Below are 72,089 nucleotides of genomic sequence, written 5' to 3' on the forward strand. Positions count from 1 at the left end.
TTCTGCCTCAGAATGTTTGTATATGCTAGTTCCTCTGCTTGGAATGCTCTCCCCCAAAGCTTGATGCAGTTGGCTCCTTCTTATCCTCTGTACTCTCCTTAAATTTGACATGAGATAAACATTGCCTGGCCACCCCATCTAAATTAACTTCCTTGCCAACACCATCATTCCCATCTAGTTAGGCTTCATTTCAATATTTGATCGTTCTTCTATCTAATCATTTGTATATTATGTTTTTCATGTCTGTCTCTCAGAACCTCTGTGCCTGCCCCATAGTAAGTACTCAATACGTATTTGATGAATAAATGAACAAATGTTTTGGAATTCTCACCCTTTGGTTAGTCAATGGGTGAGTATTCAATGATTGTGGTTTTTATAAATGAATGGCTAAGGAGGGTTTGAAATGTATTCACGAATTCTTTGATATTTCTCCAAAGAAAAGATAAGATTAATGTTTTCTCCATAATCTCAAAGGACTTGTGACAACTTGGACCAATAGAGCATGACAAGGGCACCTGGGCACAATAGTAGCACCAGAATGTATGCAGCGACTTCCGAGGCTGGGTCATAAAAAGTGATACAGCCTTTGCCATCTTTGCTGTAGACTTGGTTTTGGAGCACTTAGCTAACATGTGAGAAGTCTGACTATCCTGAGGCCACCATGCTATGAAGAAGACCAGGTCACATGGAGAGGCCATGTAGAGGTGTTCTGGCAGACAATTTGTAGGGAGACAGAAATGATGTCTATACAAGGTCTATAGGGTCTATTTCATATATCCAAACTCTTCAGTGTTCCTCCTATTGAGATATGCTATCTATATCTCCTCCCTTTGAATATGGAAGAGCCATGACAGCTTTGACTAATAGAGCATGACCAGAGTACTAACAGACGGTGACAGGGACAACCAGCATCAATCACCAGATTTGTGAGTGAAGATGCCTCTAGATGATCCCACTTCCTAGCTATCTGGTCCCCTCCAGTCATAAAGTTTTCCAAGCTGAGGACTCAGACATTGTAAGGCAGAGACAAGCCATCCCTGCTGTGACCTGTCCAAATTCATAAGCATAGTACAATTGTTTTATTCCACTAATTCTTGGAGTGATTTGGTAGGCAGGAAAGGTAACTAAGGATAGTGGTCATGAAATCCATGTCATTTTAGGAGGCAAAGGTCAGTTCAGAAAATTCAGCTGTATGGGAAAATGCCTCTTGACTGACACTGGATTTTTTTTTAAAAACTATCATACCATTTAATACATTCCTACACTCACTTGAAGACCTGTTTCTCTGAAGAGAAGCTTCCTTGAGCCTCCCAAGCAGAGAGGAATACTTCATCCATCCTGGGAGCTACCATTGTGTTGAGGATATCCTTCTATTAGTGCCCTTGCCATACTTGTTACACGTGTTCTTTCTCCCTTCCTAAAATATCTTGTCTATATCACTTCTGTCTCGCCAGTGCCTTGCACTGAGGGTTCAGTTAATACATTTTTGGTGATTAAACACATGTTTCTAATGATCACTTTAATTTGGTCTGGCTTTGGTCTTCTCTAAATGCCAGCTTTCAATGTGTACCAGGTCGGCACCAACCTCCCTCTAACAAATTTGGAATATAGATGAGGGTCTGAGCCACCTGTGCTGTTCTGTTTTATTTGAGGTCATCTGTGGCTTCAACATCCAGATTTCACCACTAACATTTCATACATTCATTTCCTACAGTTCTGCTTCCTACAGAAGTAAACAAATGGAGGGATGGTCACAGCAATGAAGAAGCCAAGGCTACAGCTAAAAGCAACGATAACCATGATAATAATAAATGTGACTAATAGCTAATGAAATTTTACTATGCTCTAGTCAGCATACTAATGTTTTACATACATGATACCATGAAATCTTCTTAACAGCCATATGAGATAGACACTATTATTATCACCAATTTATTGAAGAGGAAATTGAGGTTTAGAGAGGGTAAATACCAAAATTGCAGCATCCAGGTCTATCTGACTCTAAAGCTTATTCTACTGCAAATATTCCCATCAATATTCTGGCTTCCTTGGGATTTTTTAAGCCATTTATTTTTAATGGCAAAAGAAAAGCAACGTGTGTCTGGAATTTAAAGGCATTTCAGACAATAGCTTCATTGAATGGAGGGAGGGATGTTTCAAGTGTTAGGCTGGAGCAAGGTTTTCTTTTTAGTATGAATCTATCCCCTTAAGGACAGCTGTAAAGTCGATCATATTAGTCATTTCACAGAATCAGGGGCAGCGAGGAGGGTTATGTGTGTATGTACTGAATTCAGCCATTTTCCCTTACCCTGTGATCCGCTTGCCGCTGGAGTTCCAGATAATGAGATTCGGAACCCATTTCTTTCCCTATGTTGCCACCACTAGCCAGGGATTTCTCCTCTGTTCCCACTTGAAATCCCTTGGGAGCGGGCAAGGAACGTCCTCTGAGGTTGACAGAGGATGGCATGAAAGAGGGCTGGCTCTCGATGGGCACTTCAGAGATGAAAGGGCCCTACGAGTGGCAGCCAGGGATAGCTGTTGGACCAGAAGACCCCAGATTTTATCCTCTAGTGATAACAAGTGCTTGGTGAAGGTGATGATTAACGCCAAATCAGTATCTGCACTGCTGACGTGGATGCAGGTGAGGGATATACAAGAGCTGACAAACTCAGGAAAGGAACCAAGAATTTGGTTTAACTGTGTGGAAATAATTTTAATTACAGGCATTTATGTGAACTGTTTACAATTTATGCCTAATTGCCACCCAGCACAATAACAATTATGCATATCATTAAATATGTGTCAGATTAATTTTGTTGTAAATTTTGATTATAACAGAAAGCCCTATATGTGTATGCTCTGTCTTCATAATTTGTTGCTCAGATTGCTCACAATTTAGGAAAAAATGAGACAGAACATTTGCTGGGGGACCAAGAGTGGGGGCGCTACAGAGGCGGCTGCCTGGGGTTGAATATTTACTATGGGCAGCGCACAAAGTGGATAATCAACAAATGCATAAATCCCTGCAGCTTAACTTCACCAGAGCCCTGCAGGCAGCTCCACGATCTTTTATTCATTTATTGTTGATTCTTTGGCCTTATTCATGCCCACAACATGTTCCAAACCTTTTTTGCTCTTCTTGGCCTCTCAACTTATCCCTTCCTCTCTCAACTCTTGCTCAATGGGTAAGGATGACCTCATTCTGGCCTTTTCACAGCAGGGCTGGCTGATGGCCCCCTACTCTGCCTCCCAAATTTATTTCATATTGCAATTCCTTTCTCCCAGGGGCCTCTGGCCTCTGACAAATAGGTGTGCCCTTTCCCCTGTGTTAGGCCCCTTCCCTTCCCACCTCCTTAAAGATTGGTTCCCTGCCCCAGCATTTCACTATGTCTTCAATCTCTTTTCCTGCTTTTTGCCATGCAGATAGTAGGCATTCAGTAAATCTTTGTTGAAATTTCCTTAAGATGCACATGGGACACACACACACAGCTGTCCTTGCTATTCCTCCAGCTACCACCATTTTCTTCTCTTCCTCTAATTTAACATCATACTTATTGTACATCTTATGTATCTAATTAGGTTAGAAATTCATTGAGAGAAAGGGGTTTCCATGTTATTTTTTTCTGTCTTTGGTATCAGACAGACTTGAGTTCTACCCTAGGCTCTGCCACTCAGTGACAAAGAGAACTTGGGCAACTGACATCATCTTTCTGATGTCCAATTACCTCACCCAAAAAAATGGGGATAATAATAGTACCTATCTTACACAGTTGTTGTGAGGATAAAATGACAAGTTGATGAAAAGGGCCTGACACACACTAGTAAGGATTCTTCTCAGGCAGAAACTTTCTGCTCCAATGGCTCACTCACACTGGTGATTTGTTCCCCCTACTTTGGTAATAATGAGCCAGGATTTCAACAACCTCAAGCCTTACTTATTATTCATATTCATCTTTCATTCTTAGCTCTAGATCAGTAGTTCTGATTCCTATGAGACCTAATACTCCCTCTTCATAACAAATAATTTGCGACTTCCCCTTCACTATTCTGATATTCATAGATATAGTCACAGATAATATAACCTACCTACATACATAATTTAAAAAAATCAATATAGTGACCTAACCGAAATATAAATGAGAAATGAAAGGAAAGTAATTTACAATAAAATTATATTTATTTCAATATATAAATGCAAGAGCATGGCTACATTAGGCAACATAATGAAATGCATGATTGCACCAACTTAAAATGAATAAGTTTATATTTGTGAAAAGTAAGAGGATTGGGAGCCATTACATATAAGAAAGGAAAACATAAAAAACAGATATATGGGAAAACAATAGGATAAAAGCTACTGTTGAGATAAGACAGGAGTTGGAGAATTATACACAATTTTTCTCACCTATATTATTAAAGCTCACTGGAACATTTGAAAACTGTGTGAGATACAGGATAACTCTTCATTATACAGGATTATCCCAGGCATTTAAGAAAAACTAGCATCACCGGCCTCCATCCACTAAAAGTCAGTAGCACCTCCCAAATATTGTGACAACCAAAATGTCCCCACAATTTCCTGAACATATCCTAAAGGATGGAACTCCCTTAGTTAAGAACCAGTACTCTAGAGCATGCCCAGTAAGGAAAAGGCAAATCTGGCAAAGATCATGGAAATTGCTTTCCTAGGATATGGGAATCTCCATGAGTTGGAATTCCCTGTGTTTGTAATGTTTTTGGTGACCTTCTTGGGACTCTGAGACACAATGTTGAAATCCTGATGGTGATATCAACCAACTCTAGGCTTTGCTTCCTTGTATGCTACTCTAGTCCTACTTCATCCTCTTGAATACATGTTACCAATTCATCACTGTCTCACTGATCCTGCCCATTTTCTGTCCCATAACAATTTCTTTCTCAAGGTAGGCCAACTAGCCTACACATAGCAATAGCTTTGTAACAATTGAATGTTGTCCAATGGCCATCAGGTCTTTGACTACCATGTAAGTTTCTGCCACCTTCAAACCCTCTCACTACCAGTCACTCTGACACCAAGCCTTTGACATGCAGCTAGTAAACATTTCATGGCCTATTTGTTTTCTTGATTTCATCTTGACCATTTCTTAGGTGCCAAATTTGTATTTTAATCTGTTTTAATAGTAATATGTCCAAAATGTACTCTGTTTTATTAAAGTGATGATACTGAACATTATTATTTCTTTGATGTTCCATGGATACTGTTCAATTGAAATTGTTAATTAAATACCTATTTTTTTCCAAAATTTTATCATAAAAATGATCATAATTTTCAGAACAAAGTTGAAAATATTTTTAAACGAACATCTAAAATTCCACAACCTAAATTCTACCATTAACATTTTACTGTACCTGCTTTATCAGATATACATCTGTCTCTTTCTCCATCCATCGATCCATTTTATTTTTTGATGCATTTCAAAGTAAATTGCAAACATCAATACACTTGCCCCTAAATCCTTCAGAATATATACCATTAACTAGAGTTAAATATTTGCTTATAGATTTTCTTTCGATGTAAATTTTACATATCATGAAATGCAGAAGACTTAATTCCACATTTGAAGAGTTTTGACAAATGCATACACGTGTGTGACCTAAACACCTTTCAAAATATAGAACATTATCATCATCCCAGAGTTCTCTCACTCCCCAACCCAGTGAATCCTTGCTCCATTCTCCTGGAGGCAAACACTGTTCTGATTTTTTTCCTACAATAGATTGATCTTGTCTGCTCTAGAACTTCATATGCATGTAATAAGACAGTAAGTACTTTTATATGGGAAATATTTTCACACAAAATAGTGTTGTTCCTTGTAGTATTGTTAGTAATATTCAATTTTATGAGTATATCAATGTTTGTTTATCCATTCTTATATTGATAGACCCCTGGGCTGCTTCCCGTTTGGGGCTATTATGGTTAAATCTTCTATGAATGTTCATGTACAAGTTTTTATATGGACATGTATTTTTTATTTATATTGAGTATGTAGGAGTGCAATTGCTTAGTCATAGGATAATTTAGTTTTATAAGAAGTTGCAGGACCATTTTCCAAAATTGTATCATTTTATATTCCCTTCCAAATGTAGGAAAGTTTTGATTGCTCCACATCCTTGCCCACATTTGGTGTTAACAGTTTTCTTAATTTTAACTGTTCTAGTGGGTGTTAATATCTCACTATAGTTTTAATTTGCTTTTCTCAGATGATGAATGATATTGAATACTTTTTAATGTGTGTTGGCCATTCGTATATTTGCCTTTGTGAAATGTCTGTTCAAGGCTTTTGCCCCCTTAAAAGTATTTTAAGATAAGTTTAGACTTTAGAAGACTTGCAAGAATACTATGGAGAGTTTCTGCATAATCTTCATCTGGCTTCCTCTAATGTTAGCACATCACATAGCAATTACATAACAAAATTAACACTGGCACATTACTATTAACTAAACTACAGACTTTACTAGGATTCCACCAGTTTTTCCATTGATGTCCTTTTTCTGTCCTAGGATCAAATGCAGGATGTCACATTGCAGTTACTTGTTATAGCTCTTTAGTCTCCTCCAATCTATGACAGTTTCTCAGTCTTTTGTTGTTTTTCACAACCCTGGCACTTTTGAAGAGTATTAGTTATTGCATACAGTGTCCCTCAATTTGGCTTTGCCTGATGTATTTTCAAGATTAGACTGGGGTTTTATGTTAAGGAGAAAAATGACACAGAGACAAAGTGCCCTTCTCAGCACATCATATCAGGGGGTACATGATATAGCCACGAGATTTATCACTGGGGATGTTAACCTTGACCACTCAGTCATGGTGGTATCTTCTAGATTTCTTACTGTTCAGTGGCTCTTCATAGTAACATACAGACTCAATACATACATACATACTCAGTTACAGTTCATAGTCTTTCTTATACAACCAAGTCTTTAAGTCTAGCCCATATTTAAGTAGAGGAGAATTAAACTCTACCTCCTAGAGGAAGGAGTATCAAAGAATTTGTAAATGTATCCTAACCACAGAAATTTATATTATTTGAGGGAGATGCAAATATCCCATTCTCCTTAAAGTTTCATTCATTAAATTTGGCATTCATCAGTGCATCTTGCCTACAGAAACTATTGTGCCAGTCTAAGGGTGATTTTCTATTTCCTTCATTTCTTCTGTTTTATTAGTTAGAATTATTCTATAAGAAAGAGATTCCTTTTCTTCCCCAGTACTCAATTAGTTATTTATATCAGTATGGACTCACTTATTCTTTGAGTTAAAATACAATAATATTATTATTTAGTTTATTGCTCCAATTTGTCCAGCTTCAGCCATTGGGAACTCTCCCAGGTTGGGTCTTATTTCCTTTCAACATGACCCTATCCTTTTGGTGTTCTTTAAAGCACTTTCTGCCACTACAAGATATTCTAGGTTCATCTTTTATATTCCCTGCCCCAGCCCTAGAATCATCCATTTCTCCAAGGAGCCCTGGTTGCTTTTATTGGAGAATCATGTTATAGAAAACAAGATCCATGCCTAGGTATGTTATTGCTTCTAGGCCCTCTTGGTGGACAGAGCTAGGAAATCTATGCATATACACACATATCTATAATCTATATCTGTGCATAAAAATAAATGTGAATTTACACTGATCTCTCTGATTCTAATCCAGCACAACAGGGTTTATTTTATTATTCCTCCTATGGTACGCAAAATAATGGCTCCCCCAAAGATGTCCACATTCTAATTCCTGAAACCTGTCAATATGTTACCTTACATGGTACAAGAGAATTAAGGTTGCAGATGGAATTAAAGTTTCTAATCAGCTGACCTTAAAATATGGATACTGGGGCCGGCCCGGTGGTGTAGTGGTTAGGTTCACACACTCTGCTTCGGTGGCCCAGGGTTCGTGGGTTCGGATCCCAGGCGCCATCCTACACACCACACATCAAGCCATGCTGTGGTGGCATCCCACATACAAAAGAGAGGAAGATTGGCACAGATGTTAGCTCAGGGCGAATCTTCTCACCAAATACAAAACAGAAAAAAAAGGATATTATTTTGGATTATCTGGGTGGGTCCAATATAATCAACAAGGCCCTTAAAGGTAAAAGGCAGAGGCTAAAAGGGGAGTCAAAGGGAGATGTGACTATGCAAGAAAGACACAGGGAGATGAAACACTGCTGGTTTTGAAGGTTGAGGAAAGGCACCATGAGCCAAGGTATATGAGTGGCCTCTAGAAGTGGGAAAACACAAGGAAAAAGACTGTGCCTTATAGCCACCAGAAAGGAATACCTTCATTTTAGCTCATTGAGACCCATGTTGGAATTCTAGCTCATCGATCTGTAACATGATAAATTTGCATAATTTTAAGCCACTAAGTTTGTGGTAATTTGTTGTGGCAGTGATAGAAAACTAATACACCCTCAGTGCTTATTTGTAACTTCTTTCTCTGGTAGAGGAATCTGGCTCTCACTATCTATAATACACTTGCTTATTTTTTTCTACCCTGATATAGTCATAATGTAGTTTCAGAATTGCTGAACCATACCTGTGTAAGAAATATATTTACCAACTAGAGTACAGCGGTTGTATACAGGTCTTGTTTTCTTTATCTTTAAAATACTGTCTAGACAAACAAGTTTTCCAAAATTATTGTCAGCTCCTTTCCTCTCCACTTCCTTCAATGAAGTTATTTCATATTTGTAACAGAGTTAGATTTATTTGCCATAGTCTTCACTCTATCCAGGGTTCCCCAGACATCCTGGTTAATTTTTTCTAAATCTGCATACAATAAGTCACTCTCCATGGGGTACAGATATATGGGTTTTGACAAATGCGTAGTCATGCATCCATAACTACGGTACCATACAGAATATTTTCACTACCTTGAAAATTCCCTTGTGTGGCCTCTCGGTAGTCAACTTCTTTTTTTTTTTTTTTTTTTTCTTTTAATTTTTGTTTATTGCAGTAACATTGGTTTATAACATTGTAAAAATTTCAGGTGTACATCATTGTACTTCTATTTCTGCATGGACCACATCATGTTCACCACCAAAATACTAATTACAACCCATCACCACACACATGCACCGAATTATCCCTTTCATCCTCCTCCCTCCCCCCTCCCCTCTGGCAACCACCAATCCAATCTCTGTCCCTATGTATCCGTCCATTGTTGTCACTATCTACTACTTAATGAAGGAAATCATACGGTATTTGACCTTCTCCCTCTGACTTATTTCACTTTGCATTATACGCTCAATGTCCATCCATGTTGTCACAAATGGCTGGATTTCATCGTTTCTTATGGCTGAGTAGTATTCCATTGTGTATATATACCACAGCTTCTTTATCCATTCGTCCCTTGATGGGCACTTAGGTAGTCAACTTCTGACCCTCTCCTGACTCCTGGAAACCACAGATCTGCTCTCTATCCATATAGTTTTACCTTTTGCAGAATATTATATAAATGGATTATACACTATGTAGCCGTTGTAATCATGCTGTTTTCACTTAGCAAAATGCACTTAAGATTTATCTGTGTTGTTGCAGGAATCAATCCTCTGTTCTTTTTGATTGCTGAGTAATATCCCATGACACCCCAGTTTGTTTATCCATTCACCTTTTGAAAGACGTCTAGATTGTTTTCAATTTGGGGAAATAATGAATAACACACTTTAAGCCTTCATCTGCAGGTTGTTGTGTGAATATAAGTTTTCAATTTACTTGAGTAAATTTTGAGGCGTGGGATTGTTGAGTCGTATGGTAACTTTAGGTTTAACTTCATAAGAAATTGTGTAACTGTTTTCCAATTAGATGTACAACTTTTGTCCATTTTTAAATAGTTTTTTGTCCTCTCATTATTGAGTTGTAGTAGTGTTTTACATATCTTGGATAGTAGTATATATATAAATATATAAATAATATTTTCTCCCAATATGTGACTTTTCTATTCTTAATTATGTTCTGTGATGAGCAGTAGTTTTTAATTTTGATGGAATCTGTCTTATCAATTTTTTATTGTTATTGCTTTCTGTGACCTGTATAAGAAACTCTTGCCTACACACTTAGTAACAAAGATATTCTCTCATATTTTCTTCTAAAAGCTTTATGGTTTTCCCTTTACAATTAGGCCTATGATCCATCTAGAAATAATTTTTATGTATGCTATGACAAAAAGCTTGAGATTCACTGTTTTAACACATGGAATTTTTGTATATGCTCTCACAAAAAGTTTGAGATATATTTTTCATTTTTTCCCACACGGATATCTAGTTATTCTAGCACCATTTGTTAAAAAAGCAAATCAAAGCAAAGTAAAACAAAAATACTTGCTTTCCCCACTGGATTGCTTGGGTGCTTTTGTCAAAAATCACATGGCTATATAAGTTTGAGTCTGTTTCTGGATTCTTTGTTGTATTTGAATGATATGTCTGTCATTCCTAAGATGAGTATCACACTTTCTTGATTACTATTCCTTACTATTAAGTCCTTAAATCAAGTGATATACGTCCTTCAACTATGTTCCTCTTCAACATTGCTTTGATTTTTCTGTCTTTTGAATTTTCATATTAACTTTATAATCAATTTGTCAATTTCTATAAAGAAGTCTGCTGATATGGATTGTGGTTGTGTTGAAACTGTAGATCAATTTTGGGAGAAATTATTTCTTAATGGAGTCTCCTAAACCATGAACATGGTGTATTTACACCATTTATTGAATATTTCTTTGATTTTTTAAAAGAATTTTTGTACTTTTTAGTGTAGAGGTCTTGTACATTTTTGTTAAATTTATTGAGACTAATTGTAAGTGGAATTGCTTTTTAATTTCATTTTCCAAAGATTTTTGTGGTGCTATATAAAAATGCAGTCGATGCTTATATAATAATATTGTATCCTGTGACATTAATAAATTCCAGGAGGATAGGCACATAGGTCAACCAAACAAAATAGAGAACCCAGAAAAAGACCTATGCAAATATGCCAACTGATTTTGGACAAAGATACAAAGGTAATTCAGTAGAAGAAGGATAGCCTTTTTAAGAAGTCGTGTTGGAGCAATTGGACACCAATAGGTAAAAAAATGAATCTTGACCCAAACCTCACAACTTATACAACACTAAACTCAAAATGTATCATAGATATATGATATTTATATCATGGATATAAATATGAAAAGCTTTTAGGAAAAAATCATAGGAGGATATCTTCAGAATCTTCAGCATCTAGGGCTAGGCAAATCATTCTTAGATTTGACACCAAAAACATCATCCATAAAAGGAAAAACTGATTAATTGAACACTCTCAAAATTTTAAAATTTCTCTGCAGAAGTCACTGTTAAGGGGATGAAAAACAAGGTACACACTGAGAGTAACCATTTGCAAAGAACGTATCGAAGAACTGGTATCTGAAATTTTAAAAGAACATCCAAAACACAACAGTAAAAAAAATCAATCTAATTATTATAATAATTAGGCTGCATCTTCCTTTCCAATCTTTATGCCTTTTATTTTGATCTTGCCTTATTGCAATGGCTAGGACTTCCAAGACAGTGTTGAATAGTAGTTGTGAGAGCAGGCATCTTTGTCTTGTTTTCAATATTAATGGCAAAGAATTCAATATTTTAGCAATGAATAAAATGTTAGCTGTAAATTCTATATAAACACCCTTTATCAAATTGAAAGTTCCCTCTTATTCGTATTTATAATGAATTAGTGTTTAATTTTGTCAAATGTCTGCATCCATTAAAATTATCATTTCTTTTCTCCTTTGTTCTCTCAACGTACTGAATGAATGATTGATTTTTGAATGCTAAATGAACCTTGCATTCTTGGGACAAACTACACCTGTCATGATACATTAGCCTCTTTATATATTGCTGGATTTGACTGTCAACATTTTGTTAAGGAGTTTTGTATATATATTCACGGGGGGTAGTTATCTGTATTTCTCCTGTATATATAATGTCTTTGTGGGTTTTTGTTTTAGAGTTAAGTTGGCCTCATAAAATGAATTTGGATGTGTGCCTTCTTCCTTTATTACGTGAAAGTGTTTGTATAAACATCATTGTTAATGTTTTGATAGAATTCGCAATGAAACTATCTGGCCCTGGAGTTTCACTGTAGAAAGGTTTTTGATATTTCAATTTTTAAAATAGATTTAGGAATGTTCAAATTTTCTTCTATCAGTTTCAACTTTAGTCAGTTTTGGTAAGTTTTATTTTGAAAAAATCTGCCAAATTTATTGGCATAAAGTTATTCATAATAGCCTATTGTTATCTTCCTTTTCATAGTTTTATTGAGGCCTAAAGTACATACCATAAAATTCACCCCATGTATATGTAACAATTCAATTATTTCATTAGATTTATAGAGTGGTGCTGCCATCATGACAATTCAGTTTTAGAATGTTTTCATCCCCCTATAAAGTTCCCTTTTGTCCATTTATAGTTAATCTTAGCTCTCCTATATAATCCCAGGATTATAGTTAATCCTAATCTTAGACAATCACTAATGTACTTTCTGTTTCTAAAAATTTACCTTTCTACTAGTTATGTCCTATGAGTGGACTCATACAAATGTAGCTTTTGAATATTGCTTCTTTCTCTTAGAATAATGTTACTGAAGTTCATCCTTGTTATAGTACATATCAGTGGTTCATTGTTTAAATTGCCAAAAAGCATTCCACTGTATAGATAAACTACCTTATTTTTATCCATTTACCAGTTGACAGATACTTGTAATGTTGCCAGTTTGAGGCTATTATGAACAATGTTGCTATGAATATTGCTGTACATGTTTTTAAGCATATGTTTTCATTTCTCTTGGGTAGATCCCTTTGAGTGGAATTGTTCGGTCACACTATAAATCTAAGCTAAATATAAAAGAAACTGTCATACTATTTTCCAAAGTGAATGTACAATTTTGCATTCCCATCAGCAATGCATGAGGGTTCCAATTTCTCCACATCCATACCAATACTTAGTATAGCCTGTCTTTATCAAAGTACACATTCTAGAGTGTAGGTGTGTATTGGTGTTTTATCGTTTCATTTTGTATTTCCATGATGACTAATGATATTTAGCATCTTTTCATGTGCTTATTAGACATTTGTTTGTTTTCTTTAGGGAAATGTCTATTTAAATCATTATCCAAGTCTTTAATTGGATTATTTGTCTGCTTATTATTGAGTTATAATAGTTCTTCATATTTCTGGATAAAAATGCTTTAGCGGATATATGATTTGGAAATATTTTCCTCCTGTCCAGGCTTGTATTTTCATTTTCTTAATGTGTATTGAAGCTCAAATGTTAATTCTGATGAAATCCAATTTATAAATTGTTTTTCCAATTATGGATCATATCTTTGGTGGTGTATCTAAGAAACTTTGGCCTAACCCAAGACTGGGAAGATTTTTTCTTATATTTTTTCTAGAAATTTTGCAGTTTTAGATTTTACATTTAGGTCTGGGATGCACTCTGAGTTAATTTTTTGTGTATGATGTGAGGTAAGTGCCTAACTTTTCTATTTCTAGGCTATTGAGTGTTTTTATCATGAAAATGTGATTGATTTTGTCAAAAGCTTTTGCTGTGTCTATTGAAATGGTCATGTAGCTTTTGTCTTTTAATCTATGGTTTATTACATTGATTTTCAGATGTTAAACCGACCATTTATCTCTGGGATAAATTCTCTTTAGTGGTGATATATAATCCTTTTTATGTGCTACTAGATTTGGTTTGTTACTATTTTGTTGTGAATTTTTTGCATCTCGATTTATTAGGGATATTTGTCTGTAGTTTTATTTATGATGTCTTTGCTTGATTTTGAGATCAGGTTAATATTGGCCTCACAGAATGAGTGGTAAAGTGTTCCCTTGTCTTCTATTTTTTGGAACAGTTGTGGAGAATTGGTGTTAATTTTTAACAAATATTTGGTAGAATTCACCAGTAAAGCCATCTTTTTCTGAGCTTTTCGTTCTTTGGGGAGTTTCATTACTAACTCAATCTCTTTACTTGTTATATGTCTGTTCAGATTTTCTATTTCTTCTTAAGTCAGTTTTGGTAGTATGTTTCTAGGAATTTGTCCATTAGTCAGGTTCTCTAATTTGTTTGTGTACATGTTTCATAATATTCACTTAAAATCCTTTCTATTCTGTAAGGTGTTTTTTCCCCTTCTGGCTTCAGTCAAGATTTCCTCTTTGTATTTGGTTTCTGTGGTCTGAATATAATATGCCCAGTTGTGTATGTGTGTGTGTGTGTGTATGTGTGTGTGTGTGTGTGTGTGTGTGTGTTTTGTATTTATTTTGGTTGGTGTTCTCTGAGCTTACTGGGTCTATGGTTTGGTATCTGTCAATTTTTGGAAAGTTCTTAGCCATTAATGCTTCAAACAGTTCAGCCTTGTTCTCTCTTTGTGGTATTCAGTCACATGTATATTACTCCTTTTGATATTGTCCCACAATTTTTCCATAGTTTTTCTTTTTCCCCTTCCCTCTGTCAGAGCCACTAAAGGATGTTTTCTAATCCTCACTGTGAGAATATTATGGAGTTCCTGGAGGAAAAGTCCACAAAAGTGTGGGAAGACCCCTATGTTTGTGCTCTGCAGGAGTTTTTCACTCCCACACTAGTCCACACTTAACCTCCAAAAATTTTTCATAATTACTAGTGAATTAAGTAGTCCTACTGCTGATGGCTTCCAGAAAGTCTCCTCTAGGTAAGTAGATCTGGATACTCCTGTCTCCAGATTTTGAAGTGCTTGGTTTCCCTGCCACCTCAATTCTCTGAGTCCAAGAAAAGTCATTGATTTTCTATTTGTCCAGCATTTTCTTGTTGTAAGGATGGGAATGACAACTTCCAAGCTTTTTCCATGGTAAGACTGAAACTCAGAGTTCACTGTGTTTTTTTAATTAAGAGAAAAAAAGTCTTTTATATTTACTAAGATCTCTACCCTTTTCAATTATGTTTATTTCTTCTAGAGTATCTGAGTTTTCAACCAGTATTATTTCCATTTTGTCTGTAGAAATTCCTTTAGCAGTTCTTGTAGTGTAAGTCTGCTGACGACTAATTTTCTTAGTTTTCTTATGTATGGAAACATTTTTATTTTGCTTTCATTCCTGAGAAATATTTTTACTTGATATAGAATTATTGGTTGATTGTCTGCTTACGTGTTTTAGTTCTATAAGATTTTGTCCCATTATCTTTTGTCTCCATAGCTTCTGATTAGAAGCCCATGGTCATTTGAACTGTTGTTCATCTTTATGTAATGTGTCATTTTTCTCTGGTGACTTTCAAGCTATTTCTCCACATCTTTGGTTTCCAACAGTTTAACTGTAATGTGCCTAGGAGTGGTTTCCTTTGTATTTATTCTGTTTTGGTTTCATTGAATTTTCTGAATCTGTAAATTTATGCGTTTCATCAAATTGCGGAAATTTGGGGGTATTATTTCCCCAGATATATTTTCTGCACCTTTTCCATCTGGTGCTCCAATTAATTAAGGCTCTGTTCATTTTTCCTGAAATTTTCTCTCTTCTTCAGAGTCAATACTATTGATCTGTTAACAAATTTATTGTCTCTTTTCTAATTTATCGTCCTTCAATGAATTTTTATGTTCCAGATATTGTGTTATTAAGTTCTGGAATTTCCATTTGCTTCTTTTTTATAGTTTACATTTCACTGCTGAGATTTTTTTCATTATTTATAAGCATATTTTCTTTTTTTCATTGAGTATGGATATAATAGCTTTTTAAAAAACCATTTTCTGATAATCCAACATCTGGATTATCTTGGACTTGGTCCTCTTTATTATCTTTTCTCTTGTTACTGGGTCACATTTTTCTGGTTTGTTGTGTGTCAAGTAATTTTAGATTGTATTCTGGACACGTGTTATGTTGTAGAGATTGTGGATTATTTCATATTTCTCTGAAGATGATTGATATTTCCATTTTAGCAGGTATTAACTTATTTGGATTCAGATTTTGAAGTCTGTCTCTTTGATGACAGATCAGATCTCAGTTAAGTTATCTTATCCTTAACTGTTCTTCTTGAAGTCTTCTCCACACAGATGTAGTTCAGGGTTCAGCCAGAGATTTTGGCAGAGATTACATACAGACTTTGGGGCTCATCCTCTGTGGCTTTCTCCTTTATGGAATTTTCCTCTCACTTTGCAGTGTCAGCGTTTCCCCTAAACTTGGTGCTGTGATTTTTCAAGCCAGAAGGACTATGGGTTCCCTACTGGAATTTTGGTCTTCCCACATGGCATTGACTGCATCTGGCTCTAAGGCAAAAAGTCATGAAATTAGGTAACTCGTCCTATGCTACCTTCTTTTTCCAAGTGTCAATTCCGAGAATCTGCTTGCTTTTGTTCACTCTACAGAGCTTTTAGGTCATTGTTTCTTGTATTTTGTCTAGAGTTTATAGTTGTTATCTACGTGAGGGTAAGAACTTTGTTGGCCATATCAGAGGTAGAAATATTTGATCATTGTTTTGAATTTCTGGTTTTTCTTTGTTGTTATAATATGACATAAAACCACTTGCCTTCTATCGATCTGATGATCTCATCCAGCATGGGATTTCTCCTTGCCTCTTTTAACTGACAGCCACAATCCTCTACTATGGTACACTGTGATTTGTCTCTGGGACTTCATCAGTATTTCAACCAGATTAATCTACCATGATGTTATTTTTCTGATCTGTACTATTGTCTTCCCAAATATAAACCCAATTGTTTTCACATTGACAAACAAAGGTGTGGGAGAAATTTGTTAAAAAGGTAGTCAGTGAGGTCTTTTGAGTGTGATTTAGGATTCCAAACTGGCTTCAATATGACCAACGAGAGGCCCCCATATTTCTGCAGAATAGTCAATGTGAAACAACTATGAGTAAAATAATTTTAACTTTTTTTTGCTGTTTTTATACAGTGTTCATATTTTATTCAAATAGCCAGACCTCTGTTAAGTTCTGATAATGTGCCAAGTATATGCTATCCGGGGACTCTGTATTAATCTACTTGGGCTGCCGTAACAAATTACCACAGGCTGGGTGGCTCAAACAGCAGAAATTTATTTTCTTCAGTTCTGGAGGCTGGAAGTCCAAGATCAAGGTGTCAGCATGGTCAGTTTCTGATGAGAGCTCTCTTTGTGGCTTGCAGATGGCTGCCTTCTTGCTGTGTCCTCACGTGGGGAAGAGAGAAAGAGTAAGCTCTCTGATGTCTCTTCTTATAAAGATAATAATCCTATTGTATCAGGACTCCACCCTTATGACCTCATTTAACCTTAGTTACCTCCATAAAGGCCCCATCTCCAAATACAGCCACATTGGGAGTTGGGGTTTCATTTGAACATTTGAATTTCCATGAGACACAAACATTCAATCCATAGCAGGTTCCAAGATGAATATGACACAAGGCTCACTGTTATGTACAACTTTCATGTACCCAACAGAAATAGGCAAATGAGCTTCGATAAAGAGACATGTAATATATTAATCTTAACTTTAAAATTTGATAAAATAAATGAGAAGAGAGGGAACTTTTAAATTGCACATTGAAGTTTTCACTTGGTTCTCACAGATCATAGCTTAACAGCAATGCATGTAAAAAATGTAGAGTCAGAAGTCAATACTCATTCAGTGTATATCCACATTAACCATAGTTTAAAAAGCCACTATCAATTTAGATTATATTTATAGGAGTAGAATATCCAAAATGAAGGATATAATAATCTTGCTGTTCTCTGTCCTTGCAAGATGACAACTGAAATACTTTACTCAATTCTAGGTGCCATAATTCATGAATATTATAAATAAACCAGCACACACTTAGATGAGTGACCAGGAAGGGTAAGGAATACAAAACTATATCATACAAAGAGTGGTTGAACAAACTGGTAAGAATGGCCCAGAGAATATAAAACCAAAAGGGCTACAATCTCAGCTTTTAAATATGTAAGTGAATAATGCATAAATGAAGCATTTTACTTTTTGGAGACATAATTAGGTTGATTATAAGGAAAAATACTCAAATAGTCAGAGCCGTCTGAAGATGGAATGGGTTGAGTTGGGACATAGTGAGCTCCGTGTCGTTAATGGTATGTAAGTACCAATTAGATGACCACCAGCAGGAATGTAGTAGAAGGAATTCTAGCATCAACTAGGAACTGGACTAGAAATCCTCTCAGGGTGCTTCCAACATGAAGATTCTTTAAGAGTATGATTCTTAAGATCACTGGAGAATTATCTCTTCTGCAAAATAATCTATCAAGATCTCTCATTTAAATATTAAGCAATTCTGATAGATTTAATATGAAATTCAATTTCTTAATTGGGTAAACTGAGACACAAATTAAACTATGAATGCACTCCTTTCCTGTTATATTTGTTTGTTGTTTGTACTGGAGCTATTCTTTATCACTGTCTTCAATAGTGGATATGACACGAGCCCACCTATACATCACATTTGATTGCCCCATGACAGTATTCAACTGATTAGCAAGTGTTTTTGAAAATTCATTCTATGCTTAGCACTGGATAGGGCCTGTGTAGTAATAGAAGTCTCAGACAGAGCCCCTGCCCCCAGGGATTTCCACTGTCCTTAGGGAGTGTATAGGAACACAAAGACTCAAGGGAATGGACCAGACTGTGATTTCACATATGGGAGGTTGATGTGGGTGAGAGTGGTCAAGGGTACAAAACATAAGCTAGTATGTCCAAGAATGAACTTGTATTTTTCACACCCTGGGTACCTGTTCCTCTTTTTTGCGTCCTTATTTCAGTGAATAGAATCACTTTTCACCGAGTTGTCCAAGCAGAAATTTGAGAGTCATCTTTGATGCCACCCTACCCTTCTACCCAAATCATCAAATCTGTTGGTAGATAATGCCAATTTAACCTTTATCTCGTAAATATTTTTTCTCTGTTGTACCTGCTACCACCATAGTCAAGACTTCTTGAAAAACTGCAACTTCTACTAACTGGTGTCCCTACCTCTCTTTATCCTACTCATTCACCACACTATAGATGGAATGATCTTTCTCAACTCCAACATGAGGGTGCCACTCTTCTACTCAAACCTTTTCATTGGTGCCTCATTGCTCTAAATATAAATTTCATACTCCTTGATATGGTGCTAAAAGCCCTTCATAATCTGGTCCCAGCCTCTTTCTCCAGCATCACCTCTTGCCTCTTTTATGCTCTATGTTCCTGCCATACCTAAGTCATTTAAAATCTTGAACTTCCTTCCCATGTTCTTGCTTGCCTCCAGACGTTTCAGCATTCTAGCTCTTTCTGCATGGAGCACTCTTTCCCTTGTGCCTGGAGGACCTCAAAATATTTTTCATGTCTCCTCTTAGACGTTATTTCCTTTGAGAAACCATTCCTGACCACTCCTTTCTCAAATCTGGGTTTGGTTCCTCTCCTCTGTGGTACGAATATCCTGTATTTTCCACTATCTTATGCCTGTTTCCATACTACAGTGTAATGGCCTGCTCACTTGTCTCTATATTTCATTAGCCTGTGAGATGTGCAAAGGCAGAGACGTTAGCAGTCTTGTTAATGTACATCCAGTTATTAACACTTTACTTGGCACATAATAGGCACTCAGTAAATAGATGAATAAAAGGGGGGTAAGATATACCAGAACATGGAGGGAGACCAGTATCAGCAAAGGCAAATAGATTGAAATAAGCATGTATTCTAGGGGAGTAAGCAGGGAGGGCATGTTTCATGAAGTGAGCAGAACTGCTTGATAGTAGTCCAGAGTATATATACATAAGAATGGTGGCAAAGTTGGAGGGGCAGAGAAGGGTCAGATTCCAGGGGACCTCGAACGCCAGAGTGAAGAATTTCAACTTGATGAACAAGGCAATAAGAAATTCTTGGAAGAAACATTTTTAAATCTCTGCTTTGGGTTATCTACTTTTTACACACTGCTCCTCCTGAAGTATAAGAGAAAAAAAGGCGAAGGCAGCACCACTTATTAGGAGGTTGACCTTAGACAAATTTTTTGTTTGTTTTTATCAGCCATTTTTGAGGTATAATTTAGAATTCACCAATAGTAAGTATACAGTTCTACGAGTTGTGGCAAATGTATATAGACATGTAACCACCACCACAATCAAGATAAAGAACACTTCTTTCATCCCCAAAAGTTCTCTCATTCCCCTTTGCAGAAGTCTTGTACTCCCAACCCCAGTCCCTGGCAACCACTGATCTGTTCTCCATACCTATAGTTTGCCTTTTCTAGAATGCCATATAAATGGAATCATATGATATATAGCCTTTTAGGTCTGGCTGCTTTCACTTAGCATAACATGTCTTTAAGATTCATCTGTGTTTGTTACATGTATCAATAGTCTGTTCCCCTTTTTTTGCTGAGTAGTACCCTGTAGTTTGGATGTAGCACAATTTATTTATCTATTCACCAGTTGATGGGCATTTGGAATGATTACAGTTTGGGGCTATTATGAATAAAGTTATTGTGAACATTCAAGTAGCAGTGGTGCTATGCTTGCCTAGTCCCTCAACTCAGAGCAAAGGTGCCTGGCAAGAAATGAATGGGTCCTGGAAGAGACTGTAGGGCCAAGAACCCATCAGGGCTTAAACTTCTCTCCCCTTCTGCCTGGTCTAATTCATCGGCACTATTATGAGGATATTGTTATTGGTGACCACAAGTTGGAAAAAAAAAAAAAAACAGCGATTTCTCACTTCTCATTTGAAGATTTTTGTGAATACAGATACATTGTTGTCACTCAAATATTTGTATCTCTCTCTCTCCCTCCTGTTTTCTGTATTATCCTATTTAAATTTATTTTTCCTATATTTCTGTACCTCTTTTCTCTTCTTCTTTCTCTTTTCTTCCTTTCCTCCTCTTCCTGTCTTTTCCATCTGTCCTTCCCTTTCCTTACTACCTCCATTCTCTTTCCTTTCTATTCCCTCTTTCCTTCCCTGTCATATTCTAGCATAGATATTTGTCTTTACAAAATGTTTAAATCAAGGATGTAGCCAATTTACAGGAACTGTTATACACCATAAGCATTTTGTGCACTGCCAACTCATTTTATTTACTTGTTTTAACTGTGAGAATACTAAGCACAGTCCCATTTCTGTTACATGAGATCACATCAGTCAATTACACCTAATTTCCTCTAGTGATTCTGAGAATTTCAGTCAGATAGAGCTTTTATGTTTTGCTTTAAAGTACGTAGTTGTTGATTCCTATGCTGCATACCGCTGCCAACCCTCCTGCCCCCCATTAAAACTCCTATGTTTTGACAAATTGGAGTCATTAGGATTTCAGTCCTCTGAAATAGGCTTAATCATTCAGGTGGTGATGTTTTATGTTCAAACTTTTGTATTAACAAACTCCCCCATTTCTTTTTCTTGTTAAATAGGAACCTGATATTTAAGCATCCTAAATTAGCGTTACAGGTGCACTTTCAGCCCACCCGTGAAGATCTGCACTCAGATTTCCACATCTAATGCCAGAGAGCATTAGGGGGACTAAAGAAGTCCATTTTATAGCTTTATTAGAATTGCTCTTTTTGTACCTTAGGCCTTTTTTCACAAGGTCTTGGCTTAAGAGTCTGTGCTAGTTAACTCATATTCTGTTTCCTTTCCCAGGATCATGAAGCCCTTCCTGACAACGAAATGTGGAGGTGGGGGTACTTACTGTGGTCCAGTCCTGCTAGCTATGAGTGAGGAGGCACAAGAACAAGGGGGCTTCAAGGAAGTGTGGTGTTTAGCGTATGCAGGGAAATAATACCAGTGTCAAAGAACCAAATTGGAACATCACTATCTTGGGAAATAGCTTTAGGAAGGAAGGATAGGAGAAAGAAAGAGGGAGGAGGAGAGAAGAGGCAAAGAGAGGGAAAAGGGTAGGAGGAGGTGATAATGTAGAAGAAGAATTCAAAGACAACTTCTACCTCCTGCTCCTCCTCAAGAATTCTTATTTCCAGGCTAAGGCAGCCCAGGCTTCTGAGCAGTCCCTCACCAGCGTGGTTTCCAGACTTTTCAGCATCCTGCTCTCTCCCTTCTGAAGTACATTGTAGCTTGTGGCTGCTACCCAAATGTTCCACCCATCCTGCTATATTCATTGAACACTTCAAGTACAGGTCTGTCAAGCACAGAGCCGGGCTGTGCTATCACTCTCTTGTTTCTAACTCTATCTTTCTATTAATGCAGATGAAGACGGATTTAGTTCTCTGTGCAGACACAACACACAAGTGAATATTATTGAGCTAACAGTCCCTGAAAACCCTAAATCTTTTTTACATGTGTTGCTACTTAGCCACATCTCATCCTTTGCTCGTGCATCTGGTTGTTTTTGGACCCGAATGCAGGATTTCACATTTATGTTGCACAGTTTGTGAAGACTTAAAAATTATTTTTGATGCATGTGTTACTAAGCTTATTGCAAAGGTTTTTGAAAATAACTCTCATCAATTTTGCAGTCAAGTAAATGTCGTATTTTGTTTTGTTTTCGTTCTGAAAATTAATTTTCAGAATGAAGGCACAGATAATTAAGCTTTCAAGGGCATTTAGATTTTCAAAATTCATCTTTAAAATGTAAATGTCCTTAAATTCAAACTGTTGACAAATAACAGATTTAAATTTTTCATTTTGCTTTGTGTTTCAGCCTAAGGTGGAAAAAAAGTGGCATATGCCTAGATTGTCCCCAGCCTCCTAAAATGGTGCAATGCTGCAAAAACAACCATAGTCCCTTGTTGCTGGGCAATGGACAGTGTCACAAATCAACTCCCTTCGTTTTTGCATCTACTTATTTGGCTTAATGTTGAGATGCTCACAAACAAACAAGGTATTTGTTATATAAATGGGATGGTTAATGTATTTTAGGAAATTTTTAGATCTTACTTAGTGTTTATGTGTACTTTCTGTGTTCTTAACCTTGGAAGAGATACAAGTTATTTAGAGCCAAAATTAAAATTTTATTAAAAGAACTCAATCTAACCTTATTACCTTGTGATAAACATGAGTTAGAAAAACCTCTCTGTTGATGTTTTCTATTTGAATGATTTTCAGTAGATGACAGTAAGTTATAAGGTGATGAATTTATAAAATCACAGAATGGTCTTCTCATTTGAAGGGAAAAGTCAGGTTGTTGTTAGCTTTTATTTCTCTCCCTAAACTCTGAGGGAACCCAAATTCAAAGAAAAATTACTCAATCTAGGATGCATAATTAGTATATTTTCAGTTCTGCTCAGTATATGTCTAGTCCTTTATAACTGTTGAGACTACTATTCAAGAACATCTTTCAAAAGTATCATAAGTAGCTATGTCCATTATCAGTTATAATAGCTATATTATATATGGCATGTCAGCATTCACTCCAAAGACACCATTGCCTCTGAACAGATGGTTTTTTCTGCAATTAGGTGCTGTATACTAAGCTAGCTAAGAAAATAAGCATTGTCCCCATGTACCTAGGCTCTATTTAACAGCATTGTTGTGAAGGTAAATGAACAAAATGGATCTATGAGCACTTTTGGGGAAAGGAACAACAGTGCTATATATAGATAAAGAATTATAATAAAAATAATAACAGTCATCAGATCTGACCTAATGGAAATTGGACGGCAGAACTGAAAGCAATTTCACAAACCTTTCATAACTATCTTCTTCTTTTTTTTTTTTTCCTTTGGTTTTCATGGCGATCTGTATTTGCGTAAAAAGCTCACCATTTGGATTAATTGCCCCATTAGTCCAACCTTTCTCTGCACCTCAATCTCCAAAATCCCCCTACCAACTGTCCATTTAAGCAAATACCCAGATAAATTCAACTAAACAGCTAGTTAGCTCAGTAGAAATGGCCAAAATTTATATGAAGACTTGACCACCTCAAGATGATTTTGAAGAAGTTGAAGTTTACCATTGAAATGATATTGTAGATAACATTGCCAATTATGCAAATTAGGAATGGGTTTCTTCTGGTACAATTGGGAACTTTAGGAAGGATAAGTTGGCAGTGCCAAAAGAGAGAAAATCAACAGAAATAAATGTTTTGGGAAAAGTAGAAATTTTATTATTCTGCTGATTATTTTTATTTATTATATCTAAAATTGTAATATGTATATATGAACTATAAACTATATACATGAACTATAAACTATACATATACACTATATATATATATGTATATATATATGTATACACATGCATTTCCCCTCAGCTTTTTTACATTACCTATTCAAACTGTATTTTTTCTAATTTTAACATAAATTTAGACTTGGAGAAACGTTGCAAGATTAGTATAAAAAATTCTCAGATAATACATTTCAGATTCTCTGAGTTTTGACATTTTAGTATATTTGTTTTCTCTCTCTCTCTCTATATATATATATATGACTCTATATGTAGTATATTCTCTCTCTCCATATATATGTACTTTTTTTTCTGAACCATTTAAGAGTAAGTTGAAAATATAATATCCACATCACCCCTAAATATGTAAGTGTGTATTTCCTAACAAACAACAAGGGATTCTGATTATTTTTAAAATCTGCCCTAGAATGTTACACTTTTTAAAAGTTCTTTTTTCAGTCATAAATTATTTGTTGTCATAGTAGAAAATACAGGGATGAAGAAAAAAGGAACAGTATCACCAATAATTTTCCACCACACAAAAAATGACCAGCATGAACATTTTGTCTGTGTTCATTGAAGTGCTTTCTATATGACCTTTATGGGATAACACTGTATATATGTAAAACACATCATAATATTTCTCAAATGCTGCATAAAAATAATTTTTAAAAATCCAGTACATAGTAGCTCATCTTTTGCAGTGGAAAAAATTTTCATTTCTTAGCTCAGGTTGAAAAAACGGTGGCAGTTTTGCCTCTCTCACTCTTTCTCCCCAAAACAGTTTACAGATTTGGTGGTTTCTGTCTTCACAGTAGCTCTCTTCCTTCCTCTTTCAATTTTCATTCACTCATTTATAAAAAATTTCTGACTTCCTTCTAGGTAATGGGTACTGAACTATGATAACACAGGTTTTGCAATCAGATGTTCTGGATTCAAATTGCAGCTCTGCCTCTGACTAACTTGTGTGATCCTGCGCAAGTTGCTTAACCTCTCTGGGCCTTAGTTTTCTCATGTGTAAGAAAGGGATAGTAATAGTGACATATAGCTATTAAAGCAGAGCTTGGCTCACAGTCAGCATTCAGCAAATGTTGTTGCTGTTGTTGCTGCTGCTGCCCCTACTGCTGCCGCTGTTGTTGTTACATGAGCATCTCACGGGAATGTTGTGAAGGTAAATGTGACAATGTATGGAAGATGGTGCCCAGCAAATAGTAAGCACTCGATAAATAGTAGCTATTATTAGCGTTATTTCTGTATTAGGCACAAGAGATTCACAGATGAGTAAGTCACACTCTCTACTCTTGGAGAACTAACCATCTAGTATTTACAGCTGCCAGATTAATCCAACTATATTTCAGAGTTCAGTTCAAATGTGACCTTATCCACAAGGCTTTCACTGATCCTCTCGGCTGGAAAGAATATTAAGAATATTGCCCTTTACTAAACTTCTATGACCATTCTTTCTGCACTTTTCTTATCAAACTTTAGCACAGGGTACTTTTATTTTTATTTGTTTGCATGTCTTTGCTCCAATTCTAGACTTTTAGTTACCAGAAGGAGACTGAGTGTGTTATATTAATCTTTTTGCTGCCAATGTGCATGCAGAGGGTTTTGCATTCTTTTGTCTTTCCTTCCTTCCACCTTTCACCCATCTTATTCTGCTAAATATTTGATGCTTCCTTGTTTATAGTGGCCATTAAATAAAGGTTAGTTAAATGAATAAGCATTGGAGTTAACCATTTGAAATTCAAGAAAGCATATGTTATTAAGTATGCCTCATATATTTTCAAAAAGTATAAAATTTAAACTACTTCTTGATCATAAGAACAAATTTCTACTTCATTTTGCGTCTGTGCTAAGTTCCACTTGGTAACTTTTTGGCGCCATCTTACAGCTATTTCAAGTGGGATTCTTTCATGGTGTACATATTTTTAAAATATTGTCATGCTGTGCCCAGGATAGTCACAGAACTTCCACAGCAAGTGCTCCTTGTTGAAGTACAGAGTTATTAATAATGACAAGTCATTTGGATACTTTAATTAGTGCCCAGCACTATTTCCATTAGTTAATATATATTTTTAACATCATAGTGCCTAACGACGATTGTAGTGTAGATTTCCTTGGCACTGCAGCTTCCCCACTAGATTATGCCATCCTGAGTTTCTGGAGGTCTTGTTAAAAATACTAAGAAAAAAACTTTTGTAGGTAAAGGTCACATAGTTACTCAAAAAGATCTTTAACGCCAAGTGGCCAAACCTTTTCCTCTACTCCTTTTTAAACATGTAGAAGGCTTTTCATACTCTTTCTCCTGCCCTCCTACCCTTCCTCCCCCACTTGCTCACTTGATTCTGAATGAAGTGGTTCAGAGAAAGATTTGATAAGGCCATCCAAAAACATCTTCAGAGTCATTTACACCCCAACCAATCCCAGACACTACTAAATGACATCCAAAAATTCAGTTGCCGTAGTTTGCAGCATAACTCAGCTCTGTACCTTTAGTAATGGTAAAGTTATGAAAATAGTTTCTTATATTCAAGCATTAAAAAATTTATTTACCGAGATACTTAGTAAAAATATTCATTGATTAATATGTGGAGCTTTTTCTTTTTTGTTCATTCATGTATCCTCAGAACTAGAAAGCAAAGTAGGTGTGCAATAAATATTTTTGAATAAATGCACAATGAATAAATTCTATTTGCCTAAGATCTCATAGTACCTAAGTACTCTGAGCACTAAAACCTATTTTTTAGTTGTTTTGAATGTAGAGGTACCAAACAGCTGTTCTAGTTTTTATTAGGCAAATCCTATCAAATGCTTATACTAATTTTCTATAGCAATTTTGAGTACTTCTGAGAATTCAGATGAGAATCAGATGAAACCGCCATTTGCATTTGAATTTACTGCAGCTAATTTTGATTTTCTTTTCCCTACACACCATCTTCCCCTCTACACTGTCCTCTTCCAAACCCCATTAACAGTTATCTGCTTGGACACATTGGAGACTAAGACAGACCCTGATTTGAAAATTACCAGACCTCTGAAAAGGGCCACCCTTTTCATACATGGGTATTTAATATGTGTAACCCTAATTGTAAAGTATCCCATCTTCAGTTTTTGTTTTATTTTGAAACAGAAACCTGAACTACTAGGAGCCTGAATTAGGGGGATAGGTGGACTGTCAGCTCAGAAAGTGGCCTCTGAGCCCTGTCCCTGTGGGTCTATGCCCAGGATAGCATAACTAACATCAGGGAGGATTAGGAGCTAGATAAGGTCATTTTCTGCTTGGTTAGAAGCCCTCCCTTTGGACCTAGATGGTGATCTGGTCTTTCAATTTGGCACAAACAAGAAATTGTACTAAAAAGGACTATTGGTCACACATGGCCCTTAATGATCTGGATTCTGTCCATGTCTCTAGCCTCATTTCCAGCCACTCTCCACACACCTAGTGCTTCCATACTTTGCAATTCTTTGCCCTGTATTCCAAAAAAAAAAAAAAAAGTGAATTATATGACGGAATGTCAGGGAGACATCAGGTGGGTGAGGCAGATGTTTTGGAGCAGGACGCCTCATAGGTGCCCTCACCATGCCTAATGATAGGGATGCTTGAGTCTGGGGAACTTGGATGAAGAACTTCCTAAGTGCAGCCAATGAGAATTAACTGTTTTCTCCTCTACGCTTCCATAATGCTTTGTTTGACACTCTGTCTTTTAATGCTTACCATGCTCTGTAATATATTATACTTAGCTGTGAACATGGATATATCTCCCACTAGATCATAATCTTGAAGGTAGAGTTTATATATTTTTTTCTTATCTCTCTTATCACTTTCTACAATACTTTGGGCATAATCAAGCTGAATACATATTTTTTAATTATTCAAAAAGAAAGATAATGCTATGGGACCCAAGAGGGTATCCATTTGAGTCCTATTCAAATTTCCTCCTCCGCATCACTGTCCTGTCTCCACCCCCATAATCATCATCAATCTAAATCCCAGTAACCACTGTAAAGAGATTTCTTAAAAAAAAAAACATGATTAGGCTGAGGATAACAGAAAGTTCTATATTCAGATTTAACTCACAGTTATTGAATACTCTTTTGACTGATGAGGAGATGGAGACTCAAATAACTTTCAGTAGCTTGCCAAATGTCACACAATTACACAACTAGTAAGTGGCTCCGCCAGGACTAAAATTCAAGCCCGCTGATACAAAATCAAAATCTCTTTCCACAAACACCAAACATTTAGATGAACTCCTCTCAGTCTCTACTTTATAATTCTAATGCACTTAGTTGCTAATCATAAACACATTCTGTGTACCCTCAGCCAGGAAGATGCTAAATATTCCAAACACGTGAGGTTCATTTTATGTTCATATTTATTTCCATGTTTATGTATTTGTTCCCTTACTTAAATTATGTTTTTTGTTTGTATATTTATGTATTCAGGTATTTAGTGTACTTATGTATTTATATGTGTGTGTGTCTATTTTTTACTTATGCATTTATGTATTTCTTTATCTTACCTGTAGGGCTATGATGTTCTTGCTCCCAATGCTATTAGAGGAGAGCACATCAATAAATTATACCTTAATTTCCTACAGTGTTTCTGAGGATTTCAGTTTAAAATGGGTGTTGAATTTCAATTAAAAGACCCCAGCTCTTGAGCTTCTAGGGGAGAGGACAGAGAGAGTAGCTGTGTGCATAACCAAATTGCCGAGCTTTGGAAACAACTTGCAGCCAACAGAATCCTCAGCTACGAGAGTAGGAAAAAAAAAAAAAAAAAAAACTACCTAAGCTTAAAAGGGAATGAGAAAAATGATGAAAACAAGCTTAGGAGCAAGCAAGAAGTACTGTGATGCCATAGAGGAACCAGGGACCTCAGAGAGTTTGAGATATAGCTGGCCTGGAGGAACAGCAGGCAGAACCCAGAGAAAGGACCAACACGAGGGAGCTGATGTTTTCCACCCTGAAAGTGATACAGGATCATGTGGACATTTTAAAATGCACACAGGAAAAGCTCATCAAAGACTACAGGACACTGATGAATAAGGTCGCAGGATTGAAAGAAATGCTGAGAGAGGAAAATTACAGAATAAATATCATGGAAGAGAGAATCAGTACAAATGAGGACCAAATTGAGCTTCAGTCTCAAAAGACAAAAATTTTAAGCAAACAACTCTTCACAGTACAAGAAAAGGTGATCGATCTTGAAGACATATCAAGGAGGTATGATATTCGTGTATCTGGCATCCCTGAAGGTACAGAAAATGAGTTACCTTGAAACCATTATTAAGGAAATTATTGAAAAAAATTTTCCAGAGCTAAACATAAATCTCAACTTACATACAGAGAGAATTTACAGGTCCCCACTCAAATATACCTCTCAAACTAAAAGTCCAAGTCACATAATTGTACAGTTCTTAAACTTCAAAGAAAAAGAAGTCATCTTGCAAGCTGCCCAGAAAAAAAGAGAACTGATTTTCAACAAGGTAAAAATAGGACTGACACCTGACTACGTCTTACTTACAGTGGAAGAGAGACAAAGTTGGAGCAAGATCTACTACCAGCTGAAGTTCCTGGGTCTGAAGCCCCAAGTGATCCATCCAGACAAGTCTATCTTTCCTATTTGAAGATGAGAGAAGGATCTTTGCCAATCAAGGCGACTTCAAGGCATTTGTTAGCAAAACTCCAAAACTACTGGCTTTACTGCAAACAGCTGCAGCCCAGGGAGAGGGAGCTCCTGGTGATAAGTGACTAACCTGACTTACAAAGCCAAATTTCTTAATAGAATGTAGATCTTAGTTTTATGATCAATTGCATTTTTGCCAGAGTAATTAGTGAAAAATGAAATAAAAATGTAACATTGATTGAGCTGTTATTAAGTCTCTCTCTCTCTCTCCCCCCTTCCTGCATGAGAAGGGAAAAAGAGAAAAGTGAAAAAGAAAATGGTAGGGGATGGAGGATGGATAAATGGGAGAAAGGATGTGAATACAGCAAGAGAATAATTAAAGGTGGGTGGGATAGGGAGACATCGCAATATGATAGATAAAATAAGAAAAAATAATTTTATGGTGACTATGAAAGCAGTAAACTATATAAAATTAACAGACTTGTTAAGAGAAAGGAAGTCTTCCACCACCCTCTGTCAATGGTACTTGGATCCTTTAGAAAATTTGACCATATCCTCAAGCACAAAACAAATAGAACTCAGAGATGCACGTGCATTGAAATGACTGCCTGTAAACTGACATTTTTAGAAACAGATTGTAAACAGTGGGTGATGTTGCAGTGATGTGCTTTTAAATGGCTAATTTGTATTGCTCTTGCAGTTTAGATGTCTCCATTTAACTTTAATTATATAATTGGTTAATCATACAGTAAATGGGAATAAAAGAACCCAATTGTTGGCTTCTATACTTTCCTCTGGACAAGTGATTAAAAGTTCCCGAATGACGTTCCCTCCCACCTCCTCCTTACCCCGCCCATGAAAATGTCTACAATTTGGACACATTGGAGGCAAGTCAGACTCTAAAGCAGAAAAGCGCTTTCCTGGCACTGGCACTTTAAAGCATCCTGCCTGTGTCAGACCTAAACTGCTCATAGGAGCCACTCTGCCTGCTCATCCCAGGCAGTGGGGCTGAGCCCATCTCTTCCCTTCTGGGGCAATCAGCTTCATCCAACACAGGAAAAGCGGACACTGAAACACTTTGCAGCCTACCCTCAGAGCCCTCTTTCATTTTATAAGTCTATCCCTGAATCCCCACCCCTATGTACTCAGATGCACAAAACATATAAGCACACACATATCTTCTCGCTGTTTCCCATATAAATAAAAGGCATCTTGCGATGCTAGGAGGATTATTATTTGGAGACAGTGGGCCAACAGTTTACCTTTTTGGTAAATGTTACATGGGCCAAACAGAACCTTGTGGCCCTGTTAGATTGGAACACAACAGAACCTCATTTTCTCTAACCACCTATTAACCTTAAGTTAAATTCACCTAGGTAATCATACCGTTGGTTTGCTTTGTGACAGGCATCCAGAAGCTTGATCACGCAGGCCTCTATGCCTTATGGCTCACAATGCAAGTATTTTGATTAAATAAGTTTCAGTTCTGGTTCATCATATGCATTTGATCTAGTCTAGGAATCTTCCCTCACAGTCCTCAAAATACTCTCAGTTACAGATTCTGGAAGTGACTTAGTGCCCCAACCTCTGCCCTTAATTACTGAAATACTTGACAAAGGATAAGTTGAAACCCAAGCTCTGTGGGCAGGCCTCAGCTTCCCTTTGCATCCCCAAAAGGAGGTACTCCCCACCCCCAAAGCTCAAACTCCCGCCAAGTCTTGCTGTTGGAACCTAACCTGTCTGGGTGGTCCTCCTCACTATCCCAGGACACCACCTGTCTAGTCCCACCTTAGTTCCTTACTTGTCTACTCCACTACCCTCTCCATTACAGAAGAAGATGATGGCTGACACTTACTGGGGAGTTGGGAGGGGTTCTAAGACATATTAGCAACCTTTCAATGCACCAAATAGTCTAGAGATCTGACACAGTCCTTAGGTGGCTTACACAGCAGTGAAGTGGGGGGGGGGTGGACCACAGCGTTCATCATTCTGTTGATGGTAAGAAAATTATCAGGATTCTTGGTAGTTCTTGTTTACCAGTGAGAATCAGCGTCCTAAAGCATAAAACTGGAAAAAAGTGGTTTACTAGTAAGTAAATGTTTAACAAACACCACTCCGGGGAAAAAAACTGATTTGTTGTATTTGCTTATTCAGTGGAGTAAATTCTCTGACCACGGCCAGTTTTAAGCTACCAACGTGGTATTACTGAATGGTGGGTTGAGATAAGATGCACACATTCAGCTTTCCTGACAGTGCTAGCCAGCTCCAGCACGTCACTGGGAAGAGGCCAGCTTTGCCCTCTGCTTCTCCTGGTTAGACTACTATAAGACAAATTTAGCTTAAAAAAAATTCTCATCACCGTACACTGGACTCAATTATGGAGAAAGTCTCCCCAGACTACCCTGTGCATATACATGGCCCTTGGTGCCTCACCTCCTTTGAGCTCCACCTTCTCGAAGCTTGTCTAGCACTCCTCTGGTCCCCAACACAGCTTGTGTAAGATAGTTGCTCTTTTCTTCTCTCTAGGCTGAGAGTCTTTGGAGCTTAGAAACTCTGTCTTACAAATCACATTTAGTCCCACCTCTACACTCCACCACCCTCCCTACTTCAAAGTGTATAGTATGTACTCAATAAAATCTTGTGTTTAACAGTTGTCTCAGAATCCGTAAGAAATGACTGAAGCTTTTGCAGGAGTAACCCACTTCCAGCCCCCATGCTCAAGGTGTGAAAGTGAGAAGGGGTATGGCTCAGGAATATTTTCTGGTATCACTACCTCCCAGGACAGTGAGGGTGGGAGCTTCCATACTCAGCCCCCTCCTGTTCATCCTACCAGTTTAAGGGAATGGAGAGTCAGAGAGGCCCTGGCCGTTAGGAATAAGACTGGTAAGTCTCAAAACGTTTCCTAAAAGAGGAGTTGTTTAATATCAGCCAACTCTAGAGTAATAAACCAGGAAAAAAAACCCAGGCTTCTTGGAGTGTGTATGCATGGAAGATTCAGAGTCACAGAGCCATAGGCCTGCTGGATTCCTCACGGGGGAAGGCCAGCAGAGCCAATGTGAAGAACTCCATCTCAGCTAAGTTGCAGCCCCAGACCCTATTGGTCTCTAGTACCGGCTTTATAATATTGGGCCACTCAAATTTTCTCTAGGGAGATTGGCCAGAGAATGTTTCCCCTTCTGCAGGCAGGCTACAAGTTTCAAGACCCACAAAGGTAGCCTAGAGATGGAGCTTCTAATGTCTCAATTGCCAGCCATAGTTTGAATGAGGGGCTTCTATGAAGCCTGAATAATAAGTCCCTTCAGGATTCTATAGTGTCCCAGAGCAAAAGGCAAGAGTGTGTGGTATTCTCACTTACACAGTCCCAGGACCTCTTTCAGGTTCCTCCATCCAGTTAGTGGGGAATCTGGGCTCTATATTCAGGCTGCTGGTCCAAGAGCACAAGCTTCAGCCCAAGGACTTGCAGAGAGCTGAGGGACACTATCATTGCCTTTTTTCTACATTATTAACAATATATTTGATTGGTGCTTTTCTTTTTTACTAAGCATTTTCACATCTGTTTTTTAAATTTTTAATTTTTTTTAATTTTTTTGTTTTTATTATTCTGAGCATCCAATGCAGAGGCAGCATAGGGTAGTGGTTAACACGGGACTGCATTTCACAATATATACAAATATTGAATCATGTTGTACACTTGATACTAATATAATGTATGTCAATTATACCTCAATAAAAAAATGAAAGACCTAGGTTGTTCAGTTACTTTGCATAAAAAGTTTTAGAAAACTTTTCTATATAAGATGCTTTTTATAGATGTATTAAAATCAATAAAGTGGTTTAAGTAAAAAAAAAAAGAACATGGGCTTGTAGATACAGACTACCTGGATGTGAATCTCAGCTCTGCCACTTGCTGGCTGTGTTGGCCTTGAGTGGTTTGCTTAATGGTTGTTTCAGTTTCTTCATCTGTAAAATGGGGCTGATAATGATAGCTATCCCATAGTGTTGTTATGGAGGTAAAATGAGTTAATGTTTATAAAGCACTTAGTGTCTGGTACTATCATAATGATTTCTTTTTACTTTTCTTTCTTTTTTTTTTTTTTGGTGAGCAAGACTGGCCCTGAGCTAACATCTCTTGTCAATCCTCCTCTTTGTGCTGAGGAAGATTGGCCCTGAGCTAACATCTGTGCCCATCTTCCCCCATTTTGTATGTGGGATGCCACCACAGCATGGCTTGGTGAGCAGTCCATTGGTCCACACCCAGGATTTCAACATGCAAACTCTGGGCTGCCAAAGCAGAGTGTGTGAACTTAACCATTAAGCCACCAGGCCTACGTAATGATTTCTATATAAATGTTTTGAAAACTGGCATGGATATTTCCACAATGACAGATATTATCACTACTGTGTTCCAAATAACCATCATGTTTGGCCAATTTTACCTCCTAAATGTTTTAGGAACCCTTACTCCCCTCTCCTTCTCTGCTTCCACTGCCCTAGTTTAGGCACACAGGACCAGCAAATAGCTTGCAGTTCTCCATGCCTTACTTGCTGGTCTTTCCTATTGCAATCCTCTGACTCCCATGGCACCTCCTTCTCTGGCTATCTCCTACTCACTCTCTATCACTGTTTATCCTTAGACTACAAACCCCTTAAGAGCAGAAATTGCCATTCTCTGAGTCATCAGCATCTAGAACAATGCTTGGCACAAAGAAAATACTCAATAAACATTTATTGAATTAATAGATGCTTGCTGTGTCCCAGGCACTGTGTAGTGGTTTATAGGAGGATTTTCACTGAATCCTACCCAAAACTCTATGTGATAGTAAGTGCAATTATTATCTCCAATTTACAAATAAGAAAACTGAGACTTGGGGAGGTTAGATAACTTGCACGAAAAAGTCACAAATTTATATTCATATTGCCATTCTATTCCTTATGCGATAATCTGCAGTTTACTATGGTGTGTAGGACCAGAGGATGCCAGGAAGCCACAATTGATATCACCTGACACATGAAGACATGATATTCAATTTGCCTATTAAAAGAGCTATTACTTTATTTTTACGTAGTTTGTTTTTAAATTACAGTATTTTTCTTTAGATAATTTTTAATCTTTTATGAAGGTAAAAGATGCACATAAAGAAAAAAATTTAGCTATCTCTTACAACAATCAATGGATCTGTGAGTCCATCGGATGCTATGCTTGAATCCCATCATATAATATATGTCAGGAGCTTTGGTTAGTATCCTATACATACATCATTAACATTTCAAAAAGTCTTTCTTGGTCAACTAAATTTGTGAAAGGTTGTCCACATCATTGAAATCATGTTACTCTAGCGCATTTGGGGAACGCTGTACAGGTTAATAAGTACTAGCAGCAGCGGCTACCATTTATTGAGCACTTACCTCGTACCAGGCCTGCTGTGCTGTAAGTTTTACTTGCACTATTTCATCAAACCCCTATGTAATAGCTTCTGTTGTTTTCTTTATTTTACAGATGGGGAAACTGGGACTCAGAGTTGAACTCACTTACTTGCGGTCACTCAGCTATCAAATAGTAGAACCTAGACTGAAATCTAAATTTGTATGTCTATGTCTCTAAAGCCTGGGCTTTATCCCAAGTTGGACTTTGAAGGCTGTCCAAGTTACTTAACCCTCTCTGAGCTTCAGTTTCCTCATCTGTAAAACTGAGGGAAGTAACACATCTTGTAGGGTTGCTATGAAGATTAGAAAAAGCAGATGCCCAGGGCCCAGAGGCACATAGTAGGCATTTAAACCATGGTGGCAATGTTTATTCGTAAGTGGGACATGAAATGGGCAGAGGAAGATCTGAGATCCCTTTAAAGGCGTTGGGGAGCTTGAGAGGAGGGATCTACAGCTTTGGCAGTCTTAAGAGCTGGTCCTCTCCCCTCCAGAATACAGTGACCCAGTGAAACTCTGACCGACAGGCGACAGGCGAGGGGGCAGGGGCCTGAGTTTGGCTCCAGCAACCTCTGCAGGGAGTCAGGAGAGAGGCGGGGAGCTGGGAGGGGCGTAGAAATCCCGGTCGTCAGAGGACTGCAGGTGTCAGGCGGAGTTGGTGTAGGTGGACTCCCAGAGCCTGGCGGAGGGCGGGGAGGAGGTTGGAGCCGGCCAGCGAGCAGGCGGGGGAGAGAAGGAGGCGGGGCGCGGAGCCTGAGAGGCCGTCCTTAGGCAGCTCTTCTCATGCCGGGCAGTTTGCTGCATCTGGAGGAGCTCACTGGAGAATCTCCAACAACGGAGCGGGCCTTCAACTACCGTAAGTACCTGCAAATGAGCGCATAGTCCTGTGGCTGAAGATTAAATACGGGCCATCAGATCCTAAACAAAACCCCAAAATCGTTTCCCTGCTGTAATTAATTGCCGTTAATCAAACTGCTCCCCAGTCTGTCCCCCCACCCGCTTTATCCCTCCCTTTCTCCTTCCCTCCCCGGATCCCAGCCTTGCCTCGCGCCGAGAATCCCTGGGCACTATAGATATCTTCCCTTTTCCTTCTCAGTCTTCCCTCCAAACCCTCAGCGGAGCATGTACCTAGCACCCTGCCGAGCCCAACCCCTTTGATTCCTGGAGCCCTCAAAGCTATCCAGGGGGCGAGACATTAGACATTTCGAGTATGTCACCCTCAAAAGCACTGCGGCGCTGCCTAAGGGAAGGGAAAGTGCTTGGGGTGGAGTGGAAGGGGAAGGTAAAAAGGCTAAACAGCCGAAGTTGGGGGTGGGGGTGGGAGTGTGAAAGGCCAAAAATGGGCGTGGCCAATTAACCTGAAGCTTGCGGCTGCTTCCCACGTTCCCTGGGCAGAAGATTCGTCGTTTTGGCTGGATATAAATTATTATGGTTTCCTTAGTGATTGGGGAAGGGTAAACCATGCTCAGAAGCCCAGCTTCCCTGACTCCACTCAAGCCCCCAGGAGGCAAAACTCTGGTTTAGGGGTCCAAGTGGCAAGGCTGGACCTCAGATGCATTCCTGGGCAGAATCCCAGGTTGAACCTTTCCCTTCGTAGTAGAACCTGGATTCCCCAATAAATCCTGGCCCAAAGCCTCAGGGGAACAAAGCAACAGGGTGGCACCCAAGTCTGGGCCTGGGCCTGGCCCTGAGAGGAGTGCAGACAGGGGGCTGTAGGAGCTGAGATGGAAAGAGCATCTTTAGGGTCCTACACCAGGTTGATGCCCGCTTTGGGAAAAAGAAAAATAGCTGCCTTTTTATGAAATGTTCGCTATGCACCTGACACTTTACGTATGTTATCTCTGATCCAACACAACAACAATGCTAGGTGGATATTATTCCCCAACTTTACAAATAAGCAAAGTTCAGAGAGGGTAATTTGAGCATCCTTTATGTAAATGTAAGTGTCAAGTGAGAAATGTAAAAGGAAACTGTGTCGCCTTGGATCTCTGACAGTCCACTTTCTTCCTACAGCCCAGGTGTTTGAAAAGGAATCTTCCCCTTTTCTTGTTCCTCCATCCCACCCAGTGTTAGCACTGAAGCGAGTTAGAGGCTGTGGTACTAGGATCCGTTTGGGGAAGCGAAATCAACTCCCTTCTGTTCTGGGAGCTGCCTTTACCCCACTCTACTGAGATAGGATTAAACAGCTGGGGTCAGCCAGGACCTCCGACTCTGAACAAAATGTTGGTGGAGGAGAATTAGCCAGAGTTTGTGTGGTGGAAATACACCTTCCCTTGGCAAAAGGATACTCTGGGTGGAGGGAAGGGAGAGGAGAGACAGGAAAGAGTAAGGGGTCTACCTTATGTACATGCAGGGCCTGGGGTCAATTGTGATTTTTGGGAAAATGAGAAGGCCTCCCTGAACTCAATATTTTTGCCATATTCCCCGAAATTCAAACAATTCTTTTTTTCTTCAAGGGCAGTGAACAAAAATGCTTACGAATTATGGGCAGCCAATAAATTGTTTACACCTTATATTAATTAGCTCAAGCAGCTTGATTCCCCAACACCTACTTGAGATGGGGGTTTTGACCTTTTGGGGGCAAGAGATAAGAATGAGAGCAATATTGGATCTGAAGCATTCCACAGATGGGAAGGTCTGGATGGGATGAGATGGGAGGTATAAGGGGGCTGCGAAAGGGAGCAAGGGCTGCCTCTGGGAGTTTAAATACTGGTTTTAGAGCATAGGCATTGGAGTTAAAAAAACATTTGAATTTTAGCTCTGATATTTAATATCTTTTGACTTTGGGCAAATTATATATCCTCTCTAAGCCTTAGTTTCCTTGCCAGCAAAATGGGGATGATAGGAAGGCTTCCTTTGCTAGATGGTTGGAGGACTCAGTTAGAGTATATATATATATATATTTGAAAAGGTGACTCTCTACACCTCTCATCTCCCTCAACCCATGGGGCTTCTGCTGGCCTGGATTAGGTCATCCTCTGGGCCTCTGAGATCCCAGAGACAAGTAGGCATTTCAGCAAATCCGACGTGTTAGATACCAGCAAAGACTTTGGGTGGCAGGAGGGCAGAGGGGGCAAAGGGGCAAGAAGAGGAAGTAGCAGGTGACCTTGTAATGCCCTGCATGCCTGTGAGGGAGTGGAAGGTAGGGTTGTCAAGTGCAGTTTAGTGATCCAAACTAAACTTCAAGGAGCAGGACAAATCCCCTGAATAAAAATACTTCTGCTTTTAGATCTCACCACGTGCTGAGCGGCAAAGCCCCTCAAGACTCGAAGCGCACATTGAGCACCAGAGGCCCCACGACCCTGGACAGGCCAGGGGGGGGCCACCATGCTGTGGAAATTCACTCTCTTGGTCTTTTGCATTCGTGAGTATGAGGAAGGGGTGAGGGGCAAGTGACCTTGTCATAAATACCCCTGTAAGTGGGCACCTTGGGGAGGGAGAGGGAAGTATTAAGGTTTCAGGGTGGGTAGGGACAATAAGGGGGCCCCCTTTTTTTTTTTTTACCATAATCTCTCTTTTCAGGGCTGAGTCTGGGTATGACATCAATAGGTAAGTGAGTTCTGCCACCTCAGGTACCTTCCTTCCTGAAGGCTCCAAGACGTCAGCCTGCCTCCATGGCCCTGGTCATAACTGCTTTGAGATCCCAAACACAATCCCCAGGTTGAGCTGGTTGGGAATCAGAGCCCCTCATTTCATGACTTGGCTTCCCACAGAATAGTAAACAGCTTTATCTAAGATGGAAAGGAAGCCAGACTTGTGCTTTATTCCCCAATCCAACTCACTTGGATTCCTTGAACAAGTATCCTGGGGTCCCTATCCCACCCCGCACACAAGCAGACACTCCTGTCCCCAGGGAAAGACAAAAGGAGGAATCTGGGTAGGGGCTTATTTTAAGGAACATTGCGGGGCATGTTATGGGGAGGGAGAAGGTTGGACTGCTCACATCTTTGTGACGTTTGGAAATGACAGCGATGCAATCTCAACCGGAGCTGTGGATAGAGACCAACTACCCCCAGGCTCCTTGGGAGAACATCACACTTTGGTGCAAAAGCCCCTCTCGGATTTCAAGCAAGTTCCTGCTGCTGAAGGATAAGACACAGATGACCTGGATCCGTCCTTCCTACAAGACCTTCCAAGTTTCATTCCCCATAGGCGCCCTTACTAAGTCCAATACAGGTCTTTACAGGTGCTGCTACTGGAAGGAGACAGGCTGGTCAGAGCCTAGTAAAGTTTTAGAGTTGAAGGCACCAGGTAAGAAGACACAGATAGATGATCAAGACTAAACTCCAGCTCCTGGGATTCAAACTGGCCTTCCCAGAGCAGGGTTCGTTTAATTAATTCATTTGTTTACCTCAAATCCATGAATGCATATATGCAGGCATTCTACAGTTAGTAAATAAGTGCCTACTCTCTATAGGCAAGGCAGAGTGAGGATGCAGACTCTGGAACAGATCTAGAAGGCAGGCTTTCAATGTAGGGGAGATTGAGATGGGGTAAGGAGGGGTGGGAAATAAAGATTATACAGGTAAGGCTCATTTAAATAGAGCTCTCCTCTGCTGTTCCCTGAGTAGCACTATCCTTGCTCTACCTGAATTCCAGTTCATTCTCTCTTTCCAGGCCAGCTGCCCAAGCCCATCTTCTGGATCCAGGATGAGACCTCCCCTCTTCCTGGATGTAACGTTAACATACTCTGCCATGGCTGGCTGCAGGATTTGGTATTCATGCTGTTCAAAGAGGGATATGCAGAGCCCGTGGATTACCAAGTCCCAACCGGGACAGTGGCCATATTCTCCATTGCCAACATGACACCTGAGAGTGAAGGGGTTTACATCTGCCGCACTCATATCCAGATGCTCCCCACCCTGTGGTCAGAGCCCAGCAACCCCCTGAAGCTGATTGTGGCAGGTGGGTGTGGCTATGGCTGCTGGGGTCTGATGATCGTTGTCCCTGGGATCATGGCTGGATGAGCCAGGGTTTCTGATTTTACTTTGCTTGGCAAGTTGCTAGGCCCTGCAAGGCCCAAGAGCTAGAGTCAGTTGACATTAGACTGAGATGCAAATTAGAATCACACATGCTATGAGTGAGCCCGGCCAAATGTCCAGCAGCTTCAGCTCATCACAGCTTTGTTGTTCTCTACTTGTTGAATATCATGCATTTATTCATTCATTTGACTAATATTTATTGAGCACTGAATATGTGCCAGGCACTGCCACTGCAGTCTTATAAAGTGATTTTTAAAATTTTGAATGCATTTTTATTCTGTTTGTGATTATTATTTTTAAGTGTGGAAAATAGAATGAATTGCTAGTGCTAAAAGTAAAATAAAAAACGATAAAGTGATAGTTAATATTTTAGAAATGTCTTTATAAATTATTTTAGTCCTGTATATATAGATCCAGTAAGGCAGTACCAAGCTTTAAACACAGCAGAAGGCTCCCCAAAATGTCCAAATGCAAGACATACACCCCAGCCCCAACTTTCCCATGGCCTAGATGCTTCTAGACAGAATTGGCCACATTTGCTTTAGTTGCTCCATCAAGCTAAATAGCCTTGGGGAAAGCTGTGGTGCTACAGAAAGTACCCTGGACTTAGAAGCAGTAATCCTGGTTTCTAGTTCCATCTCTGACACCACCTCCCTGTGTGATCTTGAGCAAGTCACTTCGCCTCTCTGTGCTTTGGTTTCCCCTACTCTAAAATGGGATAACAGAATCTATCCAACCTACTGTATGATGCCTCTCTGTGCTTCAGTTTCCTGATTTGCAAAATTGGTATAATAATAATGCCTACCTCACAGGGTTGTTGTGAGGATTTGCCTAAATATAATATATGTACAGTGCCTGGCATATAAGTTCTCAATAAATGGTAGACATTAATTTTATTAGTTTAGCTTTTTATTGAGGATCAAAGAACAAAGGATTGTCTGTTTGATCTGTGTGTATGGGTGTTTGTTGTATGAATGTCCTTCCAGCATAGATTCCAATAACACACACTTCTGCAGTTACCTTATCACTGGTATCCCTCACTAGGCCATGAGCTTTCGGCTGATGTGGGCGGTATCATTGTTACTTATATATCCCTAGACCTACATGATGCCTGACACATCCTAAATGCTCATTGAGCATATGATGGAGCTGATCCTTCCAATAATGAATGGGTAGATCTACCTGGGATCCGGGTGGGTAAGAAGGAGTGGTATGGGAGTGAGATTGCCCTCCATTTTGTGGTATAATCTCCTTGGAAGAACAATACATGGAAATGAGGGTGTGGCCCCATTCACAGAGATTTCTTTGGGTTGCAGATTTACTGGCCTATCCCTCCTTATTGGCTTCTTCCAATCTCCTATGGGAAGTAGGGTCTTATGTGGGCTTAATGTGTTCAAAAGCTGTCCTTAATATGGCAGTAGCATTCATACTCTACAAATATGGAATCAAAGTTATTTTCAAAAGTTTGGTTTCTTGGGCGGTTGAACTACATTTGGCATTTCAGGGACCTAAAGATACAGGGAATTACAGATGTAGATATTACACTGAGACGCAGCCCTACACATAGTTAGAGCTCAGTGGAGCTGATAGAGTCTGGTGAGAGGGCAGGGGCATAAGTGAATTTACCCTTGATCACCTCCTAGAAGAGGCAGAGATTCAAGGAAGAGAAAGGGAGCAGAGGGTAAACTTCAGCTACCACTTTCTGTCTAAAGAAATTAGGAAAATAAAACCAGAAGGTAATAGAGAAGAATCATCCTACCTCTAATTCAGGATCTCTTCCCTTTCTAGGACTCTATCCCAAACCAACTCTGACAGCCTATCCTGGGCCCATCATGGCACCTGGAGAAAGCCTGAATCTCAGGTGTCAAGGGCCAATTTATGGAATGACTTTTGCTTTAATAAGGCTTGAAGACTTGGAGAAGTCCTTTTACCGCAAGAGGCCAGTAAAAAATGAGGCACATTTCTTCTTCCGGGCTTTGAAAATCCATGATGCTGGACATTACCTCTGCTTTTACTATGATGGGTCATACAGGGGTTCACTTCTTAGTGATATCCTGAAAATCTGGGTAACCGGTAAGAGAAGGGGATGCCATGGGACCTATGTTAGGGGCTAAGGATATGCAACTCCTTTTGGGCCCCCTGGAAAGCTAATAATGCAGGCAGGGCTAACAGTGGGGAAGGGAGCAGAATTTGTATAACTGGGTTTAGGGTGGGATTTGCCAAGGGTGGACTGGAGGAAGAGGAGGAAATCAGCTCTATGTAGTGGGAGGCAGAAGTCAGGCTATTAGCCCCTGATATTTTGGGTCTTGTCCTAGACACTTTCCCCAAGACCTGGCTACTTGCTCAGCCCAGTCCTGTGGTCCAAATGGGTCAAAACGTGAGCCTGTGGTGTCGAGGGCCAGTGGATGGAGTGGGGCTTGCACTCTATAAGAAAGGAGAAGACAAACCTCTTCAGCTCTTGGATACCGCCAGCATCGATGACAACGAGTCATTCTTCCTCAACAATGTGACCTACAGTGATGCTGGCATCTATAGCTGCCACTATGTCCTCTCCTGGAAGACCTCCATCAGGATGACATCACACAACACCGTGGAGCTTGTGGTTGTAGGCAAGTGCTAACAACTCTTGTTGTTTGTTTTTATCATCATTGTAGTGTTCTAAGAAGGAGCTAGTGGCCCTGTGACCTCTCGGAGTTATGAGTCAAGGAAAAACACAGTAGGAGGGTGGAGTAGAATTTTCTCCAAAAACTTTAGGTACCTTCTCTCCTAGGATTGTTACTTAAGCCATACCTCTCAGCATGGCCTAGCCCCATTGTGACCCTGGAAAAGTTATTACCCTTCAGGCCAGGGGAAACTTACAGATATGAGGTCTTCCTAATTGAAGGTAAGAACCCAGGAGTCTTTAGAGCACCAAAGAGTAGGCCAAGGGGTTCTGATGCATAGTCAAATTTTGAAGCCACTGATCTTGTGGAAGTGGAAAGGAAGAGAAGACCAAAAAGGGAGCTGGGAAACATTTGCTGGGGCAGAGGATACTGAGTTCAAGGACAATTTTCTAACTCTGGTCTCTGGATTGGTTGCAGATAAGCCCCCCAAACCTTCCCTGTCAGCCTGGCCCAGCACCATGTTCAAGCTAGGCAAAGCCATCACCCTTCAGTGCCGAGTACCTAATCCAGTCCTTGAATTTTCTCTGGAATGGGAAGAAAGAGCAACATTCCAAAAATTCTCAGTGGATGGAGACTTCATCATCAGTAATGTTGAAGGGAAAGGAACAGGGACCTACAGTTGCAGCTATTACATAGAGGCACACCCTAACATCTGGTCACATCACAGCGAGCCCCTGAAGATGATGGGGCCAGCAGGTGAGAATACAACTCTCCATAGAGATGCCCCTCCAAGGCTTTGGCCATGATACCCATGGGATCCTGGAGCAGTGCCCAGAAAGATATGGAAAGCGGAGTCAGGGGCTTATAAGTAAGGACCCTTGGTTTTGGGCATCCTTCCCCTGGGGTGGTCTCACAGTCACTCAAAAGCAGTGAGCAGGATACTTTCAAGGCTCCCATTCTTCATGAAAAAGAAGGTCACTTCCATCTCACCTTCCCTTCACCTTTGGTAACCCCTGCCCCCATGAATGTATTCACCTGCCTCTGTCCCCATCAAGGCCCCTGCTTCTGGTCTTCTCTGGCCACAGGCTTTCTCACCTGGAATTACGTTCTCAATGAAGCTATCAGGTTGTCCCTAAGCATGCAGCTTGTTGCCTTGCTGTTGGTAGTGCTGTGGATAAGGTGGAAGTGTCGGAGACTCAGAATCAGGTAACTGTCTTGTCCCAGCCCCCTGTCCCTCAATCTAGCTGAGTCCAGGCTCCCCAGAGACTCAGGAATGGGTCATGCCCAGTTGAGACAAACCACAGGGGCACACCCTTTGTATCCCCTACCTTCTGGGCTTAAGAGACAAGACTTTCTCTTCCCAGCTGTCTTCCACCTCACAGGAAGGTCAGCACCCAAACCAGAGGATGGAGAAACACATAATCCTCAGAGGCTGGAAAGTAATCAGAACCTCATTCACTGATCCCCCTGGGAGAGTGCCCAAATCTCCCTCCCAAACCACCCTGCCCCTCAGAGAGGATTGGTGTCTCCCACATTAACTTGGTCTGAACTTTTTCTCTTGTAAGAAACCATGCTGTCCTGTCTCCCAGGATGTTATCCAATCCCCATCCTAACTTTTCACCCTTACCCCTAGCTCTCAAGGACTAGACAGCCTTGTGGTCCATCCTAGTTGTCACAGAAACCAGTCTCTCTTCCTTTCTGGCCTCCAACCACCTGTGCAGAGCATTCTGGGAATGTAATCTTAACCTGGATGGGCATCTGATGAGGCAATGGATTGGGCCAGGGAATCAGACTTTTTCCTCTGACCCATAAAATGGCAAGCCATGCAGTTTCTCCTGCTATTTCCTTTGATCCTTTGGTGTCTCCTGGGCCATTCCCCTCTCTCCCTGATTCCCATGGCCTGTGCTCAGGCTGTTCTGCTTGCAAATGAGAAGAGAAATGACACCTCCTAGCCTGGTGAGGCCTTCAGCTCCTGAATGCCTTGAATACTTCCCCCTACCCTATGCCTCTGGCTACATCTCCCCCTCACCATGATCATAGGACTTTTTGTGTCTGGGAATATTCAATACACAGTGGATGATGACTATAATTGTGTATGTCTGTGTTTTCCACTGAGATCTGTTGAACAGAGTGCTTGGGTAACGTGAAGGGAGCCAGCCACCTAAGTCTTCTGCAAAAAGCATGACCCTTTGAGTTTTCAAAAGGTTGCAGTGGGGGTCAAGTTCTAGTTCTCCTCGGAATCTATCCTGAGTCCTGCATACATTGGGGTAACCTCCAAGCCAGGGGTTAGAAAAAAATGTAGCTTCAAGTGCCCCACCTCAGCCCAGGACCACTGCATCAACGAATGAGTCCAGAAACAGATTTCAGAGAAAGCAACTTAAAAAGCATGTTTTCCTCACCAGGAGGGAGGGTCAGTGTTTTCTAAGTAAAAATTGTCAAATGGATTTTGGCTTATATTATCTAATTCTACAGGACCCATAACCCAAAGCTGCTGCACATTTCGAGTCATAATCTGGGTGGGGGTAAAGAGATCCCACTCTCTGACAAGCTTAGCTCAGCACTGACAATCCTGGTAATTCACCGCTGCTGCCTAGGCAACCTTTTCATAACAAAGGCAGGTGAGGCAGGTCGGTCTGAGGACCAATACCGCCATAATAAAAACTGCTTCCAAACTTAAGCTTGATGACGGAGAAACACCCAAGATTTCTCACTCCACCCCCACACTCACCACCCAGAGCTGCCGATCACACTGAGCTCCAGGGTTCTGAGAACTGGAGTTACAAAAGCATTTTCACATCTGACATCTCAGTTCCCACAAGAGCCTAATCAGGGGCCATGGGGAGCTGACATATGATATAGGCTGGGGAGGGCGAAAGGGGTGGGGGGCACGTGGGTCATGAAAGAGCAAGAGGTTTGTAGGTGATGAGGCCCTCAAAAAGAAAAGTCATCAATGCCAGAAAAGATTATATCCCATTATCCTGGCCATATCCAATCCCTATTGGGTGGTGAGTAAGCCAATGACATAAATTGCCGCCCCCTTCTCTCCGCCCTCCCCCTAATCCCAGCAACTCCTCTCATCTCTTTTCTGGTCTGGCTAGAGAAGCCTGGTTGCTGGGAACAGCTCAAGGGGTCACCATGCTCTTCATAGTCACAGCCCTTCTCTGCTGTGGTGAGTACAAGGGGGTGGGGAAGGGGTCTGGGCAGAGGGCCGGGGTGAAGTCCCGTGGGGGAGCGGGCAGAGCACTGGCAGCATTTTCTTTTGCAGGACTGTGCAATGGGGTATTGACAGAAGAGACTGGTGAGTTTTTCCTGCTCCTGACTGGGACATTCCTCCCTGGAGATCTGAAATAACTACAGAGTGTCAGTGTCAGTGGCCAGGGAGTGACTGGTTGGAAGGGAAGGACAGCCAGGAAGGGGCACTTGCTAAAGCTGCTGGCAAAATTCAGCCTCCAACTCTGCTTTTCTGCCTGCAAAATTTCCCCCAAGCTTCTGCACTTTTCTGAGGCTCAGCTGAGACATCAGCTTCCCCTTCCCCCAGCACCTGCAGAAGGAAAGAAAGAGTTTGGATTTGGGTTGAAAGGGGAGGTGGCCAGTATGATCTGGGTAGGGGGTTCAAGGGCAAGGAAAGGGGGAGGAGGAGGGAGGAGGGAGGATGGCTTCATTAACTCTGCTGTTTCTAGAAATAATCATGCCAACTCCTAAGCCTGAGCTGTGGGCAGAGACCAACTTCCCTCTGGCCCCGTGGAAGAACTTAACCCTCTGGTGCAGAAGCCCTTCCAGCTCGACTAAGGAGTTTGTATTGCTGAAGGACGGGACTGGGTGGATCGCAACTCGCCCTGCCTCAGAGCAGGTTCGGGCTGCCTTCCCCCTTGGTGCCCTAACCCAGAGCCACACCGGGAGTTACCACTGCCATTCATGGGAGGAGATGGCTGTGTCGGAGCCCAGTGAGGCACTTGAGCTGGTGGGGACAGGTAAGAAAAGGCAGAGGGTCCTTCCGAAGTGATCTCCAGTGCCCCTGGGACTCCAACATTCTGTCTAGGGGTGGGAGAATGCACAGAGACCCAAGCCCAAGGGGCTTGTGCTGCATGTAGGAGAGGAGGGGCACTGAAATGGGGGAGGGAGGTGGGGAAAAGAGTGAGAGAAGACTGACAGGAAGAGCCAAAAGCCAGTCCACGATGGATTTCTTTTTTGCTAACAAAGTGACTCCAAGTGTCCCATCTGGGCACCTCCAAACTTAGGACTCCTTTTCCACCCTATTTTGTTTTCCAGACATCCTCCCCAAGCCTGTCATTTCCGCTTCCCCCCCAGTCCGGGGCCAGGAACTGCAAATCCGGTGCAAAGGATGGCTGGAAGGCATGGGGTTTGCTCTGTATAAGGAGGGAGTGCAGGAACCTGTCCAGCAACTTGGTGCTGTTGGGAGAGAAGCCTTCTTTACAATACAAAGAATGGAGGATAAAGATGAAGGCAATTATAGCTGTCGCACTCACACTGAAAAGCACCCCTTCAAGTGGTCTGAGCGCAGTGAGCCCCTGGAGCTTGTCATAAAAGGTAGAGCTGTAAAGGGTGTGTGAGGGAGGAGGGGGCGAGGCAAAACTCTAGGTCAGACAATACTCTCTCCACAGCAAACTTTGCTGCTGGTCCTAGGAGCCTGTGTCCAATCTTAGAGCCAGGCAGGCGTGGCGCTGGGAGTGCCAGGGCCTCTGGCTGCACGATATTAATAGCCATAATCGTTATTAATAGCTGGGGTTTGTGGAGGGTGATTTAATTTTTCTAATTATTTTCATATCAATTATCTCGTTTAGCTATAGAGCAAATATTCAAGGGAGGTGGAGCAGGTACCATTTCCCCTTCTTGTCCAAATCAGCAAACTGAGGCTCAGGGAACCAGCAGAGCCCCAATGACAATTCACTCTTTTAGCTAGCCCAATTGCCTGCCCTGATGACGATGAGGATTCAGCCCAAGGAGGTGAGGGGTCGGGGTGAGGGGTTCCTGTGAAAAGTTCGTTGGCAAAGTGGATTTGCCTTGATTTTTAAATGCACCTACCTCTGAAAACAAAGCAGCTTCCTGGAACCAATATTTGCTATATTGGCTATCTTCCTTTCTTTTTTTTTCTTAATTTGGTTTTGCATTGTATTTTATTTTTGCCTTCTAGAAATGTACCCCAAGCCCTCCCTCAAGACATGGGCCAGCCCTGTGGTCACTCTTGGTGCCCGAGTGACTTTCAATTGCTCCACCCCCCACCAGCACATGAGCTTTATTCTTTACAAAGATGGAAGTGAAATAGCATCGAGTGACAAGTCTTGGGCAAGTCCGGAGGCCAGTGCAGCTCACTTTCTGATCATTTCGGTGGGCACTGGTGATGGAGGGAATTACAGCTGCCGCTATTATGACTTTGCTATCTGGTCTGAGCCCAGCGACCCTGTGGAGCTCGTGGTGACAGGTGAGGAGTGGGGAAATGCAGGTGGAGGCTGTACTGACCCTGGGACAGTGGGTGGAATGGCTGTCAGCAGGAGAAGTACTTCTTCTAAAAGTCACCAATAAAATGCTTAGGACCGTGCCTGGCACACGGTAAACAGTCCATGTAAGGCAGCTGCTTATATTATTATTAATACAGGAAGAAGATACAAAGGAGAGGAGGGAGGCAAGTAATTCACTTCTGGAGAAAGAAGTGAGGCAGATGGGGTGTCCAATCCCTGCAGCCAGGCTCACATTGCCCTGCTCCTGAAAGCTTTTTGTGGCTTGGCCTTGATCTTTAGCCTCAGTGTCCACTTTTTCTGTAGCTAGGCTGTCAGAGATTGGTGGGCTGGATGGCCCTCAGAGAAAGGGCGAAGACCTTGAAATGTCAGCTGCATATTATGCAGCCATTACAAGTGATAGTTTTCAGAGGCTGTTTAACGTCATAGGAAAATGTTTACAATATAAAGTTAAGTGAAAAACATTAAACTACACGACTGTGTATACAGTAGGCTCCCAGTTATGCAAATAGTTATAGCTACAATGATATAGGCATATATAGAAAAAAATAAATGGAAAAGAAATATGTAAAAATGAAGAAAGAATGGTTATTTTTGAGTGGTAGAAGTGTATTTTCTTCATTAGGTTTTTTTGTATTATTTTTCTACAATAAACATATATTGTTTTTTATAATAATGCTAAAAAAGCAACTTGCAGATTGTAGGGGGCAGGCTTCTCTCATGTTGTGGTCTCTTTAATTTCAGAATTCTACCCCAAACCCACTCTCCTGGCACAGCCAGGTCCTGTGGTCCTTCCTGGGAAGAATGTGACCCTGCGCTGCCAAGGGGCTTTCCAGGGCATGAGGTTTGCCCTCTTGCAGGAGGGAACCCAGGTTCCCTTACAGTTCCAGAGTGCCCCAGGGAACTCAGCTAACTTCCGCCTCCACACTGTTAGAGCAGAGGACTCTGGGAACTACAGCTGTGTCTACTATGAGACCACCATGTCAAACAGGGGATCACATCTCAGCAAGCCCATTATGATATGGGTGACTGGTAAGGACAGACAAGACATAGGACTGGGACAAAGACAACTGCAGTAGGAGTTAGGGAGGGTGATCCATCTTGGGAGGCTAGGCTAGGCCACAGAGGGGTACTATTGCGTCTAGAAGGGGAAAGATAAAGGACTAATTCAACGAGTGATAAGTTTCCATACTCACCACTTGACATCTTTGATTTATTCCTAGACACATTCCCCAAGCCACGGTTGTTTGCTGAGCCCAGTTCCGTGGTTCCCATGGGGCAGAATGTTACCCTCTGGTGCCAGGGCCCAGTCCATGGAGTAGGGTACATTCTGCACAAAGAAAGAGAAGCCACTTCAATGCAGCTCTGGGGATCCACCAGTAATGATGGGGCGTTCCCCATCACCAATATATCTGGTGCTAGCATAGGGCGTTACAGCTGCTGCTACCACCCTGACTGGACCAGCCCTATCAAGATACAGCCTAGCAACACCTTGGAACTCATAGTCACAGGTAAGGGGAAGATGCTCTGGAGTGGGCATGGGATTGTAGAAAGGAGGAATAGACTTGGAGATGGTTAATGGGAAATGGTTTTTGAAGAGCTCAAGGAGAGGCAAGCAATCATCTTTCCTCTTTATTGAACAGAGACTCCAGGGGTGATACTGGAAAGTGGTCTCCTCTCTCTGACCAGGAGTTAATTTATTCTAGGTTTGCTCCCCAAACCCAGCCTATTAGCCCAGCCTGGTCCCATGGTGGCCCCTGGAGAAAATATGACTCTTCAATGTCAAGGGGAATTGCCAGACTCAACCTTTGTCCTGTTGAAAGAGGGTACTCAAGAGCCCTTAGAGCAACAGAGGCCAAGCGGGTACAGGGCTGACTTCTGGATGCCAGCAGTAAGAGGTGAAGATTCTGGGATCTATAGCTGTATTTATTATTTGGACTCTGCTCCCTTTGCAGCCTCCAATCACAGTGACTTGTTGAAGATCTGGGTGACAGGTAAGGTCCTAGGAACTTCAGTAAGAGTCTAGATTTTGTAGTTTTTAGTAGTTAGCCCTAAGGGGGTAAAGGGCTGGGATCAGGACCACTTCTTCTAACTCTGTGTCCTGGTTGGTTGCAGATAAACCCCCTAAACCCTCCCTATCAGCGTGGCCCAGCACCATGTTCAAGCTAGGGAAGGACATCACCCTTCAGTGCCGAGGACCCCTGCCAGGTGTTGAGTTTGTCCTAGAACATGATGGAGAAGAAGCACCTCAGCAGTTCTCAGAGGATGGAGACTTTGTCATCAACAATGTAGAAGGAAAAGGCATTGGAAACTACAGCTGCAGCTACCGCCTCCAGGCCTACCCTGATATCTGGTCAGAGCCTAGTGATCCCCTGGAGCTGGTGGGGGCAGCAGGTGAGAGGATAATCCCTCCATGGTCCTGGCATGACACACCTGGGATCCCAGAGACAGTCCCCATGGAGACAGTCCAAATATGGAGGGGGGCGGGTTTGGAGTCAGAGACCTCAAGCGTGGTCATCTTTCTCCTAGGATGGTGAGGAAATGGGACCTCAGATTCACTCAAAGATAGTGAGCAGGATACTTTCAAGGCCTCTTCCACCCTCTAAAGGGAGGGCTGCTTCTGCCTCAGCATAAGCACCACCTCTGACCACCTCCTCTGCAGTCCCAACACATGGCTCCCAAGTGAACCCTGGAGGAGGCCAGATGAGGGGGCAACAAGAGATCAGGGGAACATATATGTGCCAACCTGATGGCCTTGGTTTCTGCCCTTTTACTATCACAGGGCCTGCTGCTCAGGAGTGCACTGTGGGGAACATTGTCAGAAGTAGCCTGATTGTGGTGGTGGTTGTAGCTTTGGGGGTGGTGCTCGCCATAGAGTGGAAGAAGTGGCCTCGACTCCGAACCAGGTAAATGCTTCATGTCAGCCTCCTTCTGTGAACCCAGGGCTGTTGGAAAAACAATGATCTGAATGCTTCTCTAGCATCTGAGCCCCACAATGCAACCTATTTCCAGGCCAATGGTTCTGGATCCTCCCTTAGTCATGTCTTTTTCTCTGCACAGGGATTCAGAGACAGATGGAAGAGACCAGACCATAGCCCTTGAAGAGTGTAACCAAGAAGGAGAACCAGGCACCAGCACCAACTCTCCCTCATCAATCTCTCAGGGAACCTCAGTGGAACTGCCAGTCCCAATATAATAATCTCCTCCTTTATAAGAGCTTTCCTTTCCTCTCTCTTATTCTCAGAGACCGGCAAACCCGACTGGTTACCCTGGGAGTCAGCCCCATCTACCGTTCTTGGCCACTAATCACCTGAGCTGGGTCAAGGGATTCTGGGAGTTGAGAGCTCTACCAGGGTGAGATGTTTCCTGAAGAGAGTTCCCCACCCCTGTAACTCCTCCCTGTACTGATTTACTGGTGCATGAAATTCTATTAAAAACGTATTCTTCTGAATAAAAAGAGTATTCACTATTTAACTGCAAAAACTATGGTAGTGGTTTTCCATTGGTCTGTTGTCCCCTTACAACTTAACAGAAATGGTGTACTGGAGCTGACCTCCATGGCAGAGTAAGAATACGGGGCTGCTAGTAGAGAGAAAGGAGCTCCAGGATGGGGTAGGGGAGGAGAGAAGTCTCCAAAATAGTACTTTCCAATTTGGTCTGAGATATGGTCACTGAGCAGAATGTCATATTCTCCTTCCATCTCATTATTGAATGAATGAATGAATAAATGAATGAATAGCAATATTCTCTCCAAGTTAAGCCTGAGGAAGGCAAACACTGAAGTTACATCCTTTTCACCATGTTATTTCTAGGTCTGTAATACACCTGCTTTCAAACATCAGGATTAGCCCTCTGCAGAACTTTGAAATTGGCAGTGTGTTTTGTGGCCCTTACCTAACAATCACAGGGTGTACATCAACTCACTCTTATGTGTGAATGATTAATAAAAGCTGAAAAATTTGCCCCTCCCTAAAGAAAGCCCTGTTTTCCCAAAGGAATGGGCCTCTGGTGTTGAGATCTCAGGGAGCAAGTAAGCAGGTGAGGTGGTTGGTTTGTGTCCCCTCCCAGGACTCCAAATGGAAGCTGGCTTGCATTCTGAGCCCCTGATCTTTCTCCTGGGATCAGCATGCCTCCTTTCCCATGGGTGGGAATTCAGTACACATTAGGGGAGTTGGACTGGGGAAGGGGGCTTACCTAGTTCCTTGAACCTGTTCAAGACCTCCGAAGAATTGACCTATGGTCCTAGAGGAAGTCATGACCCTAAAGTTCCTTACCTCCCAACACTGTATAATGTAAGCTAACACTTTTCAGGAGAGAAATGTACATGGGTGCTGCACACAGCAAGTAATTTATCCCTGGTTACAATAAAGTTTAGAAAGCAACTCCTATATTCTTATATCAGGAAGCTTCTTTACCCAGCAACTTAATGAAAAAAAAAATCCCATTTTACTTAATCCTTACAGAATGAAACACTCTGAGTACTATAGAATAATTTGTATTAAGCTCTTTGGAATGTAGAAGTACAAAGTCTCACTCTGATTTCCATTTTATGAGATTCTATTAGTCACTTATACTAATTTCTTATAGGGTTTCTAAAAATTGCATTTCAAAAGTGCTTTTACATTTGAATTTAGCAAAACCTAATTGTCGCTTTCTGCTGAACACCACTCTCTGCCTTCAAACTCTTCATCCCTTACCCTTAATCAAGCTGTACATTTTGAACACTGTAGGGAGGCCCATCTTTGGTCCTTGGTTTTAGGAAAGAAATCCTTTGATCAGCTCTGATTTTGTTTTCCAATCATTGGGTATTCCAAAGCATGTTGTCAAGGCTAGTGGTAGGGCTGTGCAAGTTAGCAAGTGATCATTTGATTGCTTTAGCTGTTCACCAAGGGAAAGAGTAGTAGGAAGAAAAGAGCAGAAGGCCAAGGACTGAAAGTTAGAGAAGCCTCAGAGTTAGAAAAGCAGGAAGAAGATGAGGCAAAAACGACAGAAAAAGTCTTGTGAAATCCAGACATTGAACCCAGGGTCAAAAAGATTCAAACAGAGATACTCATACAATTAGAAAATTTTGATAAGCCTTTCAATGAGAAACAAATAGTGAGAAATATTGTGAAACTGGACTGTTGTTTGGTTTTCTAAGAACACTCATATATACCATTCTTTCTCTTAGAGAACCAAGTTCTACATGTTTTAGAAGGCAGAAAAACAGTTGTCAATTAACTGTGAAATACTTAAAGAGTGGCTTTGGGATTTAACTTTCCTACTCACTGTCAGAGCTATCTCAATGAATTAAATATCTATTTATAATGCAGAAGTCGTCACAAACTATCTCAATGAATTAAATATCTATTTATAACGCAAACATAGCTTGTTGCTGACAATGCTCCACGTGGTATGTTTTTTCAACCTGGTTGCCATGGGAATCAGTCCCTTTACCCCTGGCTGGCCTCTAATCATCAGCCCAGCATCAGGTAATTTCTGGGAAATGGAATCTCAATTAGGGTGGAATGGACCTTTGAGAGGAGAATTTGTGTCTGGGACTCCAGGAACAAAGGTCAAAAATCATCTCCCCAATCTAAAAAACAAATGTAAATTACCCCTCATCCTTGGGCTCACGCACCTTTGGCCCCAGCATCTCAGAGCTACAAAGATTTTCAAGGTGGTGTGGTCAATCTCCAACCCAGTACAGAATCTCCTTTATAGCAGAGCTGACAGGTAGGCACACAGCCTCTTTCTTTATACCTCCAGGGATGGGGAGCTCACCACTTCATGAGACAACCTGAGAATTTCAAATTATTTGATTGATCCCATATCTGCCAGTGTATATTCCCTTCATACTCACTGGTTCTAGTTCTGACTCAAGTTGCAACTCAGACGAAATCTACTTCTAATTGCCTTACAACGTTTGGAAAATGTGAGTTGTCCTCCCTGAGTGCAGAATATCTCACTCAGTGGTGCTTCCAGGGTTTGGGCCAACATTCGTTCACAAATGTATCTCTGTGTAGTTAAGTCTCAGTTATTCAGGCTTCAAAGAGGGCAGAGTTCATGCCTACCCAACTCCTGCCAGATTCAATTAGAGCAGCTCTTTTATATATTTTATATGTCTATTATTGTACAGAATAACATTAGATAGAATATTAAACAATGATAAATCATGTGATTAAAAATAAAGCAGAGAAAGGAGATACAGAAGTGTGTGTATTGTGGCGAGATTGTTGCACTTTAAAAAGGGTGGCTGAGAATACCTCACGGAGAAGGTAATGTTTGACTTACGATTTGAAGGATATGAAGGAGCAAGCCATGCAGATATCTAGGCAAAGTGGGTCCTAGTCAGAGAGAACAGCAAAGTGGAGCAGCCCTGAGACAGGAGGATGCCTGGCTGGTTTGAGGAACTGTGGCTAGACTACAGTGGCTGGAGCAGATTAAGCAAGTCTCAGAGTAGAAGGAGATAAGGTCAGAGAGGCATTGGGAGCCAGACCTTTGTAGGTCTTTGTAAGGACTTTGACTTAGACTCTGAATGAAACAGGAAACCACTGGAGTGACACGATTAGACTTACATTTAAATAAGATTTAAAACCATCCAGTCTTCCTTGTGGAGAATAGACTGAGGGCCGAGAGTGGAAACAGTGAGATCTGCTAGGAGGTTATTACAATAATCAGGCAAGAGAGGGCAGGTTAGGTGAGCACAGTAGCAGAAAGGTGAAGAGAAATTGTTGGATTATTGATATAATCTGAGGAAAGAGCCAACAGCATTTGCTGACAGATTGGATGTGGGGTGTGTTCTGTAAACATTTTCATTAGAAGAAAGAATTTCAAATATTGTCTTAGTGTTGGGATTATTTTAATCTCATCCTCAAGAAAGGGTTTTCCAATGCCTCCCAACCTGGATCACCACTTCTGGACAGTTTGTCAATGAGTTTGGTATTGTCCATCCAGAAACACTGTAAGCAAAATACAGTCCTGTATGTCTGAAGTGATCTGAACAGCACAGAATACAGAGGACAGTGAAACAATCATTTTCTGGGATCTCAATTCACCATTTCTATTAATGCCATCTAAAATTACATTAGCCCTTGGGCAGCCAGATCACTTGGCTCATAGGAAACTTGTGGTCAACTGAAACCCACAGCTCTTTCTCACACAAGCGTTTGCCAACTCAATCCTTTCTTGTCCTTCACTTGTGCAAGTGATATGTTATTTTGCAATTGAGTTTTTAACTGTGATTTAAGACTTGACATTTACTCCTGTTAAGTTTCATCGTATAGGCCCCAGGTTACAGAAGTCATATATTACCACTTAGTGAGCCCCCTTCTATATGCCACACGTATAGACACTACCTCATTTACTCCTAACAACAATGTGGCCCTGTGCTATTATTATCCCCATTTTACACATGAGGAAACAGAGGCTCAGATTGGTTAGGTAACATGCGCAAGGCCACCTAGCTCATAACCAAGGGTAGAGCTGGACTTAGAATCCAATTTTGCCTGATTCCAAAGCCATATTCTCCCATACTAAACCTTGGATAGCATGGTATCTGGAACATAGTAGGTGTACAACAAATATTTAGTAAATTGACCAGCATGGCAGCCCACTTTTTTATTTATCTTATTGAACTGACACTCATATTCACTTAGCATTTGTTAGGCTCTGTTCTAGAGCTTTACATTTATTAAGCATCTTACTCTTTACAATAAATTTATGAGGTAGGTACTATCATTATTCACATTTCTTACAAAGAAGGAAACAGAGCCACACAGAAATTAAGCAATCTGCCTAGGTAACAGAGCCAGCAAGTTTTAGAGACAGAATTTGGACCCAGGCAGCCTGGCTTCAGAGTTTGTGTTTATAACCATTAAGCTATGCTGTCGCAGGCTATTCTGAGATCCTGATCTTGCACTCTCAAGGGAAGGGGGTGCTTCGATCTAACTCACCGTCCACTGCCTAATGCTAAACCTATGACCCTCCTGTTGAAATCCACTTCAGTCTCCCCCTTCTTCTCCACTTCCCTTCCTTATAAATGGAAGCTGGCCTCTATGCTTATTAAGAAGGAAGATTTGTTCATGTCCCCAAACTTAGTCTTGATCTCTCCTCTTCCCTCCCAGAACTCCACGCTACTCTTCTCTGCTCTAGACCAAATTTTTCAATGTTTCAAGCCAATGTGATAAAATGATCCCCATTCTGGGGAAATCTCTGAAAAGGAAACCACACAACTGGTGGTGGAAGGTCAATAGAGGCCTGGAGAAGAAAGATGTTCCCTCAAAACTTTTCAAAACTAGCCAAAGATCCCTTATTTTTCAGGATCATTACTCAGATAGTTGTTCCATTTCAACCCGAGCAGCCAATCCTGGGGAATTCATCAATTGATGCCCCAAAGTCTGACTTGATCATATGCATCTGGACACAATGAAGGAATCCTAGACTTGAAGAATCTTAGAATTGTAAGGGCCATTAGAAATGATACAATGCACAAACTTGATACAACATACCAAACAAGTGGCTGACCAACCTGTGCTTGAACACTTCTAGAGGAAGGGCACGGGGGTGCAAGGGGTGGGCAGAGGAGACTTACTCACTATAAGGAGTGGTTGTCCTTTCAATTATCAGGTACTGTAATGGTGAGGAAATTCTTTTATTATTCTGAGAGCTGCCTTCTTCCCGCTTTCATACCCGTTGGCACACAGCAAATGTGTAATACAAAATCCTTCCTTAAGTTTTTGCTTTTCCAAGTAAAACATCCCCATTTTCTTTAAATGCAGCAACTAGAGTAAAAAAAATACTTTAGAGATGTTCTGACCAACTTTAGATATAAAAAAAAGGCAGACCAATGTGATGCATACTATACTTCCATTAACATATCCCTGAGATCTCAATAGCATATTTAGCAATCACATAACACTATGTGTTTATATTAACTTTGAAGCTAACTGAAACCCCCATTCCTTTTATGAAAGTACTTCTATGCCTTGCCTTCACTCTGAGTTTATTTAGTTAATTTTGGAACTGAAATGTACAAGTTAATATTTGTCCCAACTACATTAGAGTAAGAGGGTGTTTTAATGTTCAGCTTCACAACTATGTGTCACCTTGGCAAACTACTGAATCTTTCAACTTCAATTTTCATGTCCATAAAATGGAGATAATCACTATTCTAATTTTGCAGGGATGTGGTGAGAATCAAAGGAAACAATATATGTGTAAGTGCCCTGTAATTAGAAAAGTATCATGCCAATATAAGGCTTGATGATAACAATAAGGATTCTTCTTTTCTGTTGTACAATGTCACAGATATCCCTCCAGGCTTAGTCTTAATCCCTAATTTCATCAGTCTCATCTTTATCCTTACCAAAGTGTTAGAAAGCACATGCCTTCCTGGGTTTACAATAATTGATTAAATGCATATATTTTGTATACGATCATTTAACAAGTTAAACATTCAACTATCCATACTGTCAGCCTACTCCATTTCTCCACCCTGTCTGAAAGGACTTCACAAAAGTGTTTGTCAAGATCTTGCTGAAGCCCAGGTAAATGATTTTTGCAGCTTCCTCTTGTAAGCCCATCCAAAAGGAAATGAGCCTAGTCTGGCATGACTTGCTCTTAATGAACCCATGCTGGTTCCTAGTGATTAGTAAGTCCCTTTCCAAGGGCTTAGAAATCATCTTCTTAATAATCCATTCTAGAAGTTTGCTGGAGATCAACGTCAAACTCATCAGGCTAGCATTTGTAGATTCTCCTTGCTTTGTGTGGGAAAAAAAATCATTGTTTTATTTAGTCTTTTGGCGCCTTTCTCCTTATCCACAAGTCTTTGAAGACTACCAACAGAGGTATCCAAGCTTATAAGACAGACCAGAAAGAAACAATGTTAGATCCTAAGCTGTCTATCACTTTTCCTCATTTTTCTAAAGTGGGAGAATTAATCTTTGATAGACTGATATAGACACATCTTCTGCAATTGAGGTTATAGGGCTTATGTGCCATATTTTGGAAAACTCAGAATGTCAATGGGCAGATCAGTTGATGATGCAAAAGTGTTTTTTCCAGGGGATGCTTTACAAGAGCTCACACTTCTTCTAGAGCAGTGCTTCTCAAACTCTAATGTGCATATGAATCACCAGGGGATCCTGTTAAAATGCAGATTCTGATTCAGTAGATCTGGGGCAGGGCCTGAGTTTAGGCATTTCTCACAAACTCTCAGGTGATGCCCACACTGTGGTACACAGATTATACTTTGTATGGCAAGGCTCTAGATTAATCATTTTAGATGTTGGCTACACAGTAGAATCACCTGAAGATCTTTTAAAAATCCCATGACCAGACTGCTCCCCATATGAAATAAATCAGACTCTCTGGGGTTGGAAACTAGGAATGGGTATTTCTAAAGCTCCTCAGGTTATTCCAATGCACAGTGAAGATTAAAAACACTCTTCTAAAACTAGTTATCTTTAATCTTTTGGCTAATAGACTTCAAGAGGACTCAAAATTTATCCCCTGACTCATGCAACTGATGAAGTGTAAGTTTCCACCTGCCTATTATAGGCTCATGCATAAAGATACTCTTTTTTAGTAAAATGTTGTTAACCGAGAGTACTGGAAGTATTGTAAGCCTTAAGAGACTATATTTCAATGTTGGTGATTTTAGGGTTACTTTTGCTTTCCTACTGCTGTCTATTACCATAGTCGAGGGGCCAGAAGGGTGGCATGTGTGGGAGGAAGGTTAGGTTAGAAATAGTTTTGTAGCAATAAGAACTCACATTTCCCCAGTGGGTTATTTTATATAACACAACCACTTGTACAACAATTTAGAAAGTACTGTAGAAATGGCCAGGTTTCATCGTTTCTTATGGCTGAGTAGTATTCCATTGTGTATATATACCACAGCTTTTTTATCCATTCGTCCCTTGATGGGCACACAGAGGGAGAAGGTCAAATACCGTATGATTTCCTTCAGTAAGTAGTAGATAATAACAACAATAAACAAACACATAGGGACAGAGATTGGATTGGTGGTTACCAGAGGGGAAGGGGGGAGGGAGGAGGGTGAAAGGGATAATTGGGTACATGTGTGTGGTGATGGGTTGTAATTAGTATTTTGGTGGTGAACATGATGTAATCTATGCAGAAATAGAGGTACAATGATGTACACCTGAAATTTTTACAATGTTATAAACCAATGTTACTGCAATAAACAAAAAATTAAAAAAAAAAAAAAAAAAAAAAAAAAAAAAAAAAAGAAATGGCCAGGTTGTGGTTTGGCTCGGACTTCCATAAAAAACTCCACTTATAGTAAACATCTTCTTTTTTTTTTTTTTTTTAATAATTTTATTTATTTATTTATTTTCCCCCAAAGCCCCAGTAGATAGTTGTATGTCATAGTTGCACATTTTCTAGTTGCTGTATGTGGGACGCGGCCTCAGCGTGGCCGGAGAAGCAGTGTGTCTGTGCGCGCCCGGGATCTGAACCCGGGCTGCCTGCATCGGAGCGCACGCACTTAACCGCTAAGCCATGAGGCCGGCCCAGTAAACATCTTCTTTTGATCGGAGTGAGTACACACATAAAACAGAATATGCTTCATTGTTAAGCAAATCCTGTCTTTATTAATAGTGGGTCAACAACAGCAGAGGCGGGCTAGCTCAGGCAACTAAAAGAATTTGAGACACAGAACATTAAATCTAAGACTCAAAGACAAATCATTCGAAGGTAGACTCTTCCGCAAAGATTCCCCAACATAAAGGTTAAGGATCAACACTACGAAAGAACAAAAATGTAACAGAGAGCAAGCACTGGATTTTTATGGAGCTGGGCATTTCTTAGTTGAGCAATCCTGATATAAATCCTCTCCCTGGCAGCCAAGCACAGGGAGAAAGCATATTGGTCTGCGGGTGGGGTGTGGGAAGGGCAATGGCTTGGCTGGCACTGCAGCTAGGGGCATACCAGAGGGAGAACAGCCAAATGAGGCCAGACTCAAAGGGGAACAAAGAGCATACTGGATGGCGGTAGGTCTCAAAAAAGTTTTAAGCAAGAATCCTCCCCTGGTAGCAATTCTTTGCTGGCGCCAGACCTGACAATCCTTTGGGACAACATGGAAAAGGGCCACTTTGAGGCCTGCCAATAGGATCACCATCATGACACTACTGACCATTTTACAGCAGTAAGAGGGTCAACTTTCAGCAAATCTCTTCTCTTTACACACTGGGCATACATTAGAGAAACTAAAAAGGGAAGACTTGGTAGGGAGAATTTGTGGTTCCTGAGTGCTTTTCAGTAAGGACCCTGTCAGAAGATTTTCCACTGACTCATGTCCTCCTGGAGGATCTCCTGAAGACACAGAGATGAGACTACATTTACCTTTCCCTCCTTCAGAATTGAGCTGGTCCCTACTCCTTGATCCCTTCAAACCTCACACACTTCTTCCAACATTGCACGCTAGGCCTTTTATCAGCTTGGTAGTCTAAGAGAAAAATGAAATCCCTCTTTGTAGCACATTTTAGTTCCAGATGCCACTCAGTGTGGCATCAGTGGTTCAGGGGTCACCCTTCTGAAGGAGACAACTCCAAGCTGAGAGGTTTGTTGATACAAACTCCTGGGGATACTTCTTAGTCTGCCAACAGCTCACCGCTCACCTTCTCTCCTCCGTGGACGCTAGGCATTGTTCTGTGCTCTCTGTTAGACTGCCCCGACTCATCCTCCCAAGGCTACTGCACATGATGCTTTCATTTTTCCTTGTCTGCCCAAAAGCAAGCTACAAACACTTCTGAGGTGGCACAGTACACAAACTTCATTTTGCGGTATGGTAAAGAACATGAGCTTTGCAGCGAGCAAGGCCAGAGTTTGAATCCCTCATTTTGCCGCTTACCAGCTGCACATCCTCACATGCCCACTAAAACTCTCTGAGCCTCAGTCTCTCCTTATGTGAAATGGAAGTGAATAATAATAGTACCCAATTCTGAGGGTTGTTATGAGGATTAGCTATGATGGATGCCAAGTGCCTAGTATGTAGTAGATAAATGGTCCATAAATAGTAGCTTTAATTATTTTTCCTACAGACTTTTCTCTTGGAAACTATAGAGAAAACAACTAGTGAGGTTTAAAAGGTACTAACTGCAAACAAAAGTTGAAAGCTACAAAGCCACAACAATTTAAAAGGAAAATATAAGAGAAAATTATAAAAATCACAACCTGGGTAATCACTGAAATATGAATAGAAATAACCTTGAGCTGTCTCTGCCCCAGTCTTGCTCAACTTCAAGTTTTTTTCTTTTTCTTTAAACTGCACCCTAGGGCATAGATGAAAGTCTCTGGCTCAGGAGTCAGACAAGCCTGGGATCACATGCCAGTGCTGCCCCTTACCAGCTCTATGACCTTGGACAAGTCCCTTAATTTATCCTGGCCTCAGTTCCCTCACCTACAGAAGGAGAATAATAAGAGTACTCAAGTCATATGAGTGCAGTAAGGATGTAATGTGCCTGTTACCCTGTAAAAGTTCAGTAGAAAGAAGTTGCTCTCATTAGCTTGTGTTCATACCTCCTGGGTCTGTGAATTTCTGTGGCTGTGTCCGTAGATTCCATCCACATCTGAGGAGTTCTGCCACCTTCTCCTTATGCTAGATCCTCTTTTGCTTTCTGGGAAAACTTGAGCTAACTTATTTCCCCCCACCAGTTGAGCTTACTTATTTCAATCACTCCACCAAAAAGGAAAGGAGCACAAAGAACAGATTCCAAAACTGTAAGAGACCCTGGGACCCTGATGAGCAGGGAAGCGTGGGGCAGGATGCGAGGCAGAGGGAGGAAATACTTTCACTTCTGCCCTCTTGGCCCCTCCTCTATACCTGCTAAAAGCAAGCTGGGCAGCTCTGGAATGGAGCACAAGGAGTGGTGTGTCAGCTCTGCTGCTCCCTCCAGTGGTGGGGGCTGGAGAAGTCATGAGGTGAGACAGAGTGAGGAGTATAATCCTAGGAGGACTCATGGAGAAGAGCAAATAATATCAGCGACAGCCATAAAAAAAATGACAACAAGAACAATAATTCACAGTAGGTTCATAGGAAAGAAGGAATGATAATAATAAAAACAACAATACTAGTAATATTTGGTGGACTTGTGGAGGAGGAGGACAAAAGTTATGGAAGATTCATGGGTAAGAATGGATAATGATAATTATAATTAATATGACAAAGATCATGGTAATCCTTGGTGAGTTCTTGTAGAAGAGAGAATAATCATGATTATAAAAACTAACACTTATCAATTACTCCCTACACATCAGTGCTAAGTGCTTTGTATGTATTATTTTACACAACCCTTCAAGGGACTTGCACCTCAGAAAGATTAAGTAACTTGCCCATGGTCACAGGGCTATCAAGTGGCAAAGCCAGTATGAAAATCCAAGTCTGTGTGACTCCAAAACCTGTATGCTTTCCCCTGTACCATGTAGTGGCAGTGGAGGAAAACCAGCCGACCTAGCTGGTTAGGATACCTGTTTGCCTTCCAGCTCCTCTCAGCAACAAATGTCTGCGGGATTCTGAGCACAACTGACTCGTTACCATGGGCGCTACCTTCTCTCCCTTAGCCTCTTATTACAAGTCCTGGACAAGGGGGCTTCTGGAAAACAGAATCCTCCCCCACCTTTAGTAGGGTGGCAGGTTGCACACTAAGTAGAACAGTCTGGTACCCAGACAACCAGGTGTGCCATCTTCTCATAAATGTGTGAATTGAGGGACATGAGGGAGATTCCTCCTCCCTGATTACTAATGCTTGAAACTGGACCTTTGGAACATTCTGTCCTTTATTAAAATGCAAATACCTGTTTTGATTCATTTACACCACAGTGTGACTCTTTTAGTTCATCATTTCCGAGAAAACTGGTCTATGAAACTTTAGTCTAATGTAGTTAGCATGACAGGCAAAGCCCTTCCTAATATCTAGTCTCTATCTCCACCTCCAGCTGCAATTGCCCTCGCTCTGTCCTAACACCTTCCACCACACTCCAGCCCAAACCAACAACTTCTAATACGTTAATGTCCCCTCTACCTGGACTAACCCTTACAGCTCTCTTTTTCACCTAATTCTTAATAGTCAACCAAGATTCAGTACAAATGCCACCTCCTTCCAGTAAGCCTCTCCCCCGCCCCCCCACAGCTCTAAAGTCTGGTTTAGGTGACCATCCCTTGTGCTATTAGAGCAGCCTGTGCTTTTATCTGGCTTTCCATCTATCTATATAATTATACATATATTATATATGTTATAATTATGGTTGGCATGTATTATTATATTATATTTCAGTTACATATAAAATACTATTCATTTAATAAAAATAATAGTAGTAATAGTAATAAATGCACGTGGTTAAAATACACAAACAGTGCTGATAATGAAGTGAAAAGTAGAATATTTCCATATCTCTCCTACCACAGTCTTAACCCCCGAGGCAATCTCTGTTAATAGTTTCTTATGCATTTTTCAAGAAATGTTTGTGGCATACACAAGAATATCTGTATAGGCTTTGTTTTCCCAGACAGGTTCATACTGTTTTGCACCTTGCTTTTCTCACTCTATATATCTTGGAGAGCTTCCCACATCAGAATATGTATTTTTTCTAATCTGTCATACTATATTCAGATTATAGATTTGATGTATCACGATTTCCTTACCTATTGAAGAGACTGCCTCTTTATTTTTCTGTTGTTTTGGTTTGTTGCTGTTGTTCTTGCTTTGGTTTGGTTTTGCTTGCTATTAGAAATAATGTTGCAGTGAACATCTTCTCACAAATGTATATTTGCTTATTTATATGCGTATACCCTTAGGATAAGTTCTTAGAAGTACAATTGCTAGGTTAAAGGGTATGGCCTTTTACAATCTTGATAAATATGTTAAATCGCCCTCTAAAAGTGTACCTCCAAGCTGTACTCCAGCTGATTGTGAATGAGAATTACTGCATCTCTACACCCTCAAAAGCATTAGGTTTTATAAAAGTTTATCATGTTTTAAGTGTGGTAGGGGAAGTTATCTCATTGTTTTGATTTGTCTTTAAATAATCATTAGCAAATTTGAGTGGAATTTGTATATTCATTGGACATTTATATTTCTTTCTCTGTTAAAAACGTTTATCCATTTTTCTATGGCATCTTTTCCCTTCATGAATTACATGTAAAAGCCTTAGGTATATATGTTTTAAAAAAAATTTTAAAGGATTTTTGAAATCCTCTATTATATGTGTAACATATTTTTTCTTTTTGTCATTTGCCTTTTTGACCTGTTTATTTATTTGCTATTGCCATATAGAAATGATAATATTTATGTAATTAGATATCAATCTTTTCCTGTATAGTTTTTGTAGCACTCTTAGCTAGAAAGGTCTCCTTCACTGCAAGATTATAAAAACAATCAGCCGTGTTTTTGTCTAGAACCTTATGGTTTTTCCTTTTTTAAATATTTAAACTGTTGAGCGATCCAGAATTTATTTTGGTGTAAGGGGTCAGGTAGGGATCCAGATATTTTATTCAAATGGCTAGCCAATTGCCCAATCTCTGTATTTTTCGATGCTTATTTGTCTTTCCCACTAGAATCTGAACTCTTCCAAGAAAAGAACCATACCTTATTAATTGTTGTGACCCAACATCTAACACTGTGCCTGGCACATAATAGCATTTGCTGAATGCATGTTGAATAAATGCCAGATACTGTTTCAGTTTCCTCTGTTGGTGAGCACAGCCTGCTTGAAGACAATTAGTAGCCTATATGTACCACATTTTGCTAACTCTACTGCTAACCCAGTGGGAACCTCTTCTCATCTGCTACCGCCTGGTAGCTATAACCTCTTATCCAAGCTAGATGATTAAAAATGCCAGGTAGCCATGACTAGAGTCTAATTAAATATTGCAGGCGCTTGGTAAAAGGAAACATAATAAAGCTCCATCTGGCCAAGAAGCCCCCTACTCCATAATTCATTGAGTGATGAATGTGCCTGAAATTCTATCTTTAGGACTTTATGTCCTTTATTAAAATGCAAATATCTTGTTGAGTTGGGTTTCTTTATTTGTTTTCACCACAGTGTGAATTTTTGTTGCCCAATTCAATGAAAAGAAAAAAGTCTATGAAAACAAGTTTTGAGGAGAAGGCTGGAAAGAAGTAAAGGCCTTTGGAGGGCAAGAGGGGGATCACTGAGGAATGGGGGAGCAAGAGGGGAGCATGGAGGAGAGCACTTAAAACTTATGTACTAATACTGGCACATTAATGTACCAAGTTGCTTAATCACAGAATACATCATCCCACCTACCTCTCCCTGAACTTCAGCAATCTAAACTCTCTAGACTCATTGGACATATTTGTAGGAGACTAGATTAGAGAAGATTACATCAGTCAGTTAAGGGCTAATTTCTTTGGGGTGTTTTTGAGAATTTTATTTTGAAAGAGCATATGGATATTATATTTTCCTTTAAAGAATCTAATAGTTCATTCTGGTGCCCAAAGCTCCTTCTCATCCTCTGTTGACTCCAAACTTAACATCCACCTGATTAAAAATACTTTGGGGAAGGAAATGACAAAAGCAAAAAGTCAAGATGAACCTTTGCATTCTTCTGATTTGTGGTTTAAAAATGCATATTGTCAAACTCCCTCTTCCCCAATTTTGTCTGGCTGAAAAGAAACCCAAATTTTAAGGATCTTAAATTAGCATGACTTGCAAGACTCCTCAGCACCTGGGCCTCTACTTTGAGGGTTGACGTCAATGAGCAACGGGGGTTAAGAAAGTCATTTTCCTGGTTTATTAAAATCTCTCTCTTTGGGCCCAGGTCATTGCTCACATGCCCTGGTCACATCGGTCTAAGCTTCTTCCATCACAAGCTGTTTTTCATTTCCTAGTTTGTATGAAAAATTGACCATAAAAGTCTGTACGTGAGCCACTTGTTTATTGCCAATCCATCCCTGGAGTTTGAAGGGAATGAAATAACTAATGGACTCTGAAATTAAGCCCTTATTAAAAGTGTAAATTCAATGGAAGGTGAAGCATTTAAGTTAATACCCATTCATATGTTAGCATGAATTAGTATTGGTGTCTTCCCTACGGAAACTCTGAGAGTACAGTTTATGAAAGAGCAAAGAATGGAAAGGGAAACAAGGCACTGGATCCTTGGGGTGAGAGGACCACCAGAACTAAAAAGATCCTGAAACAGGAAGTAAGATAACACCAGAAAGAATCTTCAGTTTTCCTCAAATTCATCTGAAACCTGGTCCCAGAACTGAGTGCTCTGCAACTTCCAAGTAATTTATTAACCCTAAAGTATAATAATAGTAATAAGGAAAAATGTTAGGTAATATTCACAGTAATGAGCCAGAATACTCCAGAAATTAAATTGAATTTAAATAACATTTATGGAGAAAAATATAAACATTTTTAAAGATTCTGTAAATTAAATATATGCACCAAGATATTAAAAAATAATAATAACAATAATGGGGATGCTGATGATATTAACGACAGGTTATATTTACTGAGCACTTACTTTGTGCCAACCACTGTGTGCATAATAACTCATTTAAGCCTAACAATAATTCTTAAGAGGGCACTATTACCTCTCAATTTTGCAGAGGAGGAAATTGAGGCTCAATGAGATTAGTAACTTGCCCAATACCATACAAATAATAAGCAGAGTCCTCCTCCACTGGCTGAGAACCAAGGTTGAGCCAAGAATCCCTCTTCTGAGCCATCATGCTACTTAACAGCAGTCTTGGGCTGCTGTTGCTGCTTGTTATCTCCAGGCCTCAGGTCCACAAAAATCCCTACTCTGGACATAATTCTGAGTCAGTGTTGGCCTTTCTGTATCTTGCTTTCCCTGGCTGAGCCCCTACTCATTTAGTTACTTTGAAGGCCTTTTCTGCACCAGCGCTTTGGCACCTCCCTCCTAAGTTAATTGACACAAGTGAAGTGAGGACATATCTCTTTCATGTTCGGTATTTTCCTAGATACTTTCATATTTGCTCTTCTCATTTAATATACCAATTTTTGAGGCAGAGATTATCATCCCCATTTAACAGATGGGCAAACTGTGACTAAGATAAGTTAAGAATATACCTAAGTCAAGGGACAATTTGGATATGGGTCTGTCTGATTCCAGAGTTTGAGAGGACTGGTGAGATATGAATAATTTATACCTCTCAGGACTATTTGCATATTAAAAGGAGACTTCTTAAAGGACTGAATGACTAACTAATGTTGGAATCTCTGGTAAAATGGGCAGGCAGATGAGGCATATATTTTGGGATAAGAGACCTCTGTCCCAGGGTCCCCTTTACATCAACCCGAACAGGTGCTTGCTCCTTAATCTGCCCCCCACACACACACAACATACACGTAACACTAGCTAGGCTGGCCCTGACCCTGGTCTGTTCTTTCCCATGCTAGGGTTACTCTGCAAACCATGACAGAAATACAAAGGGCAGGCTCTAGCCTAGCTCTCTTTTGCCTGGCTCAGTCTGGCCCTTACATAAAAGTAGAGAGTTCAACGTACATTGGAAAAGTTAGATGGAGGTAGTAGGGGGTTTGCTTAGCCCTTCAAATTGGGATAAATGTATCTGGGAAGAATGAATAGGTCCTGCAAAGTCCTGTTAGCTCAACCCCAATTGGGACTCAAACCACCCCTCTTCATCCAATCATGGGAAGCACAATAAAATGATGCCCCTCCTCTGTCTTCTCAACATTGATGAGTCATTAAATAAGTTCTTTATTTCTAATTTAAATAAATTAGAATAAGGACTCAGACTTTCTAGAATAGACAATTATATTTACCCAGTCACTTAATGAAAAATGCATCATTGAAGCCTTGCAGTACCTAAGCACTTGGAGAACTATAGATTAATTTTATTAAGTTGTTTTGCCTTTAGGATACCAAGCACCCACTCTCAGTTTTATTAGATGAGATCTCATCAGGCGTGTATGTTAATTTTATAATGAATCTGAAATTTTCAGATGCAAAGCACCTCTCCTTTTGTCTTTAATAAAGCCACTCTGACTCTGCAAAATACTCTTTCCCCAAATCCACCAAAGTGCCTGACCAGTACCAATTCCAATATGACCTGACTCCATTAAAAGTCCTTGCCTTAACACACTTAACACACTGAATTCATGTCTTATCTTGAATTGAAGATCTCAGATCTGTGGAAAGAGATGAATTTTTAAGACTTGGATGTTTATAAGTTTGAATTTTAAAACTACCTCCTTCTTTATTCTTTTTAAATAGAAGCTCTAAATACAGGCCTCTTAAGTCAATTTTCTATGAGGGCAATTAGCCTACAAAAAGTTGTCTAAGGATTTGGTACATTCTTCACTGTATCTGGATTCAGCAAATTTTAAAAGTTATTGCTGGTCATATTTTGTAGTCTATTAGAATCACTCCCTTTGGGCTCAGGATATTCCTCACAAACCATCATCTTATGGGTTGTTCAACTTTGCTCACAATTTAAAAGTTTGCTTGAAGCACTTCCTAAAATGTTGTTTCTGTAGTGGAGGTGGGATGTAGTTGGAAGAGAGAAAAGTATGCCTATAGCTGGCCTATTCCTGTAGAAAATGACTAAAGGTGGACTGGGCTCACATATCTGGTTTTCCCTCTAGCCCCAAATCCCCATAAATGGTAGAAAATATATATTTGAAATTAATATCTCTACAACAGAGATTAAAAATAGGAAGTATAATTTGCGTAACATAAATTTTGAGGAATCATTTTCAGTCTTAAGGTGGAGAGATAAGATTAATGGAGAAAAGTACAGTCTAAAATGTACATAGTAGAAGATGGCTGAATAAGGTGGATATGACTCCAGATGATATCCAAGCCCAGAGATAAGAGACACAGGTAGTATATGGAAGCCACAGGAAAATCATTATTTGTTAGACTACCCCATTTTGAGCAGCTGAGTGTTTTGATCCTTGCGTCTCTTCTGCCCACTGTGTCAGGTAACGGGGAGCATAGGTGGTTGTCCCAGGCTAGAGCAACTGCTATGGATGCTTGGGCTGGAGAAGCAAGACAGGGACCCAACTGATTGGCCACACCCAGGAGAAACAGGAAGCCTCCATGCCCAGAAGATGAACTACATACACACTCCAATTAGCAGTATGCCCTGTCCCTCCTCAAACTCTTGATAAGTGTGCAGGCTGTGAGAAAAAGAAGCATCATCTAGAAGCAAACAGGGGTTCTCAAAACCCAAGGTGAGCACTAACAAAAAGTCCACAAACATTTGGGAGAATCAAGCACCACGAAATAGAGTCACAAAACTCAGGAATCAGGACTAATGCCCAAGGAAACAGAGTAAATAGGAGTTAAAGAGTAACAAAGAAAATTGAAGGGAAAATTGATCTAGCAAACAACAGTATGAAATTTCTCAGAGTTGAGAGAAGACAAAAATCTTCAAATAAAAAGCACACACCTATCACTGGGAAAGCTAGCTTAATGAAAAGGTATCCATACCTAAGACACATAATGGTGAAATTTCAGAACTCCAAGGATAGAGAAAACAAAATCTGTGAAGTTTCCAAAGCAATAAATAGGCTACCTACACAGGAATGAGAATCAAGCTAGCATCGGATTGCTCATCAGCAATACTCAGTGTTAGGAAATAGTTATGGATTAGCTTCAAATTAATGAGAAAAAATAATTTGGAAGTAAGGATATTATACTCAGAAAAACTAACATTTAAGTAGGAGGGTTGCAGGATGTGAAAAATATATTTTTCATTGGGAATGCAAAGACTCAGTATTTCACCAACTTTAATTTATCTTTGAATGAATTACTGGAGGATGTACTCTAGCAAAATAAAAAATGAATCCAAGGGGATGATGTGCAGTAAGAAACAATAGTGATCAAAGAGCCAGTAAAAATTATAACGAAGTCTAAATAATTTTGATGGAAAAAAAATAATAACAGGGGCTGGCCTGGTGGCATAGTGGTTAAGTTCACGCACTCCACTTCGGTGGCCCAGGATTCAGGGTTCGGATCCCAGGCATAGACCTACACCCACTCAATCAAGCCACATTGTGGCGGTGTCCCACATACAAAATAGAGGAAGATTAGCACAGATGTTAGGTCAGCAACAATCTTTCTCAAGCAAAAAGAAGATATTGGCAACAGATGTTAGCTCAGGGCCAACCTTCCTCATCAAAAAAAAATAATAATAATAATAACAATATGCAACTAAATCCCATATGATCTCTATGTGGAAAATTATGGGGTTTAGGAGAAAACATAAAAGGGAAGTAAACTATTGCCATGGTTGTTTTCTTTTTCAGGATGAGGACACAGATAATTATAAATTCTAGAAATGTATAGAAAATAAATGTTTAAATAATATTTTAAGAAATTAAGGGTAACAACTAGAATATGAGATGTAATATAAAATGTCCAAAAAACTACTAGAGAACAAAAAATAAAACACAGAAAATGCTATCTTCCAATAGGGTGCTGGAGACGAAAAAACAAGAAATCATAATAATTAAAAAAGATAAAACAAAATGGCAAGGATAGTCACAAATATCAGTAATCATATTAAATCTGAACATGTTAAATATTCTTATTAAAAGATAGATAATCTCAGGTTGGACAAATAAACAAAACCTAACCATATCCTGTTTAAAAGGGATACATTTTTTAAAAAATGACACATGAAACTTGAAAATAAATTGAGAAAGACATATGAAGAAACTGCTTTCAAAAATAAAGTAGGTGTGGGCCGGGCCAGTGGTGTAGCAGTTAAGTTCACGTGTTCCGCTTCGGTGGCCCGGGGTTCACTTGTTCGCATCCTGGGCACGGACATACTCACCGCTCATCAAGCCATGCTGAGGTGGTATCCCACATAGAAGAGCTACAACTCTACAACTATGATATACAACTATGTACTGGGACTTTGGGGATAAAAAAAAAGAAAAAAGAGGAAGATTGGCACAGATGTTAGTGCAGGGCCAATCTCCCTCAAAACAAATTAAATAAATAAATAAAAAATAAAGTACGTGTAACAATAGTAACATCAGGCAAAATAAAACAGAGACAAAAATTAAAAGGGACAAGATATTTCATATAAGTATAATCCAGTAAGAGGACATACCAATTATCAGACTATTCATAAAAATATAACTTTGAAATAAATAAAATAAATATGGATAGGAAAACAAGAAGAAATTGGCAATCCGCAACATTAACAGGAAACTTTTACATACCTTCCTCTCAGAAACTCAACAACAGATCGAGTAGAAACATGAACAAAAATGAAGAGAATTTGGAGAACACAATTAATCACTTTGATACAATACGTATGTACATGAACATATCCCACAAGCAGAAAATTGACATTCCTTAAACACATTTGGGACATCCACAAAGTTTGACTATGCATAAGGTTACAAAAATCTCAACAAATTAGGAAAAATAGAGAACATTAAGGCTATATACCTTGAACACATATCAATACAATTGGAAATTAGTAATAGTGACTAACCAAAATTTTTTTTAATTATTATTTTATTAAGGTGATATTGGCTTATAACACTGTAAATTTCAGGTGTACACTATTGTACTTGAGTTTCTGTATAGACTGCATTGTATTCACCACCAATAGTCTAAATAATTTTCTTAAAAACTTTCTCCTCAATGATTCTTGGTTAAAGAAGAATATCAAAGTTAAAATTGCAAACTACTTAGAAATGAACAAGAATGAAAGCATAATACAGCAAAACCTATGGAGCATGGCACTCAAAGAAAATATCACAGCCTAAATAAACTTATTGGAAAATTAAAGATGTTAAGAAAAGAACAACAAGTTTAGCTTAGAGAAAGTAAAAGTGAATATAAATATAAAAGCATAATTTAAAGGAATTTTGACAAGAACACAACAAA

At 40.1% G+C, this 72,089-nt stretch overlaps 1 protein-coding gene across 1 annotated transcript; it reads left to right on the top strand.

Annotated features, from left to right (window-relative positions):
• Positions 1-2,486: 2,486 nt before the first annotated feature.
• Positions 2,487-51,694, top strand: IGSF1 (immunoglobulin superfamily member 1). The gene is given in 23 exon segments (XM_004437280.3): positions 2,487-2,587; positions 21,631-21,753; positions 35,838-36,017; positions 38,391-38,477; positions 38,479-38,525; positions 38,684-38,710; positions 39,131-39,412; positions 39,779-40,066; positions 41,932-42,216; positions 42,459-42,752; positions 43,224-43,502; positions 43,832-43,952; positions 45,845-45,915; positions 46,012-46,044; positions 46,427-46,717; positions 47,016-47,294; positions 47,899-48,186; positions 48,965-49,252; positions 49,444-49,731; positions 49,927-50,214; positions 50,336-50,614; positions 51,003-51,126; positions 51,281-51,694. Coding segments are annotated over 23 exon segments (4,479 nt in total). The 3' UTR covers positions 51,417-51,694.
• Positions 51,695-72,089: the final 20,395 nt, after the last annotated feature.

Source organism: Ceratotherium simum, chromosome X (assembly GCF_057802395.1).
Source record: "Ceratotherium simum simum isolate JZ-2026a chromosome X, ASM5780239v1, whole genome shotgun sequence".
NCBI lineage: Eukaryota > Metazoa > Chordata > Mammalia > Perissodactyla > Rhinocerotidae > Ceratotherium > Ceratotherium simum.